This window comes from Micromys minutus, assembly GCF_963924665.1.
Source record: "Micromys minutus genome assembly, chromosome: 22".
In the NCBI taxonomy this organism is placed as follows: domain Eukaryota; kingdom Metazoa; phylum Chordata; class Mammalia; order Rodentia; family Muridae; genus Micromys; species Micromys minutus.
The window spans coordinates 35,165,841-35,237,929 of record NC_137957.1 but is presented as its reverse complement, the minus strand read 5'-3'; the positions used below and the strand labels follow the sequence as shown (position 1 = coordinate 35,237,929).

At 41.0% G+C, this 72,089-nt stretch overlaps 1 pseudogene across 1 annotated transcript; it reads left to right on the top strand.

Moving 5' to 3' along the window:
* Positions 1-42,159: 42,159 nt before the first annotated feature.
* Positions 42,160-42,842, top strand: LOC308434929 (ras-related protein Rab-7L1-like; annotated as a pseudogene). The gene has a single exon. The product of its transcript is annotated as a ras-related protein Rab-7L1-like (transcript).
* The last annotated feature ends 29,247 nt before the right edge of the window (positions 42,843-72,089 follow it).

Here is a 72,089-nt window from a genome sequence, read left to right as displayed (position 1 = left end):
GACACTGCTCCCACCTCTCCTAGTGGAATACTTCTTCAGAGCCAGGTATAGATCAGACAGCTATAATTCCAGAGCTCCAGGGACATAGAGGCAGAAGAATTAGGAGTTTATGGTCATCCTAGGCTATATATTGAATTTGAGGCTAGAATGGATTACAGGACACACTATTAAATCAATAACAAAGGCTGCCTGGTTGGACCCCCTGGCTTTTGTTAGCAAGCATATAAATTCTAGGCTGATTTCGTCTCCAGTCTTTATCTGATTACTTTGAGCTTTGTGCTCAGAGTTACTTCCTATGTCAAGCTATTAAACCTCCCTCCCACAGAGACCTATCGAGGTCTTCTGCCTGTTTCACAGCTGTTAGAGAAGAAACTTTGTTTCCTTGCTAAACTGATTACCTGTAGGCTCAGTGACTGCTTGCTAGTGAACTATACTTGACCCTGTGGGTGAGATGTTCAATTAGGATGGGAATTAGGAAATCCTAGCCTTGGACCAGCCTTTGAACGTCATTGAGTGGCTGGCTGTACTGATAGATAATTGGCTGAAGCCAGTTTTATGTCAGGTGCTCTGATGCAGTTACTAATAACACTTCCTTGATCTCTAGTGTCCCTAAATTCATCATGGACATAGGGGACACAAACAGAGGAAGACAAAAACCGTATAGAACAACTCATAGTAAGTGACAAGTGCATATTCTGGGCTCTTAGGGAAAGGACAGAGTACTGGGGTCTCTAACCATGTATGAGCTGCTTGAAGATAGGCCTTGGGGTAGCCCTAAAAACATAAAAGAACATGGAGAATTGAAACAGGCGGCAAGGAAAGGGACTTGCCAAAGATTGCCAAAACCACAGGGGTACTTCTGCAACCCAAGCAAACAGTGGTAAAAGTGAGCCACCCTCCTGTTTTAAGCAAGCCAATTTTTATAGGCAAATTTGATAGCAATTAGATCAGAAGGCATATTTGAGCCCATTAAAATGTGTGGCTAACTTAATGTCCAATCTGCTTCCTAGAAACACGTGCAAGCCATTGCCCTTGGTGACGTAATTGGTACCAGGTAGGAATAGAGGGAGATAGCGAAGTCATGAGAAGGATGCTGAGCAACGACATGAGCCTGGGGCACCTAGCTGAGTGTTGAAAGGGTTTCCTTCCAAGTCACAGTGTCCACGGTGACACTGTACAATTCAGGCTCTGGAACTAAGGTGCAAACATCACCGCAGCTTTGATTTCTTTGTGCATCATACTGTGAAGCCAAACACACATGACTGTTTTTTGTCTCACAATAGCTTTTCAGATTTTTCTCTTCTTTAAAGACTGCAAGCTTTCATCAGATGAAGATCATAAAAGTGTTGCTAGTGTAGAAGTGACTGAGTCTGCTCACTGGCCACTGGATGTCTCTTGCCTCCCACAAGCACTGGAAACAAATGCTTACTTCTAAGAAGACCAAATCTAATTAGTAATTTTGAATTTTGTTTTTTCTTCTGTCTGAATTGTGGAGAAGATAAAACTCTGGCAGGATGGGATTATACTCTTAGAATGTGGAAACAGAAAGGCAGAAGTAAATCAGGTATCTAATATTATGAAACAACTATATCACAATACCACTTTGAACCAGTCTGCTTCTTAAGTTGATAACATGAAGAAAAAACAATCTTAATTTCCTTTGTGTTGGTTTGAGGATTTCTACATTTATATAAAAGAGCATTTCTTAGCGTTAAACTGATGAGTGTTAACCTGCTGAATGTGAAACTAACAAACAGAAAATAGAATAGAAATAGACATGAACCACAGTTGTTTGGTTTACTTAGGAAGAAGCCGTGGGTTACTGTCACCTTCCAAGGTTCTATTAATAAAATAATAGAAGGAAGTCAGAGTCACAGTCCTCTGCTTGGACTGTAGTATTGTTTAAAGAGATGTTAGAGGAAACTAGACATTCCATCTATCTTGTTTCAAAATGTTGATAGTACAAGCATGCTTGGAGTAAATCTTAGTCAGTATAGAATAAAGGGCACTTTAGTCAATTGAATGATTAAAACTCAGAAGACATGGTGGTACATTAATGAAGTGTTTTATTTATTTTTACTAGCTGTTGATTATTATTTAATGTATATTGAACCATTTAACCACTGCTGTGGCCCAGGGAGGGAAAAGACACAGAGAAAATCAGAGGAGAAGGAAGGAGGAGAAAATAGGGTAGAAGAAGAAGGGGAAAGGAGGAGACAGGAAGAGAGGAGAGAGTAGGAGAAGAGAGATCCTGTGGCCAGTTCCAGCAGGTACGGTCCAAGAGAATACAGTGACTGCCTCTGTTCTGGACCAGCTCAGCATACTCTGGCTCTTCTCTTTGGAGAAAGATAAAGCCTCCGTACCATTGCAATTCTATATCATCTATATGGAAAAGTGGGTCAGGAAGCTCCTTCACCTTGGCCTTCACTCTGCTGGTCTGAACACTTCATATCTTAATCATCACATGGTACTCCTGGCCAAAAGAGTCGAAAAGTGTGACTTTACGTGGTCTCCCTCTGGAGTCCAGAGTTGCAAAGAAATCTTGAGTCTTCAGCTCTAGGTGACCATCCCACACTATGTTTCAGTGGCTTGCCTGTGAGGATTGCTGGTCTATTATTAGGTAGGATCTCAGTTCCAGGAGGGACTAATCAAGACCATTTCCCAAATAAGACATAAAGATAATTACCGATAGCATCCTCCATTGGGACAGCTCAAGCCTTGAAATGATATAGAACCAAACCAAACAACCAAACAACAACAAATAACATATAGTCATCTACTCTAGCTAGGTCAGCTCAAACTGCTTCGGTGGCTTCCTTGCCAGAGGAACATGTGGAATAGTATTACTCTTTGTCCCCCAGAGAACCTTCAATTTTGTGGTATCTAAGTACCCATACATGTTCTTCTTTCTTATGTATGTACCTGAAACACACATAAGAAAAGTCCTGAGTGTGCTGGGTTTCTAAGAAAAGCTCTGTGTTTCTGGAAGTTTCTACCTTAGACAGGATGCAAGGGGTGGAGAATAACTAACCACGAGAGGAGAGACACAAGCCCTGGTCTGCTGCTGTGGTGCAGTGGCTGGGCCAGGCTTTTTCTTGCCAACAAAGCATGCTCTGGCTCTCTTGCTTGCTCAGATTAAGAAGCTCTTTGACTGCTTTGTTACTGTGGGAAGTCTCAATGTCTCCTTTTGGATAGGGCGAGATTGCAGCTGGACTGGAAACTGGAACCTACCGTGTAACTTCATTCTCTGAGCCCCTGAATCCAGTCACACCTAAGGCACTGGTTGTTGTTTTTAGTTACACAAGCCCATTAGTACCTTTTTTTTTCTGGAAAAGCCTACTTTGATCTCTATTTCTGCCACTTGCTATCAAAGAGGTCCATCTAATGCAGGCAGAGATGGCAATCTCTATGAAGCCCTGAGAAATTCAGTAGCTCGAATAAGCCTCATCAGTAATGGATGTAAACAAGATTCTAAGCCAGAGCGGAGCGGTGCTCACATCAGTCTCCCTCTGTACGCTAGGGTGCCTCACTGGCTGATGAAACCCAGTCACAATTGATGCAGATCAACGTGATTCATCATTAGGTTTTCTGAAGCATTCTTGCCACAAATAGTTTCTATGTTCGATTTTATGCTAATTCCAGCTGATACATTTGTGCAACAGTCACATCACTCTTAGCTATGGAAATGTTTTCACATTCACTAAGCTTTAGAGTATATTCTAATAAGGCCTGTCACGAAGTCCTTTTCACAGACCTAAATAAATGTACATGGGTTGGGATGAACTGTTCCTAATGAAATAAAAGAACTAAACAAATAGAAACAGCGGTATAGGTAAGGAGTGACATATTGTAAACTCCCTGTTACGGCTTGGAGGGGAAAAACACTGGCACCAAGAGATGAGAAAAATCAAGGAGGAAGTGTTGGAACTAGACAGTGAAGGAGAGGCAATGGGAACCCAAGATGAGAGGGCATTTGAACAGAACTCTCCATGATGTAAATGCTTGGGGCTAGGCATGTAGCTCAGCTGGTAGATGGGTGTAATTCCTAGTGCCACCCCCCAAAAAAAAGTGTGTGTGTGTGTGTGTGTGTGTGTGTGTGTGTGTGTGTGTGTGGTGTACAAGGCGTGCACCTGTAATCTGAGTGTGCAGGAGGCAGAGGCAGGAATAAATTGGAAGTTCAAGGTCATCTCAGCTGTGTAACAAGTTCAAGGGCAGCTTGGGCTATGAGACCTAGTCTTTGTAACAGAAATGAACTAATGAAAATGACCTGTATCTTCTGTGTTTAATACAGCGTCAGCCGCTAAGTGATTGGGTACAAGAAATAAGGCTAGTTCAACTGGGGAGATGATGAAGATGGCCAGTGTAATTCTAGACTGACACGTAAGCACAGAACACAAGTAAATATGAATGGGAGAGAAAGGAAAGCATGAGGGTAAAGCTGGGTCTTGTGTTCATCAGCTGGGATGCAAGGCCTGAGGTGGGTAATGATACCCGGTAAAGCTGAGTAGGTCCAGGTGGTTGGAGACATTGACACAGGGCTTTGGTTTGAGCCAGTCAAGAGTAATGACTAGGCTTGCTCCTGAGCTAAGTGTTCAAACTTGTATTATGAAAGAAAAAGCTAGTAGCAATGGGCAGGTAGAAACTAAGAACAGACTATGAAAGTAGAGACCTCCTCTCTAAGACCACAAGGGGACTGCAGCTGAATTCATGATAGAATGCAGGACAATGTCAGAGAAAGTCGAAACAGAGACAGAGGTGACCCATCAGGTAACTACACAAGTGTACAGACCTATCCTACATCTGTGTGAAGAGAAACTACGTGTCTGTAATCCCAAAATGAGGAGGTGACAACAGGGCGAACACTGGGGCTGACTGGCCAACCAGTCTAGACAAATATAAAAACCCCCAGATTAGTGAGAGACCCTGCCTCTAAAATACCATGGAGAGCAACAGAGCAACTTCTGATGTTGTCTTCGCACCCCACATGTGCACATATGCAAACATACAGACACACATACATACATAACATAGAGACAGGCAGTAAAAACCGACTCAAGTTGAGGAAGAATGAAGAGAATGTGTTTTGGAGAACAAAAGACAGAAGACGCATTTAAACTGTATTTGGTGGTCATCCCATCTACTTTAGAGAGATATTTAGAATTTCCTTTTAGCTTTTGTAGAATCAAGCACTAACATTAGAAATAAAGAATTTCAATTTATAATTATACTGTAAGTACTTGAAAACACAGGAGAAATTTGGGGGCTGCCTGCCCAAAGATAGGTCAGATACTTCTAGACTTGGGTCAAATCCAGCCTCCTAGTCATTACGCAAATGAAGTTCTCTCTCTTTACTTTTGTCAGCAGCTGTGTCGCTGTGTGGAATGAAGACTTGCATGTTGCAGGGACGCCCACGAGGCTGGCATCATGTACTATCACAAAAGACACTTACTGATGCTGATAAAGATGACGGAAATCTCCGGAGCACACGAGATTATAACAGTTTGTGTTTGCTTCCATGTTTTAGTTTTTGAGACGAGGTTTCACTATAGAACACTGTTTACCCTGGGATACTCTATACAGACACGTTTGCCCTTGAACTCATAGAACTCAGAGACCCACCTAACCCTGCCTTCTGAGCGCTGGAATTAAAGGCATGTGCCACCATACCCCCAAGGGTAATAATTTTAATACAAGAAATTTTATTATTCACTTAATTCAGTTATTCAGTCGTATGCTATTCTAAATAGTGCTAGCAGGTGAACAAGTCTGCTCTGTCAGTACTCACTGTATCCAGAATGAAAACACTGAGGGCTTCTGGGAGCTTAGGTTGCCTTTTGGATCGCTAAGTAAAGACTAAATCAGTCTCTCTATAAATATATTACACTTTGTCTGGCTCTTTAGAAAGCAGCACTCTTTGTGGTGTATGTATATATTTATATTTATATTGGATTCTATATTACCAGAGTATTTTATTAAGAAAGTACTCCACTCCCTGTGCATGGCAAGCCATGTGTATTTTAAACACGAAACCTGTTTCTTTTCTACGGCGTCATCTCTTCCTAGACACTGATGAGGATCCAGTGGATAAGGTCCGGATGGAGGTGGGCAGTGAAAGAAGTAAGACAGGCTGGGGATCTCACCAGTCGAATAAGCTTGCCATAAGGCCATACATTCTTTGGGATGACATACAAATCCCCATAGATTTGGTGGCTTATGGGATATATAAAGCCATCCCTCGAAGTTCTAAAGGCTCACTGTAAGAGTGCAGGTGCCAGGGAATTCAGTGTCAGGTGGGGATCTCCTTTGAGGTCACCTACTAATCTTCTTCCCTCTTCTTTCTCCACCTCCTATTCCTCCTGTTCCTCCTCCTATTCCTCCCCTCTCTTCTCCTGATTCTCCTTCCCTCATTTTTTCCTCCTCCCTTCTTCCTGACCTTACTCTCCCCGTCCTATTCTTTCTCACCCTCCTCCTGTTCCTGCTCTCCTGATCCTCCTTTCCCTCCTCCAGTTCCTTCTCTCCCTCCCCCTGTTCCTCCTCATCTGATATGCTCTTACCCAGTAGCCCAGAGTGGTCTGGGACTCACTATGCCACCCATTCAAGTCTCAGACAGATGCCAATCTCTCTGCCTTGGCCTCCCTAGTGCTAGGATGGCAGGTGTGCGGTTGATACCTGGCCAGCTCCAATTCTTTAAGAAGGAATTTTATCCTAGATTTTCTGATAAGCTGAATTCAGTCAACAGTATCCTCAAGAAAATGTGAGATGTGAAGGTGTGCTGAGGATAGAGGGTGGAGTTACAAGTCAAGGGGTACAGATGACAATTAGAACTGAAGGGGGCAGCAAGAGGGGTTCTCCCCATCATAGACTCTGAAGGAAACCACCCTGTCAATATTGGGACTCCATCAGGAGACTTCTGACCTCCAGTTCCATAATAACTCAACTGTGCCCTGTGTGGAATTCACTGAGTGTAGAAATTTGTCACCTGATACTGTCATCCTGAGGTCCTCAATACTTTTTTATTGACTTGGTCTGGCAACCTTCTTAATGATTAAATGTTGGCGTGACACCATTTTCTTTAAAACACAGCAGAATAAACCCATATGCCTATTGCTGCTCCTTTACAAATAGTAAAATGAGGGGATAAATAACCTCTGTGTCAAAGAGAGGAAGAGAAATGCAAAGAAAATAACAAATTGTGCTGTTTTTTAAATTTTATTTTTGTTTTTACACTCGAGATTTTATTCCCCTCCCCGTCCATCCTCCATCTGTTCCACATTTCATATTTCTTTCCCGACACCCCCATTTCCACAATGATGTTCCCACCCCCACCCCACCAACCCTGCCCACCCTGAAAAATCTCTAAACTCCCTAAGGCCTCCAGTGTCTTGAGGGTTAGGTGCATCTTCTCTGATGAAATTCAAACCTGACAGTCCTCTGCTGTATATGTGTTGGGGGCCTCATATCAGCTGGGGTATGCTGCCTGGTTGGTGATACAGTATCTGAGAGATCTCAGGGGTCCAGGTTAATTGAGACTGCTGGTCCTCTTACAGGGTTACCTCCTCCTCAGGTTCCTCCAGCTTTTTCCTAATCCTACCACTGGGGTCATCAAACAGAAGCTTTCCAGTCTCATGTGGTCCCATTTATCAATTCTTCATCTCAGAGTGTGAGCCATTGGGGTTCTATTTAGAAAATTTCTCCCTGTGCCAATGAGTTAAAGGCTCTTTCCCATTTTATCTTCTATCAGATTCAGTGTGTCTGGTAGGAGCAGAAAAAACACTACATAATTCATTCTATGAAGCCCCAATTACTCTGACACCTAAACCACACAAGGACCCAAACAAAAAAAAAAAAAAAAAAAAAAAAAAAAAAAAAACTTCAGGCCAAACTTGCTTATGAATATCGATGCAAAAATACTCAACAAAATGCTTGTTAACTGAATCTAAGAACACATCAAAATCATCATTCGCCACAGTCAAGTAGGCTTCATCCCAGGGATGCAAGGTTGGTTCAATATATGAAAATCCATTAATGTAATTCATTATATAAACAAACTCAAAGAAAAAGATGAAATGATCATCTCCTTAGATGCAGAAAAAGCATTTGGCAAAATACAACACCCCTTCATGTTAAAAGTATTAAAGAGATCAGGAATTCAAGGTTCTTAACTAATCATAATAAAAGCAATTTGCCACAAACCAACAGCCAATATCAAATTAAATGGAGAGATACCTGAAGCAATCCCATTAAAATCAGGGACAAGACAAGGGTGCCCACTCTCCCCATATCTATTCAATATAGCACTTGAAGTTCTAGCTAGAACAATAAGACAACAAAAAGAGATCAAGGGGATACAAATTGGCAAAGAAGAAATAAAAATATCACTATTTGCAGATGACATGATAGTATACATAAGTGACCCCCAAAATTCTGCCAGACAACTTCTCCAGCTGATAAACAACTCAAATAAATCAGTATCCTTCTTTTATACAAATGATAAACAGGCCGAGAGAGAAAGTAGGGAAACAACTCCCTTCACAATAGCCACAAATAATATAACATATCTTGGGGGTAACACTAACCAAATGAGTGAAAGATCTGCATGACAAAAACTTCAAATTTCTCAAGAAAGAAATTGAAGATCTCAGAAAATGGAAAGATCTCCCATGCTCATGGATTGGCAGAATTAACACCGTAAAAATGGCCATCCCACCAAAAGCAATCTAAAGATTCAATGCAATCCCCTTCAAAATCCCACCACAATTCTTCAAAGACATGGAAAAAGCAATTCTCAAATTCATCTGGAAAGGCAAAAAACCCAGAATATCGATAACAATTCTTAACAATAAAAGAACTTCTGGAGGAATCACCATCCCTGACCTCAAGCTCTCTTACAGAGAAATAGTGATTAAAAAAACCTGCATGGTATTGATACAAAGAAAGACAGGTGGATCAATAGAATAGAATTGAAGACCCAGAAATAAAACCACGCATTCACGCACACCTGATCTTTGACAGAGAAGCCAGAAATATACAATGGAAAAAGGAAAGCATCTTCAATAAATGGTGCTGGTCTAATTGGCTGTCTGTATGTAGAAAAATGAAAATAGACCCATATTTGTCACCTTGCACCAAGCTCAAGGTCAAGTGGATCAAGGACCTCAACGAATTTCGACTGTTAACCTTATTTCAGAAGCATGGAGTATAACTGGTTTAACCAGAGCAAGTGACCCTGTGCTAAACTGGAATGCTCATACTTCAAGCCATAGGGTATAATCCAATGGAGATAAAACCTAGGGCTATCCCAGTAGAGATGTGACAGGAAGATTTCTGAATGAGGTAGTATAACAGCAAGCAAGACAAAAACCAAGTAGCAGTCTGCATAAGGGACATAGTGAGACAGCTCAGTGGGTAAGAGCAGTTGACACAAACATAATGACCCGAGTTCGAATCCTTCCCACCTGTATAAAAAGCTATCCATGGATGTGCATGTCTGTGGTCCCAGCACTGGGGGTACCAAGAATCAATCCTGAAACATTGGTTCGCCAGCCTAGCAGGCAAACAGGGTTGAGTGAGAATCCCTGTGCTAAAGCCATCAGTGAGGCAGAACGTGATAAGAGACTCCAAATTTTCACTCTAAAGCCCAATAACCACAGTGAGCAGTAGCCATGCTTGACTTCCCCACTGCCCAACAATTTATCCCATTTCTGGATTCCCACTTAACATTTCAGAACACAGCAGAACAGGGTGAGGATTTCTGCCAGACTACAACACAAGCATCCTCTAGCCACCTTTGTGACCGAGTCCTCGATCCCTCTGTATTGACATGAATGGTGGCCTCCGCTTTTCTATCAGCATTCTGGCCTTCCAAACTCACCTACACAGTGTTTGAGAAGCTCGTACAGCATCCTGGGGTCAAACTCTTCTGGAAACTAAATCCTAAATGTCTTGAAACTACACGGTCAGGTAGTCACAAGACTCTGTTCTCTGAAGCCTTTTTTTTCTTTTTTTTTTTTCACAAAGCCGTCTGAAATTTGGGAAGCAAATGAGGGAACTCATAAAATCAGAAATGTACTTGGAATGAGTTACAGCATGCATAATCTTCACTTGCTTTTAAATGAGTTGCTGTGAACCCAAGACTGCAGCTGCTAAAATTTGCAAAGGAGTTTAGTTCACATACCATCCAAGTGCATTCTAGAAGCAGGTACCATATCCCTTTTCCCGTGTTTAATTAGATTTTCCCAATATTTAAGCTCTTGAAGTATGTATGGTACCACTATGTAGATATATTTCAGCTTACTGCACGTCAGTCTGTGTATGTTGAAGGCTCCTGGAAGTTCTTCAGTGAGCAAACCTATCAGCGCTATTTTTTTCCGATGGTGTGTGCTCATTGTGTGGTGTTGCCAAATTTTTCTAATTCATAACCTCGTGTGCACTTGGAGGCCAGAGGACAATGTCAGGTGTTGTTCCTTGAGCACTGTCCTCATTTTTAGGAGACAGAGTTTCTCACTGGCCTGTTAGTCAGCTCAGCTGACTGAGCAACAGCGAGCTCACGTAGACTTACACATTTCTGTCTCCATAGCCCTGAGATTCAAACACAAGACATACCACTGTCTCCCCAAGACAAGTTCAGTCATGCAACATAATTGGTGTGCAAACAGGGTCTGAACAGAACCAAGGATGAGTTTGGGGAGGAGTGAGTGTGTGATCCTGGCCAAGGAGAGCAAGGCGCACAACTGAGCTCATTGCTGAATAGCCGGAGTGGGAGCATCCATGGAGGAATTCAGTTGTCATTTCCTGTGTGGTGTGTGTTAATGTGCCTGTGTGCTATGACACTGGTTGCATGGTTCTTGCTATGAGAAGGGAGACATGCAACTAAAACTCAGACATCAGGAAGAGGAGTGTCTTCGGGAGGAATCCCAGGATGCCATTCTTTGTCTATGTGCTTTGGTGTGGCACGACTGCTCGATGGGTGTGGGGCATCACATGAATGTGGAGATTTCTGGAAAACAGTAAAAGGTCAGAGGATATTTTGGAGTCTTTGAGAATGGGTACCAACGTTGAGATTATTGGCAAACAGTGGCAGAGGTTGCCCAGCCACTGTTGTGTGTAGTTAGAAACTCACCTGAGGCTGAGACGGTGGCCAAGCAGGAACTGGCTTGTGTAAAACAGCAAGAACTTGTTTTTATAGAGGAGCAGTTGTGACAATAAAGGAAGGTGCATCAGTGTACTCTGTGTTAGCTTCTGATTTGGCTTGTGGATGAAACTAAAGAGAGGATGAGGGAGATGTGGTGAAATCAGCAGAAGATGCTCCTCAGGTCGGAGCTTTTATAGAAAGGAAGGGAAACCTGTGAGACAAATGTGCAGATGGGGGCCTTTGTAATGGTCAAGTACAAAAACCTACAGCGATTAGGAAAAACTCAGCATTTGGACTTGTGAAACTAGGAAAGACATTTAAGGGAGCAATGACTGTGTTTGTCACAGCACGACTTGTGAGGACGTGAGACATAAGAGTGGATAAGATCAGTCTGACTGTTGTGGAAGCAGAAAAACTGAGTAATGCGACTTCCCATCCTTCTTAAGGCAAAGGCTGTATAGCCTAAGACAGTCTGACTTACAGGACTGTCTTTCCTATACAAAGCCTCGTGTCCTTATATGGAGGCCATTCAGAACACTTAGCTGTCCCTATCTGAGATTGCCTCGAAAAGCAGGAGCCTGGCAGACATAGAGGAGGGGCAGATGCTCTGAGGAAACTAGAAAAAAGAGAGCTATGTTTGAACCCTAGTTCACTGGGCCATACAGAGCTATGTTTACAGGGGAGTTTAAAGCAAAAGGTTGATCCAGCAGAGACCTCAGGGAACTTTAGTGGCCTTGCTGAAACTTTCGGTAGGGAAAGACGCTTGTTTAAAAAAAGGTGAAAAGGCTTTGGCAGACCTCAGTGACTTAGACCAACAAGTAAAGAGTTTCTGTAAAATGAGAGAGCAACCTAGAAGAGAGGAGAAAATGGTAAAGCAGAGAAAGCGGTCTGCCTGGGTCACCGAGGACAAATGTGCCAAGATTTGTTTCGAGCTGGAGTTCCTACAGTGTGTGTGTGCTGCGGGGGTGGGAAATAGAAATCCAAACTGTGTATAGGGAACCTTGAAGCCCTCTCAGAACACACTAAGACCAAGCTTTCAGCATGAAGGAGATGTATTTGCTCCAGAAGGACAGAGGGCAGGTAATAAGGGACAGAAACAGATAGAGGATGAGGGAGAAGGGAATAAAGGAGTGTGGGAAGGTGTGTTTGAGGGGACAAAGGACTGCCTCCAGTTAGAGAGAAGACAGAGGTGGCCATAGGAAAATGACAGTTAATAAAGGTAAAGAAGAAACTGTGTTAGGATGAAGTGTTTAATTTTAATTAGACATGTTAATTAGCTGAACCAAGGGGGCTTTGGATTGCTGAACTTCAATGCTAGCTGGACCTTGGTGGTCACCCGCAAGAGGAGGAAGTGACCAAATAAGGGAATAGACCTTGGTGGCTAGTTCTAGGAATGGGATCTAACAGTTATAGCAAGGAAGAGGGAATGAGGGAGAAGGACAAGCCTGCCAGAGCCATGCTTGATAGTGCTTAGGCTGACTAGAGACCCTCCACCGTGTGCTAAGGAGCTTTTGAGGGGCTTTAAAGCCAGAGGATCAGTTCCCAGAAGACATCTGTGATAAATTGTTAACTAAGCCTGTCCCAAGGGTAGGTAATTACACAACCCCGCCCCTACAATCTAAGGAGGTTACGTTTCCCTCCAGCAAAGGGTATGCTAGAGGTGGAGAGAGTGCCAACCGGGATCTTCATCCAGCAGCTAGGTATGGTGGATGGAGAGAAAACAGCTACAGCCACTGTTCCAACTCAGGGCCACTCTGACCACGCAGCCACCAGGTGCAGCAGGGAACAGCAGGGCCCCTTTGACCTTTGGCTCTGAATTGATTTGAACAAGTTACATCAGGACTGTTGAGCTCATTAGGAATGGAGACCTGGAGGGGGCATTCATGGGCGAGCTCCAGACTGTGTGCCCAGAGAATGACTGAGGGTCACAGGGAGCTAATTAAACTAGCACCTTTTTACCATGCTTTGTATCTGGCCATAGTCTGGGTCTATGGCCAAAGTAATTGGTACAAAGAGCTGGAGCTGTTCCTTGCTGTATTAGACCTTAATTGTGTTTGGATTTAGAATCCTCTTCGTTGTGAACTTTTGGGATCACTGGACACTTGGTGAGGACAGATGACAACAGACTTTCCGAGTGTTTTACCAACACTATCTGTGTATCTCCACTATTGGGTATAGGATGGTGCTTTAGGGCATTGCTTTGCCCGGCCCATCCTCCGAAAAAGGTTTTATTTTATAGATAACACAATGCTGACCCCCGAGTGTCTTCAGATTTAGAAAGTCATCAGAGAGACATACAGATGTAAATAGTACTTCTTTACAATCCTACTGGGACTGAGTTAACTCAGAGGAAAAAACAAGCTGGAAGGTACCCCATATGAGTGGGAAAGGATACTCCCAGGTTGTTGAACTAAAACCCCATTGCCACAGTTGAGGTACTTCCCAGTGTGTTGTTGGCAAGGGAAGCCCCCGAGGCCCCACATATCATAAATGCTATTGATACTGCCGTTGCTTGTATTCCAGGACCAGATGGTAAGACCCTATTGCATGGGCACCCTTTGACTATAGGACATGGAGAAAGTAAGCGAACTAGAAACTCCCACCTTGTTGGCTGGATTTTGTAGCTTCAGAAAGGGTCATGCAGGCTGCTGGTGAAGAACTGTAACAAACATTCCTGCTCAGCTATGAGCCCTGCATGCCGTAAATGACTGACGTACCAGCCAGGATGCATCTGCTTGCACGGTAGTGACTATGCTGACATGGTTGCGACCAATAACCTTTTGGTTGCATTTACTGGCCACTCTATAAGGAGTTTGCGTCTGGTACCGTAAGCCAGGATGAAAATCTGCCTGGGGAGGTCACAGGTCACAACGAGGAAGCAAACTGCCCTCTAAACAAGTATGTTTATGTCCATAGACATCATTGTCAGCTATAACTCATGAGCACTGGTAAAGCTCTCCAGAACAACGCCATTTGCAGGGTTTTCTAGACTATTTCTTAGTCCTAGGTGGATAACTACAGTCACCTGTTCCAAGGTTCAGGGATCATTTTCCAAGACGGGGCTAGAAGAGTATAAGAGACAAAAGAAGGGGTAACAATTTCCTCCAAAATTGAAACATTGTATCCTGTAGGGAAGGTGCTTAAATAGGATGGTACATGTGACCTACTTTATAGAAATAGTCACTATTACTAAGATGCTCTGTTTGTTGCAGTTGTTTGGAAAGGAGACCAGAGTATCTCCATCCATGCCTATATTTACTACTATGCTGAAGAACAATTGTAAATTAGAACTGTACAATTTTAGATGGTAGGAAGCTCCTCCGCAAAATGCTAAAATACACAGAGCACCAATTTTGGCTTTTGAAAAAACAAATATTACAATTTAAGGAAACAAAAATTTCAGATGGAAAGGCATTGTGAATTTTCTTCTAAACCCTAGGAAGGAATTAAACCAGTGAAGCAAGAGTAACTCAAATGGTGAGCAGATTTGATTTGGAAATCACAACCATAATAGTATTTGAAATGTTTTAACCAATGAGAAGAGTCTTTTCAAAGACTGTCATTGTTAGGTAGCTATCATGAGGGAATAGAATTAAGAAGGCCCGTCATTCTAAAGCATCTAAATCTGGCAAGTCATTAAAGTAATTGCAAGTAGAGGATATTGGATTGCTGTATTTTGTCGTTGAAAAAATATTTGAAAAAGAAAAGCACTCTAAATAAAAGACATGAGGCAGTGTCTTTAGATAGACTAAAATATTTATACAACCAAATAACTCCCTTCAGAGTATTCTTGACTGAGTGGATTTTGCTCTGCAACTATAAAATATACCCAAGTACCTATAGGGAGAGTTTTTTTCTTAGTAAAAATACTGTGGTCAACAGAGAAAAGTCAATAAAAGTTGTCAAAGATGTCAAATTTATTAACTATTCTGAAGGCAGTTTTAAAGAAGATTGTAGGCAGTCTTGTGGGGGGAAAATAATGAAATCAGAGGCAGTGCACAGCATGTTTTCAGGGCCATGAAATGGCTGTGTGTCGTTATTGTGGTAGATATACGTCATTGCAGAGTTATCCAAACCCATAAAACACACACACTAGGAGTGAGACCCAAGGTAAACTATGGGCTGTGGGTGGCGATGTGTCAGAGCAGGTTCATTAGGTATGAACAGATCCAGCTGTGGCAGGCGTTAATAAAGAGGAGGCGAGGGTATGTGGGAAGGGGGAGAGCTATATGGAAAAAATCTCTACATTCTGTTCAAAATTGCCATGACATAAATCTGCGGTAGAGCATAGTCTATAAAAGGTGGTGGTTCCCTCCACCCCCTAACAATTTAAAGTGCCATGGTATTAGATCTAGATATAGCTTTGAATGATTGTACTAAACACACTGGGACAAACACTCCATACCATTTATAGTATTTGGGAGACAACATAAATGATGTTATTCTTTATAGATGATCTACGATCTTGAACTTTGCATAGATATATATTGTTCTAAAGTTGTAGATTTTTCTGAGAGAATATTGAAGAAAATTTCAAAACCAATTCAAACAGAAGTCTTTTAAACTAATATTCAACAGTTAAATGGGCTCTGGGGTGCTGGCAGGCCTGAACGCCAGCAGCAGCAATGACTATCCAATGACCCCAAGTCTGCTCTTACAGAGTCCTCAGTGTGTGGTCTGCTGAGACACTGAAGTCAGGGTGCACTGAGAGGGGCAAAGCCGACCACCCCGGCCATGCCACACACTACTTAGGAACATCTTCGCTGCTTTAACAGTGGTTTTTATTAATCACAACTTTAGCCAACATTTTCCATTTTCTAGACTGAATCAAACTTTGTTCCCTGTGCTCTGTTCTTTAACTTAAATGTTTACATAATCACAGTGGTCCCATAAAGATAGAGGTGGAGACATGTACCTGTTTTCCATAAAGAAGTCTTTATTTGATAGTCAGTGTCAACATATTTTTAAGAAGAGCCAAATGATAGCATTGCACTGTATGTGTGCCAACAAATGTCTAAACAAACTGTGAAAATGCTTAGGAATGGAGAATAAATTTAGAGGTATGAGAGCAAAAAGTTGTCCTAAAATTTCTTTGAAAATTTAGATGATGAACTTCTTTTCTACTTCTAAAAAATAGACAAAGTTTGTTTTAATTTTGCTTTTGCTTTTCTAAATGGGCACCTGGTTCAGTGAGATGGTTTGATGGCTAAAGTGCTTGTTGTACGAGTCTGACCACCTGAGTTTGATACTCAGGATTCAAATTGGAATGAGAGTAATATATGTATATACATACACATACACACACACACACACACACACACACACACACACACATATGTGTGTGTGTGGGTGTGTTAATTCAAAATTTCCTTTGCTATTTATTCCGCCACACACACCAGTTTCTAGTCAGCTGGTCTGAGGACCACACAGATGCCCTCAAAAGACACTGGAATTGCTGCACCATTCATTCTAAAAGTGTTTCTGGACATGTTCAGCCCTCCACCATGTTAACTTGAAGTATCTTAAGAAACATCCAGTTGTTAGAAGGCAAAACATAACAATCGCCTTCCTGTTCTTATGTGCCATTTCCATTGTAATGTTCTATTATTAATTAGCTCAAAAGATGGACGGCCACTGTGGCAGGATAACAGGAGCAGAGAAAGAGGCATTGATATTAATGTGAAAGGGGCCTTTGGATGGGAAGAGTGGAGACATCACCACCTCCTGCTACACTTAGCAAAACAGCATGTGGGAGCTGGGGAGATCTGCTGGACATGACTCTTATAGACAAGAGTTGACATAAAGGATTTGAACTCAGGTGGTGCAGGCTTTTGACTCTGAAACCTGTCCTGGTCTCCTAGCCCATTCCCATTCTCCAGTGGTTTTTTCTCTTTCTTATCCCCAATATTCTTAGTATATCCTTCGCCTAATTTTTTGTTTCACAGGTATGTAGACCTCTCAGTGGGAATGCTGAGGACTCTGACCCACACCTATAACACTTTCCATTAGAAATTCTCACCAAAGTAAAAGGAAGCACGGCCAACCCTCTTCCTACTCCCCAGGCTGGGACAGGATCTCCAGAAGCATTCTTATAAGTCACCATCTTGTTTGGCGGGAGTTGTGGAATTTAGGAAAGACTAAGGTTGTTACACAGTTTTGTAGTGCCCACCTTTGATCCCCTCTCCCAATTTGAGGAACCAGTGAGGAAAACTTAGTAGAAAGGGTTTAGCACACAACAATTTGAAAACTATTTCCCGGATTCTAGCACTGACATGCAAGTTAGAGTCTATACATTCATCCCCAGGATGACAAGGGTGCCTGTGACATCCCTGTTCCCAGGACTCATCATAGTCCAGCCATCTGTCAACACATTAGAGGTGAGTCTCTGAACGTGATGGGTCAGGCTGTCTCTAGATGACTATTAGTGTATTCTCCTTCATTTGAAACAAGACTCTGGATTATTCTGTTTCCAAAAATAGACTTAATAGGCCATGAAAGACAGACAATTTCATGTTCAGATTGCTTCAGAAGATCAGTGCTGGAGCTAGATAGTTTCACAAAAAAAAAAAAAAAAAAAAAAAAAAAAAAAAAAAAAAAAAATCAGATTATGTTAAAACAAAACAAACAATTAAAAACCAAAGCAAACCAAAACAAAACAAAACAAAAAAACAAAACAAAAAACCCAAAACATCCCAAGGAGAGTAAAGTTAAGGAAAATCAGCAGCCTGTTCCTGACCTCTGTAAGAATAAGTAAGTGACTGTTTATAATCACACCCAGAGTCACTAAGGCTTAGAGAATATTCTGATAGGCATGTGATAGGTATGCCTTTTGGTGCTCTGTCTTCTCCCACTGGGCCCCTCCTCACACCCTCATGTGCTGTTTTCTTTCTGTGAATTAAGTAAAAGGATGCCATAACAGTCTTAAGGCATTGCCTGACAGTATATGAAAAAATGTTAGCTTGCTATTACTACTGACCATCAACACCCCACTGCGCATTTTGATTATGAAGCTATGTATTTCAGAATCCGGCTAGGTTAGAACAAACTGTCTGCACTTGTGGGAAGAAAGCAAAGGGTCTCTTAAAATTTGTATATGAAACATCCCCCACAGGTTCCAGTGTTGGATCATCTGGTCCCAGGTGGTGGTACTGTTTTGGGAGGTTGTGGGAAGGTTAGGAAGTCTGTCCCCATTAGAGGAAGTGAGTCTCTATGAGAAGGGATCTTATTGCTTATAGCCCTTCTCTGCTTCCTGATCCACCTGAATGAGAAGAAACTCACTGACATATCTGTAAATGACTTCTGATGATACTTTCTCCAACATTATATCCCATCCAATATTGAGCCAAATTAAATGTTTCTTCCCTCATGTTCCTAGGTATTTTATCACAAGAATGAGGAAGATAACCAATTTAAAATGATATAGTAAACTCTGAAAATTTGCATTTATTCCAGTAGCTAACAGTTTCAACAGGCAAGGGCAAGAAAAGAGAGATGTCTCAGCACTAATCCTAGGAGCTAAAGTATTTCCCATGACTACATATTGATTATTTATGGATTGAGTATGTTATCATCCTCTAATCTAATAATGACACACTTGTTCATTAACAGCAGATTCAATTTAATGGTCTTCTTTGTGCCAGGAGAAACTGGGCTGGCTATGTAAATGATGGGAACATTTTAAACAAACAAAGTTTTCATAGATGTTTTAGAAGCACATTGGGCATCCATAAAATGTTCTTGAATGCCATGTTTCAGAATTCATACAACTAAACACACATTGATGACATTTATTTTTTTTAAATGACAAGGGAAGAATCCTGGCAAAATATTGATACACATGTTATTAGAAGCAAGTGTCTAGTTTAAGCATAAAACAAACCCAGACCTTCAATGTTGGAAAATAATTTGTCTTAAATTAGATATTAAAATTGTGAACATTAGAGTCCTGGGTAGCCATAGTTGGTGCTGATGAGGGTTGTAATGCTGGAATAAGATGATGTTCGAGGCTACAAAACGAAGCTGGGATAAAACACAGCTCTTGAATCGTATCAGGAAAATGAGTCCAGGCTACCTCCAAGTTTTGTGATCCATCCTCTTATCTCTGCTCCCCAATGTTGGAGTTACAGGCTTGAGCCACCATGCCTGGTTTGATGACTACTCTTGGCTGTCAACTTGACTATATCTGGAATCAACTACAATGGCTCAGCTGTGATCCAGATCTTAAGGCTGGAAGACACAGACTTCTGACCCTGGTCTTGAAATGGAAATCTTGAGGCATAGCAGCCATAAAAAGCTTAGGCCCAGGCAAGGTAGTACAAGCCTTTCATCCCAAGAGACAGAGGCCAGCAGATCTCTGAGTTCAAGGCCAGTCTGAGATAAAGGAAGTTTTAGATATAATGCTACACACACCTTTAATCTGGGTCAAGTGTTCGCCTGGAGACCTACAGAAGGACATTGGAAGAAAGAAGACTCACTCTCTTCACCTCTTGCACTTACTTGCCAGCTCATCTGTTGAGACCCACTTCTTTAGGATTCCAGCTTATACAGAAGACCAGGTAAAACACCTAGCCTGGTGGGACTGAGCAACCACTAGATTCTTGGACTTCCCAGCTACAGCTCCCTACTGTTGGGTTCGTTAGACTAGAGACTATAAGGCATCGCAATGTCTCCTTAATATATGGAGACATTCTGTAAGCTCTGTGACTCTGGAGAATATGGATGAACTCTGGAGAGGACGGATGAAGAAAAAAGGATAACAGAAATCCAAAAGCATCTAAGATCTCCGGGACTGAAGGGCCACTTAAAAAGTACACAACCTCAAATATTTTCCTGTATTGACAAAACCTCAGCATATCCAAGGCCTTTCTATCATTTTCATAAAACAGCTTAGAGAAATTCAACCCTAGACAGAGAGGGATGGGGAAATGGAAAAAGAACCTCTCACAGGCAGTGCTGCTGGTGGCATTTGTATCTAGGACACCCCATGCAACCCAAAGCACACAGATGGCACAACAATGCACGGGTTTGCAGAGAACCAGGATCACATTCGGCAACTTGTCATTACCAGTAGGAAACGGCCAGTAGGACAGTGGTCCAAGGATCACATTCAAACACACATCACTAAGATAATCAGTGAACACCCAGCTTTCAGATAATGACAGAGCTGGGCTGGGAAGAGAACTTTGGTGAACATCACACTTTAGCACTGCCCTCTCTACTCCTGTCTGAAAAGGCTCATGACTCAATGACCATTTGCCCCCTTTAAATCACTACTACTCCATTGCTTTCCTGAGTATCAGAGCCACTTTGCTGATGGCAGCACTGAGCACCTTTGAAACCAAAGTTGAAGGAGCTTGTTAACTGAGAGTAAAAACCAGGTGAGGTGAAGTAAAACTAAGCCCAGACTTCTTCCTACAGGCTCCCCAATCCCCAGAGAAATACTTTGGCAAACATTATGATGTGTGTATTTTCTTCTGGTTTCCAAATGTTACATTGAAAAAGCTAATTTGCATTTAAGTTTACTTTATGCAGGATGTAGAATCTTGGGTTTGAAAGCCCAGTGATATTTCTAAGGCTAAAAGAACTCTATATAATTAATCTAGGGAGAAGCCAGTTGGAGGAGAAATGATGGATATCGTGAATAGGGTGGGTTTTTTAATTTTAGTTTTATATAAGACAGATTTTAGAATTATATAGCATGCTAACATGCACAGAAAGTATCAATATCAATAACCTAGCATGGAATTAGAGAGGAAATTTGAACCTTCTGGCCCTAAGTTTTCTATGTTTGATGTTTATTGAAGCATCTAAGATAGATTGGTGTGGTATGTATTTTACTTCTCTGTTTATTATGGAGATCTTGAACTCATAGACACTGAGACTTGCAGCTAACAACATAGTCCCAGATGTTTACTAGAGCCTCTCAGTACTCTGTCCTGCCATGTTCTTGTGTGCCAGGGACCTTCCCCTAATGAATAAAATGTTTGGGGACCAATCACTGGACAAGGAGTAGGCAGGACTTCCAGGTTGGAGGGGAGAAGAGAGTTAAAAAAAACACAGAGAGAAAGCTTTTGGGACTAAGAGAGAGAGAGAGAGAGAGAGAGAGAGAGAGAGAGAGAGAGAGAGAGAGAGAGAGAGAGAGAACTTGGGGTACAGGATGTAATGAACTAGAGGCCCCGAGTAAGATGGCAGATTCGCCAAGATTTGTCACCAGAGGGATTAATGTTAGTGTCCTTATTAATTAGGATGTTAGTAGTTGTGCTTAGCAATTGAGTTGCCTGTTGATTCTAAACTAAGTTTGTGTGGTGTTTTCCTTCACATGGCTACTCAACAGAGTTCAAGAGAAAGGTGTGGTGGCAGGATGCACCAAGCCTGCCACAGAATTGGGATGTGTGGGGCTAGTGTGGTAGCGACCCACCATGGGAACCTAGTGAGTCAGGGAGCTCTGGGCCAGAGAGTCTGCCAAGATGAGAACAGCTATGTGCCATGTGACCTGCTAGTCACATGTCACTAGTGTGAGATGGTGCTCTTTCTTAATTATTATTTAACACAATGCTCCTGTGCTATGTTGGTCTTATTTCTCTTTGCAAGACTCTCAGGAAGGAAGAATAGTGTGCTATTCTGACACACTCCCTGGTTTGAATAGATATTTTGAACATCCCATAAGTATTGGTATAACTAGTTCAGACTGGTGGACTGGGCTTCAATGTAGCTCTTTCCCAGGGATGTTGTGGAGAAGTCAGTCCATGCATGACTGGGCTATGTACCTAGTGTACATTGCTGGTTTTATATAAGGAGCACTGTGTAGACCTCAGCAGGTGAAAGGGCTTTGATGTCCTTCACCCACATCCTCTTTCCTGGGTTGCTGTGTATATGTATGTGTACACATGCGTGTTTTATGGGCACAGGTATTGGCTAATGCATGGGTGGAGTCCAGAGGGTATCAGGCCTCACATTACTCTGTACCACATTCTTGAGACTGTGTTTCTCCATGAACCTGTAGTACTGATTGGCTGGCCAGGGAGTCTTTGGGATTCTTCTATAGCCACCACTTAGTGCTAGGCTGTCTAGGACAGCCATGCCCAGTTTTTTACATGGGTACTGGGGATCCAAACTTAGGCCCTCATGCTTGGGCAGCAGATCCTTTACCCATTGCTCTCTCCTGGTTACTGTTTTTTTGAGTTGTTCACTCTTTAACTGGTCCATTCATTTTTGCAGCACTGGGAATCAAACCCAGGGCCTTGAGCAGTCTCAGCAATATTGTACATACTTTGACAAACACTGAAGCTCCCCAACTCCCACCAAGACCCCTAACCTGTGCCTTTCAGTACGGCCAGCACAATGGCTGCTTTAAAGGACTTAGCAAAGAGACATATTAGGCATGGTTGAATGTCACTCCTGCAATTTTATAGAAATAGAAGCACGGAGAAGGGGCACCATTCTCACAAGGCTATCTCACTGCTGGTGACAATTGGAACCTAAAATCAAGTCTACTGACCTCTTTTGCTTCCAGCTCTGCCATCCTTGCCCAGCCAAGTAAATGGCTTAGCTGCGGTGGTTGATGGAGTATGCGGTTGTCTTGACTGAAGTGTTGCTCTAACTAAGGCTCACTTCTGCAAGCCTGATGGACAGACAGAAGTTGATGAAGCATTTTGGATCTGACTCTTCCTAGATCTTTTGGATTATATTTCCAGTCAGCTACACTTTAGAGCAAAGAATTCCAGGACATTTAATTCAATCAAAAATATAATTGGTGGGGCTGGACTGGTAGTTTAATCGGTAGAGTGATTGTCAGGCACGCATAAGCCCCAGAGCTTCTAAAACAAGTAGACACATTTAGGTGGGTATGGTAATTACAGGTATGCCTATAATCTCAGGCTGGGAGATGGAGAAAGGAAGGTCAGCAGTTAAAAGCCATACTCAGCTACATAAAAATTCAAGGCCAGCCTGGGCTAATGAGACCCTTACTGGAAACAAAACAAGACTTAAAAAATTCATATTATTATAGACATGCTATATAAAATGCTGTACCGTCGGGGGCAAAGGTGATTGTATTGTGTAGGGTTGAAGTCATCTACATAGAAAATGGTGTTTTTAAAACCCCCAGAAGGAGAAACCACTGTAGGGAATGGGATAGTATCTATAACACATACATACTAGACTCTTGACTAATACTTTCTGGTATTTGGAACATAATCATGAAATCCAGAAAGGAAGTGAGTGACAGAGTCATGCTGAAATTTGTCAAACACGTCTTGGGGGAAAAAATGTACCAAGACACCGGATGCTGGAATTACTCTAGCAATTCTCTTCCAATTGTCTGACCAGGGGATTTGGGTCAACAAAGACAAGAAGTGGGGTACAAAACCAGACAAGTTTTCCTGCAGCTCCTGGTCCTGTCTCTTAAAGTCATGAGAAATCATGCCAGAGCAAGACAGGTAAGGGACTATAATCATTCACTTAGTCAAACAAAGGTATTTATAAAAACAGTGAACGTTCTTACTAAAGGAGAAAGCTGCTTTGTCAGCATGTAGTTTGCTATCAATGTCTCAAAATGCCTGGAGTGTGTCCTCAAAGACTTCAGTGACAGTCTTTGGTTGGGCTTCTATTTAATCTATTTCCAGCAGAGAACTTGAGTCCTGTTTTCTTCTGGGAGTGACACATGCCTAGAATTAGTGTTTTTGGGCTTCGGAGAATCTCTACTGAACCCTTTTAATATACTTTTTTCTTCTTCTTCTTCTTTTTTTTTTTTTTTTTTTTTTTTTTTTGAGAGTACTCAAAAATTTAGGCTGTGACAGTTACCCAAAACATAATTTGTTATGCTGTTTAATTATTTAATGCACTGTTTAAAAATTTAAACATGGCCTCTGGTTGGTTGGTTGATAGAGTCCCATTAAGGTGCATTTGAAACGCCTTCAAGATTGTAATTATCTACTGAATCCTTCATGGTTCAGATTTAGAAATTAGATGTGTTCTCTAATAAAATGCTAATTTAAAACTGTCAACTTCAATGTTTTAAGGTATTTCTTTAAAATATTACCAGATACATAAAAGATATTACTAAATGTCTAGTTTTTTTAATTTTTTTGAAAAATAAAGTGAAAGTCTAATTATCTTGTTTATTATATTATCATATACACATTATTTTGTAATTGTATTGTTACTTATTCATATACATCCCTTTCTAATTCAGAAGATGTTTCCCTGGAAATATTTGCTATCAGCATGGGATCAGATATTCACAGTAATATCAAGTATCCAGTCCAACTTTATGTGTGACAGCTGTGTCTACTGAACATCACAACAGAAGCTCACTTGTTTTTATGAAGAATGAAAATAAGTAATGCATTTCGTTGAATGTGTTACCAAATTGGTGCTTTTTAGCTGGAATGAGAAGATAGCACATAAAATGAAAAAACAAAGCATGGAGGGCAAAAGCCACTGTGCTCACTGAATGTAGACACTAGCAATGCTTATTTTGTACAAGTACAAAATACAATAGTATGTGTTTATCATATGTGAAACCATGGTTAGAAAGAGAAAGGAAAGAGAGGGAGAAGGACTTACCAAGGCTACAGAATCATCAGGTTCTCTAAAATTTGAAACTTAGTAAGCAAGATAATTATCTGTACAATAACATACTTACATTTCAGGGGAGCTACTATAACCATAAAGGGGGGTTCCCTATGGTGTGTCTCATCCATTATACTCTTCCAGTGCTCCCCAAATTCAGGGAACTCAGTGATAGTTCTTGTCTATTTGCCTCTGGTCATCTTCCTGAATATTTCTCGAGACTAGGTTGAGTCTTGTCTACTGAAGTAGTCTCCCAGTCTGTTATTGTAAGTGACACGTGATAAAACTTTAAGAAAGCCTTTGTTGGGTTCTCGGATTGCAGCCAAGCATAATTATCATCAGAGGGACCAGAGAGACATCATACATGAACTGATGTGAGCAGATAAAGAATCCCACAGCCAAATATTAGGAGGAGCTCCGGGGGTTTTTCAGAAGAGGGGCAGGAAGGATAGGAGGGACCATGGGGACCAAGAACAATATGAGAACATGACCCACAGAATCAACTGACCAACAGGACTTATTGGGGCTCACAGAGATAAGAAAGCCTTTAGAGGCCTGACTTGAGTCGTCTGAATGTTATAGCTGAGTAACTTGTGCTCTTGTGGGATTCCTAACAGTGGCAGCAGGGGCTATCTCTGACACTTTTGCCTTCTTATGGATCATTTCTCTTCCTACTGGGTTGCTCTGTCCAGCCTTGATGTGATACTATGTGCCTGGTCTTATTGTGGCTTGTTATGCCATGTTTGCCTGATGTTCCTGAGAGACCTGTTCTTCTCTGAAGGGAGGTGGATCTGGAAGAGAGGGGAGGTGGAGGTGGGGGGTCACTGATGGAAGGGAAGGGAGGGGAAACGGAAGTCAGTTTATAATAGATGAGAGAAGTTAAGAAATAATTAATAATTAAAAACAAAGACTCTGTTATAACAGGCAAGAGAACAAATGGCCAGTGAGTATAATATACAATCTTAGTCATCATGAAGCAGAGCTGATGATATTTCTTACGTCACTGACAAAAGTGGTTTTAAGTAAAGAATAATTCCTTCTCCCTTCTACTGGTCATTTATATCTCACAGGAAAGAGAATCATTTAGACTATAATTTTACAGTCTACCATTTTCCAAACTGAACTGACACCTGGTAGTTAATGACATTCAAGTATCTACAGCCCACCAACCCACTCAACCCTCGGCTTTTGCTCACTTAAATAGAGAACTGGAAATTCTGCATGCTTTGACCTTGGGTTGAAGACCAAGCCTAAGGAGAAGAAACGTTGTTAAGGTGTGGATTTGATTAGATTATTCAAAAAGCATGCACACTACCGAAAATGTGACTTATGAGGACGGCTGCTGGGAAAATAAACATAATTAAGACCGGGAAGGCTGATGGAATCTAGAGCAGGTGAGAGAAAAATGGCCGCGGCTTCTCTTCCTCTGCTTCATACAGCCTGATGAGGGGAACGTTTTGGAATTAAAGTTTTTGAATAAGGTTGGGTAAGAATGAGTGATGGATTCCATGCAAGTTCAGGAATGACTCAGCTTTGACCTGTGACACTCACCTTTTTGAATGTTCTGGGTAGGGCCAGCTTCGTGGGCACACAACTTACAGCTCATGAGTTGCACAGACTCTGTGGTTAGGCTCTGCCTGCCGCTGTGATCTCGCCGATTGTGTTTTAGAATCTGTGTTCTGTAAGGGGAGTTTCTTGGGACAGTAGTACGTGCACATGGAAAACACCATTGCGCAGCTCAGTATTTAAGTCCCATCACACCCCTGCGCCTGTGTGGAGCCGGTGATGCTCCGGAAGCTCCTGGCTCCAGCCAGCCAGGAGGTAGGCAGCAGCAGCGGGGCTGAAAGTGAGCACAGGGTAATAGTAACACGTGCGCAGGGCTGGCCAGAATGCTGTCGGTGTGGTCCACACTCCCTGTCTAAACCACAATGGACTTTGCACAGAAAAGGGAAGTAATGGGGTTGTAAGAAATATTAGATGTCAGATTTCCCTGAAGCCAAAGCCAGGGAATGTTGCTAGAATGTGCACAAATGAAGAAGTGAAACAGCACACCTATGTCTGCCCTTTGACCCTTTATCACCCCGATAAGTTCCTATATACAATTTCCACCCCACCTCAGCTCCGTTCTTTACCACTTTACTGCCTCGAAATGTTAACTCCTCCCTGAGTGTTGACAGGAGGCCTTGCCTCGTCCTCTTCTGCTGTAGATGATTTTATAGCCTTTTATAACTTTCTTACACTTTAGACTGTGAACTTCTTGTGTGTGTGGTGGGGGGGTGTACACACCTGTTCTGTTTTCTGCATAAATAACACACAAGAGACGTTCGGCATACTTTTGTGAAACGCCTATTGAATTGTAATCGATTCAGGGTCATCAATACTGACCAAACATGTACTGCACAGATCATCAGAGGTGTTGTATAGGAGCTAGGAAGAGTAGGTCAACAGATGTCTATTGAAGTTATAGTGTCCTGCTATAATGCAAAGCCAACAGAAATACGCACATGTATTATTTAATAAGAAATGAGTTATGTAATTTGGTTATGGTATGAACATTGTAGATACTTGTACAAAACTAAGTGGGCTGTAGTATCAATAGGTGGCATAATCTTTGGGGGTCCATTTTTTACTCACACACTGTGCTGTAAATAGTTTTATGAAAACTAATGGACATTCCCATTGTATTACTTTCCTCAGTAATATGACAAAATATCAGGTAGAAGCATCTTTTAAAAAGAATGGGTTTACTTTGGCTCACAGTTGGAATGTGCTGCCTATCATGGCAAGGAAGGTGTGGCACAAAAAGCACTTGATGCTTGGTAACATTGTGTCTGCCATCAGAGAGGCATGCTAAATGCTGGAGACAAGCTTGAGTTCTCCTTGTGATCTGCTACAGAACCCCATTCCATGGACTGGTGCCACCTGCACTCAGGGTGGGTTTTCCTCCCTCAGCTAAACTTCTCTGAAAGCAACCTCACAGACACACCCAGACACAGGTTTACTACGTGATTCCAAATCCAATGAAACAGAAAACAGAGATGAGGCATCATAATTCTGCTCCAAAACTATTTTATATCAAACAATGTAAAGGGCTATACCTGGCCACAAGGCTGTTACGTGCATAAGCCTATTGTATATTAATAGTGGAGATTAGAAATAAGAACAGAGAAGTCCTTTCAAGTGTCAGAGATGCAAGTGGAAATGAATATTGGCAATATACATATCAAGGAAACACACAAACTACTAGGGGTGATTCACACTATATGCACCAATGGCTTATAATAGACACACCTGTAAATGTGGGCAGGAACCCTTCTGCTGGAGACACCATATACTTAAGTCATAGAACATGTAGAAACCAAGCTGGTACTTATTTAAAAACTATTGGATCCCTTTAATGGTGTTTGAATTTAATTTACTTTAATATTAAACACTAACACAGAAAAAGAAGTTAGATAATTTATCATACCATGATATGAACCCTGAGAGCTACAATATTGTCCTGGAAAGACGTGTTCACTGGTGTAAAAATGATACCAACATTTAAAAGTAACTACCTCCTGATCGGCTTTAAGTTCCATTCCACTAGATGAAACCCAGTCCTGACACCATTATTTGGCTGTAAATGCATGGCTAGGTAGGTCATAGGCCTTAGAACAAAAGCTATCATTATTAATTTGGTAAATGAACAAAAACTCAAATCACTTCCTAATGACTTATCATTACCTCCACAGAGCAATATATCTCTCACCCACATCAGAGAAACTTCTATTTACAATAAATGGTGATTCGCACAGTAATACACAGCTGCCCAAGCTACAGATAGAATAAGATTATGGAATGTTCAACCCTAAATGGAACATATATACCACACAACTTCCTCTTATGGTTCAGGTATCATTGCAGAAAAGGACTATGAAGGAGTGTAAGAATCAGAGGCAATGGTTGATGACAAGAAAATAGTGTCTTCAGGACCCATCAGGACAGCTATGCATATGAACTCATGATGGTTGTGAAAGCACATACAAGTCCTGTCCAAGCTCAAGCCAAGCCAAACCCAACAGAGTTTTGAAGGGATTTAGGTACAAAAATCTCACCCCATCCTTGTAACTATTAGCAATTGATACTTATTGAGATGAGAGCCAATTCTCTCTATGTGTACAGCCCCTGGTAAGTTGACCATAACCCATTGGAAAGCCACCCATCCAAGAATATTTGGGTTATACAATTTGTTTTGATGGGGGAAAAGAAGATGCAATGCTGGGTGAATGAAAAAGAGGGGTGGGTCTGGAAGAGTGATGGAGTGTGTAATATAATTAAAGCACATTTCAAAGGACTAATAAAAATGTTGAAGAGTAATGTGGTGCACACAAAAGCTTCAATACACATGGGAAGTCTATTTTAAACCTAGTAGCCAAGAGGATGCCATTAACGTTTCTGAGCAAGTTAGTGAAATAACTAGTTAGTCTATCTCCATGAATACTAGAGGCATGTAGATCAAGAGATCTGTGATAACTAAGTGAGAATATGGAAAGAACAAAGATGAGAAGGCCTGAGTAAGCCCAAGAGCTGCTTGAGCACAACTGGCCAGAATGGACAAATGTTTGTGTGTGAGTATGGGAAGAGAAAATGTGGTCTTGAGTGTCCTAGCCTAATGCCTCAAACATGGTGTCCTAGTAACAACACCAGGAAAGGTGAATGGAAAGATTCATTTCAGAGAGTTGAAGGAAACAAAACTTTCCTTCAGACATGTTAAGTCTGACTTTAATACTTATTTTGCCTGGTCAAAGCCCAAGTTTAAATACTGTGACTAATAAGAGCATTCCTTTCCAAAAGTGGATTAAAATGCCTCTGCCATTTGGCAGAGAAAAGATTTTTAAGATCATTTCTAAAATATACCCTTCAGTGATGTTTGATGTCTACTTGGTTTTTATTTTAAGCTGTGCTTGTCCTGTCAATGAAGTACACTTGGGAAGTCCCAAGTCCTTTCCTGGATCAGTTAATCCTCCAGTCACCAGCTATGTCAATTTGAAGCTGTTAATTCACTTGCTATTTTCTCTGTAAAGAGGAGACAAACTAAATGTCAGAGCAGTAAAATGTGGATTCTTCCTGACAAAGTGAGATCGTTAAGATAAGTAGAAGCAGAGTAAAGTCCATGTCCATGATGAGAACATAAAAAAAAAAAAAAAAAAAAAAAAAAAAAAACCAAGCTAGAAGAACAATTGAGTCTTGACCACAGACATATTCAGTAAGAGATGGATGTCAAGAGCTGAACAGATGGTTCAGTGGTTAAAAGCACTGACTGTTCCTTCAGAGGTCCCAAGTTCAAATCCCAGCAACTTAATGGTGGCTCACAACCATCTGTCATGAAATCTTATACCCTCTTTTGGTTTGTCTGAAGACAGCTACAGTGTACTTATATATAATAAATAAATAAATCTTAAAAAAAACTCATTCTAGCTGTCTGGAAGCCAGTCTTTTTCTAGCAGCATTCAAATTAAGGTGTGTGTGTGTGTGTGTGTGTGTGTGTGTGTGTGTGTGTGTGCATGCATGAATGTAATCTTTAAAAAAAAGAAGTGGGAGTAGACCATAGCAAGTGAACTTATAAACTTCATGAGAGTCACATTCATCATCCAGGTGGGGCTGAGGATGAAGAATTGGGAGGAAGAAAATGGCTGAGTCTTCACTGTTGGTTACTGAGTAGAAGTGTACTTCCAGAACAGTATAGTACAGTATGGTACATTGTAAAGTCCTCAGTATCAGATAAGAACAAAACTGGTCACACACAGAAGTTGACACATATGAAAAATACACCCAAATCCTTACTGCAGAAGAAAAGCAAACCAACAAAACAAAACAATGCAAGTAAACAAACAAAAGAACAAACAAAAAAATCCCAAAACATAGACACCAAAAAACATGACCACATTAGGAATTATAAGAAACTGGAAATAGACCAGTCAGGTCTACCTGGAGCACAGCTAGCAGATGTCAGTTTCACTCTGTCCCCTGATCTCCATCATCTGTCCCCATAGCTCACCTTGCTATGTTAAAGAGTCTATTTTTTGATCCCAGGAGCATCCAGCTTATACCTTTGTCCAGATAATCCCCTACCTGCCAGGTCCATCTGAGGCATAACCAGCAGAGGTAAGCAATGTCCTATATCCTGAGATCCATTGTCAGGCTCTGGCTGCCTCCCCAAGGAGTCCTGCTGGTGTCAGGGATATTCACCCAACACCAAGGAAAACAAGATGGCTAAAGGAAATTGTAAGAACACAGTCAACAAGAACCAGGACAGCATGGCACCACCAGATTTCAGCTATCCTGCCATAGCAAGCCATGGATATCCTAACACAACTGAAGCACAAGAATATGACCCTAAATCCAATCTTAAAATGATGATAGAGGCCTTTAAGGAGAAATACAAGAAAAATACAATCAAATAACAGAAGGAAATAAATAAAACTGTCCAAGACCTGAAAACGGAAATAGAAGTAATAGAGAGAACACGAGCTGTATAAATCCTGGAAATGGAAAGCCTATGGAAGATAACAGGAACAACAGATGCCAGCATCACCAAACAAATATAAGAGATAGATAATCTGGGCCATAGAAACTATGATCAGAGAAATCAACACATGAATCAAAGAAAATGTTAAATCTAAAAAGTTCATGACATAAAACATCTAAGAAATCTGAGACACTATAAAAAGACTGAACCTAAGAATAATAGAAATAGGAGAAAAAGAAGATTCCCAACTATAAGGCCCAGAAAATATTTTCAACAAAATCATATAAAAGAATCCCAACCTAAAAAAAAAAAAAAAAAAAAAAAAAAAAAAAAAAAAAAAAAAAAAAAAAACAAACGATTTACCTATATACACACAAGAAGCTTATAGAACACCAAATAGATTAGACCAGAAAAAAATCCTTCTGCCACAAAATAATGAAAACACTAAATGTACAAAAGAAAGAATGACTATTAAAAGCTGCAAGGGGAAAAGGCCAACTAACATATGAGGTAATTATATCAGAAGTACACCAAGTACACCCAACTTCTCAACAGAGATTATAACAGCCAGAAGGGCTTAGGCAGATGTCTTGCAAATTCTAAGAGACCACAGATGTCAGCCCAGATCACTATGCCCAGCAAAACTTTCAATTATCATGAATTGAGAAAAGAAGATATTCCATGACCAAACCAAAGTTGGACAATACCCACAAATTCAGACCCATTGAAAATACTAGAAGGAGACTAACTACACATAAGAAAACACAGGAAATAAATAATTCCACACCAGCAGACACAAGGAAGGAAAGCACGCACATGTGCACACGCACACACACAAACACACACACATTACCACCACAAATATCAAATTAACAGAAATTAACAGTTGTTGGTTATTAATACCAATCAACACCAATAAAATCAATTCCCCAATAAAGGGATACAGGCTAAATGAATGCAAAAACAAGATCTATCATTCTGCTGCATACAAGAAACACATCTCACAAACAAACATAGACATTACCTCAGAGAAAGGGAGTAGAAAAGAGGTTTTCAAGCAAACAGACCCAAGAAACAAGCTGGAATAGCCATTTTAATATCTAATAACATAGACTTTCAGCCAAATTTAATTGAAAGAGACTGAGAAGGAGACTTCATACTCATCAAAGAAAAAATTCATCAAAATGACATCTCACTTCTGAATATCTATGACTCAAATGCAAGGACACCCACATTCATAAAAGAAACATTACTAAAGCTTAATTCACACATTGGACCTCATACACTAATAGTGGAAGGCTTAACACCCCCATTCTCATCAATGAACCGGTCATCAAGACAGGCATTAAACAGAGAAATAATAAATCTAACATGTTATAAACCAAATGAACCTAATAGGTACCCATGAAAAATTCTACCCAAACACACACAAACAAAATACCTTCTCCTTAACACCTTTTGCAAAACTGACAAAGCAAGCTTCAATAGCTGAAAGAAGTATCTTATTAGACCATCATGGATTTAAGCTGGATTTCAACAACATTAGAAACAACATAAACACTATACACTCATGAAAAGTAAACAACTTTCTACTGAATGACCACTAGGTGAGAAAAGAAATAAAGAAAGAAATTAAGAACTTTCTAAAATTCAATGAAAATGAAGGCAAAACATACCCAAATTTATGGGACAAAATGAGAACAGTGTTAAAGGGAAAGTTGGTAGCATTAAGTGTCCTAATAAGGAATTGGAGAGATCTCATACTAGTAACTTAATAGCACACCTAAGAAAGCTCTAAAACAAAAAGAATAAAACACACCCAAAAGAAATAGATGGCAGAAAATAATCAAATTTAAAACTGAAATCAATATATTCAAAACAAAGAGAATAATACATAGAATCAAAACAACTGAAGACCTGCTTCTTTGGGAAAATCAACAAGATAGACAAACCCTTAGCCAAACTAATTAAAAGCGAGAGAGACAGTATCCAAATAAATAAAATCAGAAATGAAAAGGAAGACATAACAACAGACATTGAGGAAATTTAAAAAATAATTATGTCTTACTTCAAAACCCTGTAGTCCATAAAATTGGAGAAATCTAAATAAAATTGATAATTTCCTAGATAGATACCCCTTACCAAAGTTAAATCAAGATCAAGAAAGCAATTTAAATTGTCCCATAACTACTAAGAAAATAGACGCTATCATTAAAAGTCTTCCAACTAAAGAAAACCCAGGGCCAGATGCTTTGACCTCAGAATTCTACTAGACTTGTAGTGTGTAAGAAGAGATAATACCAATATTTCTCAAACTACTACACAAAATAGAAACAGAAGGAACACTTCTAAACTCATTCTATATGGACACAGTCACACTGACACATAATCCACACAAGACTCAACAAAGAAAGAATTTCAGATAAATTTCCCTTATGAACATGGATGCAAAAATACTCAATAAAACACTCACAGTCAAATCCTAAAACACAGCAAAAACATCGACTACTATGATCAAATAGGGTTCATTCAGGGATGCAAGAATAATTCAATACATGAAAACCCAGTAGCATAATCTACCATGTAAACAAGCTGAAAGGAAAAAACACTACATGATCACTTCATTAGAAGCTGAAAAGGCCTTTGACAAAATCCAACACCACTTTATGTGATAATTTTTAGAGAGATCAGGAATACAAGGTTTATACTTCAACATAATAAAGGCAATATACAGCAAGCCAATAGCCAGCATCAAATTAAATGGAGAGAAACTTATAGTATTTCTACTAAAATTGGGGACAAAATAAGACTGCTCACTCTCTGCCTATCTATTCAACATAGTACCTGAAGTTCTAGCTAGAACAGTAAGACAACTAAAGGTGATACAAATCGGAGAGGAAGACGTCAAAGTATCATTAGCTGCACATGATATAATAGTATATTATATCCAAAAAATATACCATCAAATTTTTATAATTGAAAAACACCTTTAGCAAAGTGGCTGGATACAAAACCAACTCAAACAAATCAGTAGCTTTCTGTTGTACAAACGAGAAAGAAATTAGCCAATAGTCACAAATAATATAAAAATCTTGGTGTTACCAACCAAACATGTAAGAGACCTATATGACAAGAACTTCAAGTGTCTAAAGTAAGAAATTGAGGAATATAACAGAATATAAAAAGATCTCTGATGCCTATGAATTGGTAAGATTAACATAATAAAAATGTCACTCTTACCAAAAGTGATCTACAGATTCAATGCAATTCCCATCAGAGTTCCTACACAATTTTTTACAGAACTGAAAGAACAATTTTCAATGTCATATGGGAAAAAAAAGATAGCTGAAACATTCCTGTATAATAAAAGATCTTTTGGAGATATCACCATTTCTGATTTCAAGCTGTACTACAGAACAATAGCAATAAAACCCCCATGGTGTTGGCATAAAAACAGACAGGTTGATCAATGGAATCAAATTGAAGACCCAGAAATAAACCCACACACTTGAAGACATTTGATTTTTTATTTTTACAAAGAAGCCAAAACCATAGAATAGAAAAACGAAAGTATCTTCAATGAATATTGCTGGTCTAATTGGATGTCTACATGTAGAAGAATGCAAGTAAACCCATATTTATCAGCCTGTACTATATTCCATTCTAAGTGGATCAAAGACCTCAACATATAACCAGGAACACTAAACCTAATAGAAGAGAAAATGGGGAACTGCCTTAAACACATTGGCACAAGAGATAACTTCCTGAATAAAACATCAATAGCTCAGGCACTAAGATCAACAATTAATAAATGAGAACTTAAATGCAATGCTAAGGACACCATCAATAGGATAAAATAGCAACTGACAAAAATGGGAAAAGATATTCACTACATTGGATAGATGTATAGTATCCAAAATATATAAAGAACTCACAAAATTAGACACAGCAAACCAAATAACCCAATTAAATAAGATGATACAAGGCTAAACAGAATTTTAAACAAGGAAATCTCAAATGACTGAAAAACACCTTAAAAAATGTTGAAAGTCTTAAGTCATCGAGAAATGTAACTTAAAAGAACTCTGATATTCTTACACCTGTCATCATGGCTAAGATGAAAAACTCAAGTGAAAACACATGTTGGCAAGTAAGGAGAACACTCCTCCATTGCTGGTGAAAGTGCAAACTAGTACAACCACTTCAGAAATCAATTTGGTAGTTTCTCAAAAATTGGGAATATTTCTATTTCAAGACCCAGCTATACCACTCCTGGGAATATACAAAAAGATGCTCCACTATACTATAAGGGCACTTGCTCAACCATGTTCACAGCAGCATTATTAGTAATAGCCAGAAACTGGAAACTATCTAGATGCCCCTCAACTGAAGAATGGATAAAGAAAATATGGTATATTTATACAGTATAATACTGTGCAGTGAATAAAAACAAAGACATCATAAAATTTGCAGGCAAATGAATGGAACTAGAAGGTATCATCTGAATGAAGTAACCTAGAACCACTCTTGGTATGAACATTCATACCTAGAAGACACTCTTGGTATGAACTCATTTATAAGTGGACATTAACCACAATGTACAAGTTAAACACTCTACAATCCACAGATACAAAGAAGCTAAGTAGTAAAGAGGTTATAATGCAGGGCAGTTGAATCTCACTCAGTAGGGGAAATAAAATAAACATTGGAGATGGATGGAGGCAGGGAACTGGGTAGGAGAGGAGTGTGAGGAGGAGATCGAGTTATGGCTCTGGTGTGCAGAAAGAGTAGGAGAAAACTGTGAGAAAAAACTGAAATTGGTAGGCACCATCTCTGGGACTAGCCAGAGACCTGGAATGGGGCAGGATTCCTGGACTCTATGGAAAGATGCTAGCTGATAATTATGGCATCAGGGGATATGGAGACTGCAGCGGTCACTTCCTGTAGCCACACAGGACTTCCAGTGGCAGGAGGGGGGATATTAACCCACCTATAAAACCTTAGACCCACAACCTGTCCTTCCTCCAAGATGTGCAGGGATAAAGATGGAGCAGAGATTGAGAGAATGCCCAACTAATGATTGGGCCCAAGTGAGACTCATCCAACGAGAAAGAACCAACCTCTGACACTATTAATGATACTCTGCTATGCCTGCAGACAGTCTCCTGATAGACTACATTCAGTAGCAGATGGAAACAGATGCAAAGACTCACAGCCAACCATCAGGCAAAGCTCAGGGGGACTCCTGTGGAAGAGTGGAGGAGGGGATTGAGAAGCCAGAGGAAAACATAAGACCAAAGTGTCAACTAACCTGACTGAACCACCAACCAAAGAACATGCAGGGATTGGAACTAGTCCTCCTGCACCTTTGTAGCAGATGAGGAGCTTGCTCTTCATGTGAGTTCCCTAACAATTGGAGTGGGGTTGTCTCTGGCTCTGTTGCTTGCTTTTGGATCCCCTTCCCTAAGCTTGACTACCTAGTAGGTCAGGCCTGAGTGGAAGAGGATACATATACTTAGTCCTGCTGTGGACTGACGTCCCAGGGTAGGGTCATACAGGAGGCAGGGTTCCCCTTATTTGAGGAGAATGGATAATGGTATGGGGGAGGGACTTGTGAGGGTGGGACTTGGAGGAGAGGAGGTGGGGGGCTGAGACCAGGATATAAAGTCAATGTATAAATAAATGAATGAGAAAAAATAAACAGAACAGGGATAGAAAAAATAGAAACTGAGAATAAAAATTATATAACCTGAAAGCATCAGTGAGATCATTGTATGATTCCATTGACAATTTCTTAGTCCCCACAAAGATCACATAGTTACAGATGATGCTGGTGTAAAAGAAGATTGCATGGAAAATCCAAGAGACCTCTATTTTGGTCCAATCTAGAGTTCTTGTACAATGGAAAGTTTTATTTTATTTTGTGTCTCTTTGCAAAGCTTCCCAGTCTTATAAATTACCAAACAAAAAGCTAGACATTGATTTGCACGGTTTAACTCCCAACAGTCCTCAATAAAACACTGAGACCAGTTACTGAGGGAACTTTGAACACACTGATGAACTTTCAACCTAAGCAGGCTCTGCTGTGTACTGTCTGTCTTCCAGGAACAAGTTCATTTAATTCCTTCTAGTCTCTAATTATTTTGCCTATAAAACGAGTACCTTAGTGCTCTTTTCCCCTTACAAAACCATCTGGAGGCTTTGTTGCTTGTTTGGCACACAGATAAATGCACAGATATGACAGTGACTGTAAGTATTGATAGGTAACAAAATTGAGGACCTAGAATCTAAAGTATTTTTTTGATGCTCAGATGAAATGTTTGACTGGATTGGCCAGACTTTAAGTTCATAATGTGATAGGCTTACTTCAGTGTTCTACCAGATATGTGGTTCATGACTCAGCCACTCTTTATTTTAAAGTAAGCACATGTGTTAAAAGTGGTCCCTGTACAGGAGTTCTAGAATGACATAAAAGAGGAATGTGCAGAGGAATTCTTTTAGTTCTTTGTTGGCTTCTCACCACCCAGCTCCATGTAATGACACAAGTCAAAGGTGCTCTGCTGGGCTTTGGAAAGCTGGTCTCTGTGCCTTTAAATACTCATGGGTCAGGATTCGAGAGCAGGGCAGTAAATTAGAGAATTGGGGATGGATGATCCTGGGTTCCTTCAACAAAAAAAACTGAGACCACTCTGAAGACTGGCCCAAGGAATATAGGCCAAAGGCAGGAAATACTATAACTTTGAGGGATGCTGGGAACACCTCATCTGAGCTTTCTTGCTAGTATGGTACCATCAGAAGAAAGGAGATACAGCATAAAGAGCTGCTAGAGTCACCCAGTGAACCTGTTTAACAAGAGGAGGAGAAATGTAAATCCTAACCAAGGACCTTAAGTCAATCCATCCAAATAGGGACCTAGCTTGCCAGATGTAGTCCTCAATTCCATTCCTTTTTCTCCCTCCTCCCTCCTCTCTTCTCTCCTGACAGTGAGTAGCATGGCTCCTCATTACTGCGAAACACTGCTGCCTTCTCCTGACAGCCTGACTTCAGCTCAGAATCTCAGAAGCTAATGACAGATGCTGTGTGGTGTTATGAGCATGAAGCTTGAAGGTTGGCAGAGCAGAGAGACTGCACAGCTCCCGTGTACAGGGGGCTTGGGGTTGCTGTGTCTGCCACTGTGTGGTCTACATTCATCAGCTTCCTTCCATAGAGAAGCAACAAGACTCTTTTCTGCTTTTTTGTAACCATATGCACAAGGAAATTTTTCAAGATTGAGGTGAAATGTGTAGACAGAGGTGTAGTACCTAGTAGGTATTCAATATGTGTTTGTTTTCTCCCCCTTGTTATCTATTGGACAGCTTTGAGTAAATAGCCAGAGACTGGAGGCCCAATTTATACTGTTATTGGCTTGCATCTTGGCCTTGTTGATTGAAGCATGATGAAAGCAAAATGTCCTAGAAGTCCAAGAAACTCAATGCTTGTCAATATTTAATTATAACATAGCCTTTCCATGTGAGTGGTGCCTTTTGAGATTTGAAAAACCCAGTGAATTTCAAGCTAGGGTTGTCTGCTCTCTCCACACCCAGATTTCTGACAGCAACTGCTTCTGAGTGTTACCCCAAGGATCTGAAAGATGTAATTAGTTAATTGGATGACCTTCTTTCCCAATACCCATATGACATCTGCTTGAATAAATTTATCCACTCTTTGTACTTTTATTTTTATTCTAAATCTATTAGGAAGAGACTAATGAAAGATTTTTGTTCAAATCTTGTGACTTCTTGAACATTTTTTAGGAATGTGTCCAATGTCTCTATGTCTTGTTCCAAACAGTAGACAGAGAGGCAACCAGAATCCAGCCCTTCATGATATTATACACTACTTCAGGAGCAACTACATTTCCTAAAGGTGACAGAGAAGCTGTTTTTTGCAGCTTGTAAAAGAATGACAGAGAGAGACTATTGTTAGGTGGCTGAAAAGTGTGAGTAGTTTCAAGTCACCATCCTTTTTAAAGGCTCAGATTTGACACTTAGGTACCTCAGATTCCAAAGCAGAAGGGTCAGACTGGTACAGGGCACGGTAGTGGTAACACAAGGAAACTGTTATCTTTTGTGGGATAGTATAACACGGTGATCCTATCTATTGCCACACTCGAGTTTCTGGTGATGAACACAGGGGAGAGAAAAGGCTTATGGGTATTGGCATTGATATATACCAACATCCATCAATAAGGAAAGGCAGGAAGAAAGAGTGATTCAGTATGTGATAACAAGGATTTTGTAGAAAACAATGAATAGGAAAAAAGTAAAATCTCTCTCTCTCTCTCTCTCTCTCTCTCTCTGTGTGTGTGTGTGTGTGTGTGTGTGTAAAATCACAACTCTAGGGACACCTTGGGATGGGGGTTAGGAACACAGATGACCCCCGGTTCTCAGCCCAGAGCTGCTGTAGTAGATTTTTGATTTTCTCATTTTCAAATCTAGTAGAGACAGTAGGATCCAAAATGCCTTAGTGAACATCATCTACTAAGGATTATGTAAATCTGTTAAAGGTAATAGTGATGTATAGAGAACCTAAAGAATATGCTGTTCATATCCTACTGACGGGATCCCAGAAACCTAGTGGATTTTAAACTGTCCTTGTCTGCTCTCTGAGCCCGGATTTCTGACAACATTTCTGAGACCAAACTTCAAAGTACTAAAATGATTTTCAACTTTTTTACTATTTGAAAATTTCATCCATGCATATAATACATTTTGATCAAATCTCTTTCTCTCCTTTCTAATTCTTTCCCCTTCCCTATCATTTTCCTTCACAATTTTACCTGGTGTCTGCTCGTTTGTTTTGTAAATCCACTGGGTTTACTTAGCGTTTGTTGCCTATGTATACAAGGTCCTGTATACAGGACCAGGCATGGGGGTTGAGAGGCAAAGAATCCACTGACAAATCCCAGGAATCAGACTCAGAAGACCAGCATCAAGACAGAGACCTGAGTTTATTGTGCAGCACAAAAGTATATACAGTGTTTGAGCTCATCCCAAGTCCCTAAACACTCAGGTAATCATACCTATACATACCCTAACTGTTCTCCTGCCCGATGAGGTAACTCAGAAGGGGGGCAGGGAGAGTTGGTGGTCTATGAAGACCGGGAAGCAGTCTCCACCATGGCCTGTGTTCCTTTTTGCTCTCTCACTGGTGTTCGGGAGCCATCTTAGATCTGATGCCCAAATACAGATCAGCACTCTTCAAGGAGTCACAGGAGCCTGCAGCGCCTTGCTCTCCATCCCAAGTTCTCCTTCAAAGTTGGCTTGAACATCCCCACACAAAGTGTGGGTCCATCAAATACAGTAGATAATTTCATAGGAACAGAATCCCTGAAGAAAACAGGCTTTCCACCCCCTAGCTTCTATCCGTTGCCAATAGCTCCTCTGGTAGGAGTGATATTTTATGTGCCCCTCTGTCATCCATGTAGAACTTGGTTGGCTTAATATTGTGCATGTCTTGACATGTTGCTACAGCAGCTGTAGGTTCATACATTCAATGGCTCTACCAAACACTGTTTTGTGGCAGATGACTATTCTTTCTGGATTTTACAGTATATCTTCTACAGTGAGAAAGCCCTGAGCTATGACCAGAAACTTTACAGTCTCATCTTCTCTACATCTTGACCAGGTTGGACCTCTGTCACAGCTATTGCCAAAATATGCTTCTCTGATGAGGAGAGAAATGTACTTATATATTGGTACAAAGATGATAACTTAAGGGACAGCTTATTACTATGTGCGTTTAATAGAATGATAGTGTTAAGTTCTTCTCTAGGACTTATAACCTAGTCAGCTATAGTTATTAGACCAGGCATGAGTCCCGTCTCATGGAGCAAGCTTTCAACCCAATCTAAAGATGATTGTGCCACTAATGTCCCACAGGTAATATTTACCAGGCAAGTCATTATTAGAGTTTATAGGGCTCACGACTGGGTATGCTGTTGATTCTTTTTTTTTTTTCAGGTAATCATTGACGTCATTTCTTCAGGCTCTATGATGTCTTCAGCAGTTGGACCTCACCATCAGATTCTGCAGGGTAACCACAGGCAATGGTGATAGCCTGTTATATTGAGGGGTGTCTATAAAACCCAGTGACCAATGCATTTGAAACAGATGAGCTATGCCTGGCACTTGAGTTTTCATTTTCTAGCCTACGGCATCTTGTGAGAGCACTGTCACCCTGGTTACAGGATGACTCCATTTAAACTCCCTTTATATGCATGCATGTATTATATGTGTGTGTGTGTGTGTGTAGTAGTAGTAGTAGTAGTAGTAGTAGTAGTAGTAGTAGTAGTAGTAGTAAGTTTTCATATGGCTTTTCAAAGGTCTTCAATGTTAGTTATCTCTCTCTTTCTATACTCCTTCCTCTACCTTGCACTCCCTTTCCTCACCTTATTAAACCCTTCTTGTTCCAGTACTTCTCTACCCCACTTCACACCACCTGCATGTACCTCCTTCCTTTGAATGGTGCCCCATGTCCTCTTGCCTTCTGTGGATATTCCAATCCAAGCACACATGTCTAATATTCAATCAGTCGTTTACACATGAGAGGGAATATGAAGCATTTTACCTTCATGAGTCTGGCTTAAAAGGTAGTCTTCCACTTTCGACAGGAGACAGGAGCAGGACAGGTACAGGACAAGGACTCTGCACACCCCCAATTTTGCGTGTGCAGTCAGAGGAAGGGCCCAGGTCATCTGTACCTCTCCAAGCAAGGTACTGACCGTGGTTCGAAGCTGGTGAGCTGCTCGGAGGTCCCTGATAGGAAGGTGCCAACCATGTCAGAGAAGGATGGGGATGCCTGACTTGAATTGGAAGAGAACCCGGGAGCAAAAGGGGTTAAAATAAGCAGCTTCCCAGAAAAACAAAAACAGAAACAAAACCAAAACATCTCCCCATTACTAGCCATGGGCAGCCAAGATCACCTGTTAAAAATCCAAGTATTGGGGGGACACCGCCGTGGACAAGATGCCTCTGGCCCAGCGCTACTCCCAGGACAGCTTCAGCAAGCACTACAAGCCAACCATGGGAGTGGATTTTGCTCTGAAGGTTCTCCAGTGGTCGGACTCAGATGGTGTGACTCCAGCTGTGAAATATTGCAGGGTAGGAACATTTCACATCCATGACAAGACTCTACTATCGAGATGCTTCTGCCTCTGTTATTAAGTTTGACGTCACCAATGCCACTACTTTCAACAACAGTCAAAGATGGAAACAGGCTCTGGACAGCAAGCTCACACTGTCCACCGGGGAGCCAGTGCCCTGGTCACCCTTGGCCAACAAGAGTGATCTGTCCCCTTGGGCAGTGAGCTGGGACCAGACTGGCCGCTTCAGTAAAGAGAATGGTTTCACAGTTTGGACAGAAACATCAGTCAAGGTGATCAAAAATATTAATGAGGCCATGAGAGTCCTCGTTGAAAAGATGATGAACAACTCCCGAGAAGATATAATGTCTTTGTCCACTCAAGGGAACTACATCAGTCTCCAAACCAAGGCCTCCTCTGGCTGGACATGCTCAACCCCTTTTCTATTCAGGTCAAAGGTCTCTGAGTCCTTTCATCTCCTCCTGTTGGCTGCTCACTCAGCATAAACACTCTGTTGAGAATACTTGAGCTGTCTCTTGCCTGTTGCCTAGAAAGGAGCCCCACTGTGACTTAGGAATGGCTGACTGGGACCCATATGCATTTGTGTTGTTCCTGGATGTTGTCTGTGACTTACTGATGGCACGTGTACTATAGTTAGTATTTCCTGTGTGACGGTGATCACCTCATTCTTCAGCTGTAAGATGAATTTATGAGAAGAAATAAAAATTAGCACTTAAAAAAAAAAGGTAGTCTTCAAGATTGGGTTGAAGGCAGAACATGAGCAAAAAATAACCCCCAACTGTTGGGTATGAAGGAAAATATGCTAAACTAAGGAACTGTGGAAACAAGAGTCATCCTTAAGGCCAATGTCAGAAAAAGCTGTACACAAGCACTATACCCTGCTCAAGAGAGCTAAGGGTTAGAGTAGCACTCTCTATGTAAGTGGGAATGGAACAACATTGCTGGATGATAGGTTGGAAGTAGGTTTCACACTGTTAAACAAGGAAAGGAGTTAGAACAATCAATAGAGGAATGCATTCAAGTTAGAAACAGCAGCACGAACTGCCCTTCAGATGGATAAAGATATTTAGATACAGACATATTTAAAGACATCTGTTCTTGTGGTTTGAATATGAAATGCCCTCAAAGCCCTGCAGACCATGCATGACACTACTTTGGAAAGTTCTGGAAATTTAAAATAGGGGACCTACTTGAAAGTAATGCTTTTTGAAGAGTCTACCCTGTCCTTGGTCCACTCTTCTTTCTATGCCATGAGAATAAAAAGTTCAAGTACTTGAACTACCATGATGTTCTTCTGATCAAGTGCAGGGAGCCAAGAAACCATGGACTGAAATCTTAGGAACAAGCCAGTACACACACACACACACACACACACACACGCATACACACACACACACACACGTGCACACGCACACATGTATTCTTGCTCACTCAGCACAGTCTCCTTATGAATGAGTACACCTATCACACATGTCCTGGTGTCTAATGTCATTTGCTAATATGAAAAATGTATAACCTGAACTTGAAGTATCTCACAATGCCAGGAAATAAGGTAGTACTTGAGACAAACTTATAAGCAAACAATGTATCCCTCTGGACAGAAGTCATCCTTGTTTTATGAAGACCATATCAACAGGATAAAGTGTCATCTGACACAGCTAATAATGACCAGAGCTGTGACAATTTGGACAGTTAAAGTTGTTTTATATTGCAACTGGAAATGGAGAAGAATTAGCAAAGAGCTCGTAGTGAAATAAACGGAGAAAAGGAAGAATGAAAAGAGAAATTTCTATGAGATGACCGAACAACTTCCATCGCCTCTCCACTCCTCAGGAACTGATGCATGTGGACAGCAAATAGTGACTTTTCCCTCAAAACGTGCAATTTGGAAAAGGGATAAAAAAATTAAAAATAACAGCATCATGGAAACAGCTAACAAACAGTCCTTTAGCCACGTGTCAAAAATGAACAGGAGACATGCCCATGCTGATGGCGTATGCCTTCAATGTGACATGCTAAAAATGGTACTTTACCCCTTTCTCCTCAAGCCCTTAAGCCAAATTTAATCATAAGAAAGACACCAGACATTGTTTAGGAAAAGAAGATTCTGCAAAATACCCACCCACCATCCACCAACACTGTAAATGCCACGGTAGTCAGGGAAATGTCGACCATCCGAGCCAAGAAAGGCTAAAGAAGCATTGCTACCAAGTGGTTTCTGAGATGCACACCAAGACAAAAGAAAGGTCCATAGGTAAAAATTAAGAGTAAGTGAGCTGTGCACATTAGTGACCGAGTATCAGAGTCAGAACGTTAATGATAGCGAATACATTGTAAAAGTGCTAGGCAAGAGCAAAACAGAACAAGGATGAAGAGCACAGTCACTCCATCGTTGTTATGGTTTTCCGTGAGTCTAAAACCATTCAAAATTTGCAACAGTTTGAGCAAGTAGAGTATTTTAGATTACAACTAGAATTACAAAGCAAACATTTATTAAGCAATTTCTACATTGCGGCCATGTTTCATGCATTAGTTTTAGCCCCAAATAGCTAATATTAGAAAAATGCCACTTATAATAAATTGATCCAAGGTATGATCAAATTTACATAGTAAACAGTAAAAAAAAAAAAAAGGTGGTCTGATTGGATGTCTATTCTGAAAAAAAAAGCTAAATTTATCAAACTAATTTTATTAAATACATATTTAGCATGTATATTATATATAATTCTGAATTATTAGAATCAACAAGGCAGAAATCTTCTTAGGATATTTTTAATAACAGAGACAAAAACTTTTATTTTAGGAGCCCCCAAATGATGTTAGAGCTGAAGGCCCCCACACACTCTTCAGGGACTGAAGACATAGTTCAGTTAAAAGCACTGGCTGCTCTTCTAGCAGACCAGGGTTTAGCTCACAGCATCCATACGGCAGCTCACAACTATCCATAACTCCGGTTCCATGGAATTAGAAGCTGTCTTCAGGCTCAGTGGGCACCAGGCCAGGCACTAGGCATACAGGCGATACACAGACACACATGCAGGGAAAACACCCATACAGTCAAATAAAAAGATGCTTAGATTGTTTTCATATCATTTGCTATGCGTATCTTCTGCAGTTAGCTCTCATGGACTTTATTTATTTATGTATTTTTATTTATTATTATCAGTGTGTGTGTGTATGTGCATTGTGTGTGTGTGTGTGTGTGTGTGTGTATGTGTAAACATGCCATGGACTCATGTGTACCATGGCACATATGTCAGAGCACAGCTTTCCTGAGTGGGTTCTCCTCTTTGCCTGAGAGTTCTCCTCAGACCCTCAGGCTTGTATAATAAGCACCTTTATCTATTGGACTATCTCTCCAGGACAAGTTTCTTTTTATTATTATTATTTTGATATTTTATTTAGATTTTAAATGTTATCCCCTTTCCCAGTTTCCCTCCAGAACCCTTCTATCCCATCCTCCCTACCCTGCTTCTATAAGGGTGCTCCCCCACCCACCCACTCACCCCCTATCACCTCCCTGCCCTGACATTCCCCTACACTGGGGCATCAGGCCTCCTATTGATATCTAACAAAACTATCCTCTGTTACATATGCAGCTGGAGCCATGGGTTCATCCATGTGTGCTCTTTGGATAGTGGTTTAGTCCCTGGGAGCTCTGGTTGTTAGTATTATTGTTCATATAGGGTTACAAACCCCTTTAGCTCCTCAAATACATTCTCTAACTCCTCCATTAGGGACCCCGTTCTCAAAGGTTGGCTGTGAGCATCCGCCTCTGTATTTGTCAGGCTGTAGCAGAACCTCTCAGGAGACAGCTATATCAGGCTCCTATGAATATGCACTTCTTAGCATCTGCAATGTTGTCTGCGTTTAGCGAGTGTATATGGGATAGATTCCCACATGGGGCAGGGGATCAGGCCAAGGGCTTTAATATCTTTATATGAGTTTTTCAGTGGACATGTATAGAATCATGAGATGCTGTTTTTTTTTTTTTTTTTTTTTTTTTTCTTTTCTTACTCTGAAATAGAAGGGTTTTCCCAAATTCTACTTTATGACTCACAGCTTAGGTTCCTGTCATCCAGAAGCCTGCTGCTCTCTAGGAAGTCTGACTAACCCCATAATACCACAAGGAAACTCACATTGGCTATGAGCAGATGCCAGAGGGTCAAATCCAAGGTCACCAGTGCCTGTCCTGTGAGCAAGGTCCTACTGAACCTTCACCCCAAATGAATGCAACCCAATGACATAAACTGACATGACAAAGGGCTGAAAGTCTCTGCCCAATCTCCTGACACACAAAATCTTCAAAATCTGCTCTTATTTTTAAGCCATTAACTGAAATGGTTGGTAACATAAAAACAGACCGTCAAACAAAGGAGATTGGACAGATGTTTGGCACCTCTGAGCTTCCTGGCCCCAAATTTACATAACTTTATATAAACCGGTCACAAATTAGCCTAGGAATGGGCATATTCTAAAAGCCTTTATAATATTGTCACATAAAATTAGAGATTGTGGCCATGAACTGTCTAAAGTTGTGAGCGTTGTATACTGAACTGGAAAACTATGCTGAATCTGAATGGTCACAATTTAGCAAGTTGTTAACATCTGGGATTCACAAGAGAAACACAATGAAACAAAACCTCCTTCCTAGTAGCAGCTCTGTAGCTGCTACTTTGCACAAGGCATCCAGCAGAAAGGTAAAGAACTCTGCAGCCAGAGGTTCCAGGAAGACAGTGCCTTCTCCCTAAATAATACACTAAAACATAAGCTCCTGTTCTGCCTCAATGTCTCCTCCAGGGCAGTCTACCGGCCTTAAAAACAAAGGAAAATAATAAATTGGTTTTTTTTTGTTTTTTTTTTTTTTTTTTTTTTTTTTTTAGACCTACACTTTTAGAATCGAATTCAGTGCCTCGTGCTTGGTTGTCAACTGAAATTTAGGTGAGGAAACAGCTAGACAGTTTCACTTAAAGCCTAAAGAAAGGGTTTGAAGATTCTAGACTACATTGATGGCTATTGGGCCCTTTCATATATGCTGGGAATTCATTAAGGGGCTGTGTATGCCAAGCCACACCACCAATTCCGAGATATTGACTCTAACTGAAATGTCTTTATTCTGGTCACACCAGCAGAGTTTCACCTCAGCAAATGTCCACTGATGCATAACACTTGTGCCTGCCCTTTAAGCCATTTATGTGTTTGCTTTAGACAGCGTGCATTCTGTGTCTGTTGATATATAACGGTGACAGGCATGGATCTAAAACAGCAGGATTAGTGGGAAAAGGAAGAAAGGAGAGAGGGAGGGAGGGAAGGAGGAAGGGAGGGAAAGAAGGTGGGAAGGGAAAAGCACTGGCTTGCATTGGAGGGCTGTCTGCTTTTTGAAGCTTCTGATTTCAAAAGTCACAGTGAGTGCTGTGGTTTTGATTATTATTGTTGCTATGTGGCCCTCACGGTTTTCAGGGCACCTCATATGTGACCACGTGTGGGACAGGCTGAATAGCACTGATTAGTGCATGAATATGACACAGAACTGTCTAGAGGTCTTTCAGGGCCCTGCACTCTCTGGGAGGGGAGTACCCTCAGGCTGGGCTGTTCAGCCTTTGGATGTGTTAACATGAAATAATGCCCCCCCCCAACCGTTCCAGTTTCCACTCGGGCAGCTTTTTCCTGGCTCCAATTCGGTGACCTAATTCTCTAATTTCCCCCCTCAGAGAACATATTTTTTTCTTAAATTATTTTTTTTTCTATGAAATCCACACCATTCCCTCCACCTCCTCTCTTTTGATTTCTTATTCAGCCTGGAAACCACCTCACCATTTGTAATTAGCCTGAATGCTGAAGGGAGGGAGAAGGGCTCCCCTTAGGAAATAGCCAGAATAAAGCAAGTCCCCTTCTAAGAGGAGGGAAGAGAAAGGCAGGCCCATGGAAGCTGATTAAATGTCCCTGCCTTTTCATCTATTGCAAAGCTCCAAACCCTGATGAGGGCTATTCTTTGCTCTACTTTGTAGGCTTAATTGACTCATACCACACAGCCTCAGCTTAGGAAACAGGACACACTCTGAGCTCCACTCTCTGGGAACAAATGTAGAGTAGGAATCCACAACTTTCAAATGTTACATTAATGACACGCTATGTTTCTAGGTGGGTCTTTCCTGGATATATATGTAAATGTGTGTGACATATAAATGGGGAGGCTCAAGGCTGGCACCAGAAGTCTTATTCACGTGACATCCACCACATGTTTTTTTCTTTTTGAGGCAAGCTCTGTTCCTGAATCCAGAGCTCACTGATATAGCTAGGCCAGCTGGCCAACGACCTCCAGAGATTGGCCTGTCTCCATAGACCCTCACCAAGACTGTAGTCACGTGCTGTGTGAGTCTATGTGGATGTTGGGGATCTAGATTTAGGTTATCCCCCTTGCATGGCAAGCACTCTAGTATTCATGCCGTCTCCTCAATCTACCAGTTAATATCATCTTGACCTAATTTTGCCACGTGTGTACTGCTTGCTGGGTCTTTTAGGATCTTACAAATATCATTTTTTATGAAAGAAACTTTAATGTTTCTTGTGTTTCCTTTTACAAATTGGGTTTCTTTAAATAATAGCATCTATGGTCCAATCTGTCCTCTGTTCAATGTTTGGATTCCGTTGTTCTAGTCAGTATGACAGGTCATGGGAAGGTAGTTATCAGCATCTCTATTTTATAGATGAAAAACTTTAAGTGTGGCATTATCATAACTCGCATAAGGGGCACAGTTACTGTTAGGCCTGAGAACAAAACCCAGGGTTCTTCACAGCCAAACTACTGTTCAGTGCTTTGGTACACTGCCAGGTTGAAGACTGTCAAGAAAAGGGAGAAGAGGAAGCCAAAGAACAGAGAAATAAAAGGAATGAGAACACTTCCCTTCTAAGTAGAGGATGTGGACACTTGGGGGTGAAAGGAGAGTAAAGGCTCAGAGCTTTCACACACAACACAGAGTACATCAGTGAGACACCTGACTACAGAAAGCACATTATATTCCATCCTTGTCCTCAAAAATGCTTATAAACAAAGCCATGCTTGAAAACTGGCTGCTGAACTTGACAATCTCTAACCACCCCCAAAGCCACACAAGTAGATACCCAGTTTACTTTAGCATAGAGTGCATCAGTCACTACAATCTTGAGATTTTCCCTCTCCCGTTGAGTAAAACACACAGTCATTTCCAATTTCCTGTCAGATAGACTTTCATTAACTTATCCTTTAATGGCTATAACATTATTATATACAAACAGGCCGCTTTCCACTGGGCACCAAGACCATTTTCTATTCCCTCCTCTATGGCTTTGCGTATTTGTCAAATACCAAAATGAACATCTCTACAACCGAATTATTAGATACTCATTTCAAAATAACCATTGACCTGAACTACTTTATCAAATTGATAATGAAGCTGTGTATCTGCCGTCTGAGTGCTTTGTTGAGTAACAGTCTCTTCAGATCAATGTCTATTAACTAAACAATCTGTTACCATTCTGAAACTGATGGTACCAGAAAACTCTACAATGAATCACGTGACTAATCTATGTGGAGAGAGAGAGAGAAAAAAAAGAAAAAGAGGATCCTGTGATTGGAGGTTCTTGGCTGAACCATTAACGAAGTTCCTTGTGTAACAACATAACAAAAGCTGAGTTTCCGGAACCATTACTGCTGAGAAGTGGCTAGTTGGTTGGTGTGAACACAATCTCTAACAGGGCCATGGGTGAAATCACTGGTGTCCATGGTCACTGGTCAATACACCCTCAGGAACCTACAGGAAATGTAATTTCATTTTACCTTTGAAGTTCATGTAAAAAAATGTTCACTTTTGTGACTCTGGCATTGAGATATTTTTGTAATTTTCCATAGCTTAAGGGCTTTTTTCATGGTGCACTAAGTATCTACCATGTTTAAATAGTATTATACCCTGTTAAATCTATGACCCACAAAATAAGAAACTCAAAAGGCATAGTAGTACAATTTTTAGGACTGGTTTTCTGAAAGGTTATTTCTCTGTAAAATAGAAATGAAGCTATATCCTTTACATAAAGAACAAGATTTTGCCTTCTTGGGACCCTTAGCTAGCAAAAATTTTTTAAAAGGGATTTAATTACTTCCACCTTATTTCCTCTGTTACATCTACTTTTGGCTTCTTTCAGGGAATATTGCTAGAACTAGCTGTGGTATCACATGCTTAAGACATCAAGGGTCATTGCCTAAAACTCATGACTTACTTTCCATGCCAAAGTTTGACAGCACCTGTATGTCAAGTCTCCCAAGAGAAACCTTCTCACACCAAGAAAATATCTCCAATAAGAGAGCTCTAGTTTTGCTTGGCCTTGGTCTTATGAAATGACTCACCAAACACTTGTACAGGCCTTTCCTCATATTGAATAAATAACATATACCTGGATGATTAAGTTCTAGTCACTAAGTGTGCTAACTAGCTGTTACTTAGAGACAGAAGAAGTGATTGCAGTTTTTGTCCTCCATAATGAAGCCGCTTTGCTTTTGAAATGAACCCTTGTAAACCCATCATTTGACTTCTGGACATAATGTCTAAAACTCAGCTTATGACTGATTCTGTTTACCAGGCACTTTAAGGATGTACTTAGCTTCAGTACTGTGCTAAAGGTACCGCTTAGTACATTATGTCTGACATACCAGTTGGGTTTTAAACTATGAAGTTTGTATTTATCTGAAATAGTGGTATCTTTGACCTCGTTTTTTAAAACATGCTTATTATTATTGGTGTTCCTGATCTTTATGGCAGTTGTATTTATTTGTAAAAATATCACTAGAGAAAGTGGGGTTCATTCGGATCACAGTTTGGAGGTGCATTCTGTGTCAGGAGGGAATGCCAGTGTGGGTGAGAGTCTGCAGCTAGGAAGCAGAGAAATGGAATATGGTGTCTTCTCCCCTTTCTCTCCTCTTTAGTCTAGAAATCCAGCGGGTGGGATGATGTCACCAATATTCAGGATGGCTCTTGTCTCCCTGAAGAAGCCATTATTGGAACACCTTTGGATACTGGCCTTGAGGTCTCTCCTGGGTAATTCCAAATCAAATTGAAATGAAGATTAACCACCGTAAGTATTATCAAGTATCTCTGGATCCCAGGAGAAGGAAAGAAATGCTTGGGTTTCCATCACCTGTACACCATACAGCCTCTGTAGATTTCCCTCTTCACTGCTCTTCAGACCACCACTGTGGGAAAAATCAGCATGGCCCCCATGCTGCCGGATCTGTGTCATGTCTTAGTCCTCAGCTTGCTCAATATGTTTGCAAAATTCCACACAGTTATCCGGTTCCTCCTTCTAAAGAAGCTTCCCGTAGTGACTGGGAGGTGACTTTTCCTTACTCACTGGACTTTATTAACTTTTTTTCTTTTTTCTTTTTCAATCTACTTAGGGTCACATCATCTGCATGCTGCCTTCCCAATCCATCACCCCTCTTCTCAGTTCTTTCTAGGAAGCCCTATGTCACCTCACAACCATAAGTGCCAATTACAGAAAGTTCTCAAATGTCTGTCTCTGTCTTTGACATCTCCAGTGAACTTTAACGCACACTTACCCAACTGTTCAGCATTTCACTGAGAAAAGCCCAAATAGCATCTCAAGATTAACATGATAAAAATAAAATAAAATAAAATTAGACTCTTGCTATCTCCTACGTTTCATCATTGGTCCTCCCTACTTTAATTAGTGGGAACCCCTCCTTCTAAATCCTTGGAGCTGCCCTTTAGTCTGTATCTCTTTTACAGTCCATTGTACCACCATGCCTTCAAATGTCTTCACAGTGTAGTGTCTTAATCCCTCCACTTTAGGACCCCAAATAGCATGTGTCACCTTTTGCCAGATCCCTCCACTTTAATCCTATCCCCTCCACGGCTGCCAGTGCCTGTCCCCAACCACAACAAGGAATAAGTTCTGTTCTTTTCGTCTCTGCTTTTCAGTGCTTCCAATCTTATTCTGAATAAAGCTCAGGTCCTTTTCATGGTTTACAGGGTTCTAGCAACTCTTACTCAATACTGCAATTTCTATCTTATCCCACACATAGTCAGAGCCCTCCAACAATGCCAGCAGATTTGCACTGATCCCACGGGCCCAGGAGGCTCCAGCTTGGGTGCTTTGTACTTCTGTTCTGTCCACCTTGACCACTTCCGTTATCCTCACATCTATTGCAGATTGAACTTGGCCTTGATTTGTATCATTGCCACTGAACCATTTCATCAAGGTGACTTTTCTTGTCTGCTTAAACAGCCCTCTGCCTCCACGTGCATCCTGTTTTCATCCTTCATCCAGAATGAGTATTTCCATTGTGCTCTTCTTCCTGCTAGAACCTAAATTCCGTTATAATAAAAAGCTTATTTTTCCGATGTTGAGTCTTTAGATCCAAGGACAGCATCTGGCACACAATAATCTTTCAGTGACTAATGAGTTTTAATTAATTAAGCAATTTGAGCTTGGAGGGGGAAAAAAACAAAACAAAACAAGAGCCTTCAAGGCAAGAGAAACAAGTATGAAAAAGGAACGCGTTTGGTCCATCTAAAATAGAAGTTGGCAAACTACAGCCTCCGGCCAAATCAAATGCAGCCTGCTACCTTGTTCTTGTAAATAACATTTTATTGAAGCCCAACCATGTTCTTTAACTTACATGTTGTCCATGATGGCCTTTGTTCTGCCACAGCAAGGCTGAACAGTGGTGACAGAGAACACATGGCTCCCAAGATTCAAATATTTACAATTAAGCTTTTTATAGAAAAGAAGTTTGACAGTTTTTGGTCTTCATGACACAATGGTAAAAAGATGGAAGACCAGATGAAGGCAAGCCGGAGGGGATGTCTATGGGTTTCAGTTTAAATACAGGCAGAAGGAGACAGATGATGGATGTTTTTAAGACAGGGGAGTCCCTGGAAGGCAGAAACTACTCTTAATATAATTTATGCATGAAAGAGCACTGTGATATTTAAGTCTGGCATTCCTGTGACAGATGCTACCAGGGCTGAGCTACAGTACCATTGTCATTTCCAGGACTGAGGCTTAAAGTAGGAGTCACACCCTGGTGAAACCATTTCCTTCCCTCCCCTGTCTCTGTCCTGGATAGCATTCTGCTGGGACATGGTCTTTCTCCTATGGTAAGCCTCCTGCAGAGTCTCCAACAGAGACCATTCTAACCTCTGGATATCTCGACAGAGACAATTCCAAAAGTCCCCAAAATAAGAGTTTGGTTCTAGGGTCACCCAGAAACTGTTCCCAACACTTTGACCTTGTTGGTCAAATTGGAGGAAGCTCATAGAACTTGAAAATATGAATCATTTCTGTGGAGGGTGATAAGAAAAATTTAAATTTTTGGTGACTTAATATCTCACCAAACTTCTCTCAGGTTCTCTCTCTGAACCATGTGGAGCATGTTTAGATTCCACTACAAGGTAAGGTTAAACACTGCCGTTCCAATTCCTCTTTCTTTCTCTGCTTGAGTTTCACAGTACAGCAATCTTTCTGTACGTTTGGTCCTTGTGATCTTGGTTCCAGTCAGTCCTCAAATAGAAGCAGGATATATTTTAAAGCTGGAAGAAAGAAGGAAGGAGGATAAGGAGGAGGAGGAGAAGTAGAAGAAGAGGAAGAGGAAGAGGAAGAAGAAGAAGAAGAAGAAGAAGAAGAAGAGGAGGAGGAGGAGGAGGAGGAGGAGGAGGAGGAGGAGGAGGAGGAGGAGGTGGAGGAAGAGGAAGAGGAAGAAGAAGAAGAAGGAGGAGGAGGAGGAGGAGAAGAAGGAGGAGGAGGAGGAGGAGGAGGAGGAGGAAGAGGAAGAGGAAGAGGAAGAAGAAGAAGAAGAAGAAGAAGAAGAAGAAGAAGAAGAAGAAGAAGAAGAAGAAGAAGAAGAAGAAGAAGAAGAAGAAGGAGAAGAAGAAGAAGAAATATGATGTTGTGAGTTTCACAAAACAGAGTAGACACCATATCCCCTTCTTCTCTCTGAGAACGCAGCAGTGAAATCTCATATGCTCCAGTGAGGCTGCGGCATTTGGTCTAAGTGAATCTATGCTCATGCTTCCTGTATGCCTATTTTCCCAGTGTAGGGACGCAGGAAACACCACTTTCCCCTTTCATTTCTTGAATCCTTCAGTCTAACGTTTCATTATTAACTACTGGCTCCAAAAATTCAAAGTGTGAGTTAACTAGAGTAGGAGAGATTATCATCTCAAGGAAGGATTGGAAGTGTCCAGAATCTTGCCGTATGCAAAATCGACAGAACTTTGATCTCTGCCATTGTTTTTAGAGCCCACGCTTTGCTCCAGCTTTTCAGAGTATCATAAGGAAGTTGCATTGTTTCTGCTGCTTGATTTAATGCTTCAGTTTTCAGGAGGAGCCTGCCCCATCGAGCTTTTTAGGAGCTATCCACTTGGGGGGTGATGAATTAATTGCAGGCTTCATTTTGTAGGAGTTGGTATCCATGATGGGGTGCTAGCTCAGTCCGTTTTAAAGTAGCAGACAGAGGTGGCTCTGATAATTACATTAGGACCGTGGATACACACTTGCCTTAGGGATTTAGAGTAGGGCTTAATCAAATCTACATTTGACATTTCACAGCCCACGCCAAGGATTTCTGCAAAGAAATAGCAGAGCACTGCCAGCTCTGCCTTAGCCTCTTCTTAAGACAGCCAACGGGCCTTGTGTTAATCTTGTTGCTGCATTGGCTGCTTTTCTGCCTTGAAATATAACACTCAGAGATTTCTGGGCCATTGCTGCTTTCAGTCCACGAAAGACAATGGTTTGTTTTGTGTTGTTTCCTCTTGTTTTGTTTTTACTTAATAGTTCTCCTGCACCAAGGCTATGCTGTGGTTTGAATATGAAATGTTCCCTGGCGTGATCTTTAGAGCCTGCCATAATTTCCCAATTAGTCAATCTGCAGCCTAAGTGGAGACTCAGATGAGCAACTGGCCTTCTGCTTGGGACAGACTTGTTGGTGTCACTTCTGTTGTGATGGAATGGTCCTCTTGAACTGTGAGCCAGAATACATCCTTTCTACATTAATTGCTAATTGCCAAGTATTTTGTGACAAAATAAAACAGAAAACAATGGAATGGAAGTGATGGTGAACAAGACTGGATACATGGAGATTCCACAGAGCCCGATCCCTACCTCCCCTGAGAGTGCACTGGCCTGTGGCTCCGAAGCAGCTGGGAGTTTTGTGTAAAACTTACTTTTGCTTTGTAGAGTTAGGCACATGTACAAAAGAGACTAAAAGACAATGTCCAACACTGAAAAATTGAAGGTGCTTTTAGGTGATCCTCAGTCTGTTTAAAATGAGAACAGAGGATCTGCCCATTTCATAGCCCAGGGTTTCTGGTTACATTTTTCTTTTTTTCCCTAATATTTATTCCAAGTGTGTGTGTGTGTGTGTGTGTGTGTGTGTGTGTGTGTGTGTGTGTGTGTGAAGTCCAGAGAAGCATCAGAGCCCCTGGACTTGGAGTTATAGGTGACTGTAAAAGTGAGGGAAGAAAACTATGATCTGGAAGAACAAGAGGCTCTCTTACCCATGACCTTCTCAGACTGTGATATAATTTTTCTTTAAAGCATATTTTGAGAAATACTGAAAAAAGTCACAAAATAGAAACAAGAAGTGGCTTAAAGGGCATAATCACCACTCCTGTCACTGAGGATTGTCAAGGCTACACCACCTCAGCCCTGTGTGGAAAGGAAAAGGAAAAAAACCCTCCAAATGAAGTTCTGGATCTTTTAGAAAGATGCTGGGGTTTCTTCAGGCCAACAATACCAGAGCGGGTCTACATCCCGTGAAGGGAGTGCAAATCTCAGCCAAAGAGAAAAGAAGGAAACAGATGAAAGATGGAGGAAGTACAGAAACAGACATGTTCAGGTTCTGTCAGACAGGGAGGTCAATAAATATAACAGCATAAAGGCTAGTCTAGAGACAGGTTGGATCTTCAAAAGTGCCTTGGAGCTGTATACAGGTGATGTGAGATCCATTTCAGTCGGAGAATAATGTGACCAAATTTGCCTTTTAGGTAGATTGGGTATCAGCGTGGCATTGGATGAAGGCCAGAAGGCAGCCATGAGCTTTATGGCTATTGTTAAGTGTGAAAATTACAGGTTTGCTGTTAGGTTCCATATACAAAGTGCTCCTTTGTTGAAAGACATTTATGTAAAGAAAGCTGAATCACCAGCCACCCAAAGAGGAGCGATCACAGAGGAGTGAGGCCTCCGGAAACTTCATGCAAATGGTGCAGCCTTCCATCCAGGCCTGCACCTGCTTCTCATCTTCACAGCCATTGGCTGGCTTTCCTTTGTATTTTGCAACTTTTTCCCATCTTCTTCCAACTTAAAATTTTTATTCCAGAGTCAGTAAAATGATTCATTCCATTTGGGAAAGGCCCTTGTGACAAAGCCTCAGAATTGAAGTCTAGTCCCAGGTCCCACATGGCAGGAAGAAAAAAACCAACCCTCTCCAAGCTGTCCTCTGTCTTCACACATGTGGCATGTACCATGATGTGTGTGTGTGTGTGTGTGTGTGTGTGTGTGTGTGTACACTCTCAGTAAATAGATAAATGTTGTCTCCAACTTCCACTCTTTTTGTACTTTCCTTTTTGTCATTGTTCATGGGTTCTCAAGAATTCCAATACAATCCCATTATTTTAATTCCCACACAATTGCCTCATTTTCTTAGTTATTTTCTGTGTGGAATTGCAAAGAAGCAAAATCTAATTGGCCTTATTCAGTTCTTCATGCAATACTCTATTGTAGGTCACTAGCCAATCTGCATTTTGGCTTTCCATGTGTTTCCACGGAGATAGAATGTTTCCACCTTGGGAAAACAGATGAGCAGAGACATTCTTTACCAAGAAGTGGCACCTAAGAAACTTAACTTGGGAAACGAAATTTAACTGATCCATGGGATGTCTCCAGATGAAACTTTGAAGTATCCATGGGACATACAACATCAACTCTTGATTTTGCACACCTATCTGACCCATGCCTAGCAATAACCAGCTCCTCCATCTCTTTACTCCTCACTAAATCATGTGACTTTCTCTGCATGCTCCATGAGCTTTTGTGGAGCTCTAACATTGTTCCAAACATTTTATGAAGTAACTACCCCTTAGTTCTTTTCAACACATAAACAAGCACACAGAAGGAGCTCAATAGGTTCAAGATATTTGCTCAAATAATTATGGAGGTAATACCACAGTAGTTAAGGAAATGAGCAGAAGAAAGAAGATGACCAAGAAAGGGCAGGCAATTAGAGTTGAGTCTTGCTGGAGAGCTATCATAAACACACACTCCAATGTAATCTCACACAGCAGACAGCACACCAACTCTATCAGTAACCAATTGAAGGATTCCATCCTTTGGGTTGGGAGTATCAAGTCAATGCTTGGCACTTTCAGTTGTCCTCACAGGGCAACCAAACATTGGAACAGAGAAAGGAATCTGACAAAGAACTGTAGGTTCTGAGAGTCACTAATCCCCTGGGTTCATGCTCAGTAAAGGCATAGGGTTATGACATCAACACCAGCTCATGTAAACTGAAGGAATGGATGAAAATCAGGTATAGTACAAAACAATACACTAGGTATCAGTTGAGAATTCATGTAATCTTACCTATTTTTGACCCTTTTGCCCAAGACAGAATGCCTGTAAATTAACTAAAACAATAGAAGAGGCACAAAGTAACATTAAATACCAATTTTACAGTAAAATGTTGAAACCCAACTAGTCACTAAGATCCTGCTCACTCTTCTTTAAATGAGTCATTATCCATTTGAAGTTTCTTCAGTAGCATTAGTGATTGCTTTCCCCTTGCTGTTGTAACCAACTTTTTCCAAACACGAGTGGAATGGATCCATACTGTATAAGGACTTTCCCTCTTTAAGAAGTATGGATGGTTTGTGCGTCTAACTGCAGCTCCTGGGAAGCAGAGGCTAGAAGGTCACACCTTTCAAGCTGGCCTGAGTCACGTAAACATATTTTGTCTTTGAGAGAAAGAGAGAGAGAGAGAAAGAGAGAGAGAGAGAGAGAGAGAGAGAGAGAGAGAGAGAGAGAGAGAGAGAGAGGAGGAGTGGAAGAAGGACAAGAAAAAGAGGAAGAGGGATAAGAGGAAAAGGAGGAGCCAATCAGGAACATGCCTTTTATTCCAACACAGACACAGGTAGATCTCTATGAGTTCAAGGCCAGTCTGATCTATGGATTCCAGGCTAACTGGAGCTACATAGTTGAATCCCATCTTAAGATGAAGATAAATGAAGAGGGAAGAGAAGAAACAGAGAGAGATTCTAAAATGTACTATAACAAAAACCAATTTCATTTGGGCAACTTGTCTAGGATCTTTGAAAAAAACCTATTATTGCTGGAGAAAGATGGCCATCCTTGATATTCTAACTCAGTTACTTGGATTATGTGACTTTTGCCCATTTCCTTGGGCGTAGCTCTCCTGGGATGGTTAACAATCTTCCTACAATGACAAGCAGGGTATGGGAGTGCATAAACTCAAATCAAATCAACTTCTAATGTTTATGAAGTAGAGTCATGGGACATGAACTAGGGTTACCAAAGGATGATAAACAAATCAAGAAAACAAATGCAAAAAGCCCCAAACAATGACCAAGAGCTCAGCCTTGCTGAAGGGTGAGGTGGCTGGAAGAGAAAACAGAAGTAAAAAATTTGGAGATTGTTTGTTCCCCCAAATAGAAGTCTGACTTTTTTTTAAAAAAAAAATTCAACTCTCTCACTCCTGCTTTGGCCATGAGAGAATGAAAGGATGCTGAAGGAGTATATATGGGACAGTCCTTAAAGCTGTCTCTTCTGTCACTGAGTAGCCCTGAGTAGGTCATTGCACAGAGCTCTGTGTTACACGAGACCCTGATTTTTTTTTTTTTACTTTATTTTAAAAAACAAAGACAAATGTACAAATTTTCAGCATTTTTTGCATAAAAGTATACAAATACATTTTTAAGGTTGTAATTAAGTATTTGTGGATACATATACATACACATATGTATATATGTAACAATAATATAGGAAAAGAGGCTATTAATTTGAGGGGATAGGAGAGAAACTAGGAGGGGCTGTAGGGAGGAAAGGGGGATGTGATACAGTTCTATTTTAATTAAAATATATTTTTGTTGTTGTTGTTGAACTTCGCACAGTCTGTGAGTTGTTTCTGGGGTGTTCAGAACTTTCTGGGGTTACTATCCCATTATCAGTGACTGCATATTATGTCTGTTCTTTTGTGACTGGGTTATCTCACTCAGGATAATATTCTCTAGATGCAACCATTTTCTTAAGAATTTCATTAAGTCATTGTTTCTGATAGCTGAGTAGTACTCCATTGTGTAAATGTACCACACTTTTTGTATCCATTCATCTACTGAAGGACATCTGGGTTCTTTCCAGCTTCTGGATAAAAGAAGACAGAAAGTGTTGCATGCAATCATTTGAAAACAGCATGCACTTTTTTCTGAGTGATATCTGACAAGCTTTAAGGGTCCCCGTCTGGGTGACCAATAAACACACTTCCTTCAGGATTTTACAAATTTAGATGCTAATATGTCTTTTTTTTTCTCCTCCTCCTCCTTTCCTTCTCCTCCTCCTCTCCGTCCTCCTTCTTCTTCTTTCCCTCTCATCTTCCTCCTCTTCCTTCTCCTCCTTCTTCTCCTCTTGCTCCTCCTCCTTATTTCCTTCTCTTCCTCCTTTTTCCTTCTTTCTTTTTCTTTTAACTAAATGGATATTTCTTTTTAGAATACCTGTGGGTTCATAGAAGAATGTAGTGGGAAGTAGAGAGTTGCAGTATATACTGCCCTTTCTCTATTCTCCATTAATAGCTTATGTCGAGCTTGGTAGCTGGTGTTAGGACAGTACAGTCTGTGGCTGTGACAGATGTGCAGTGACTTGTATGATGCCTATTGTGCTGTCATGTGTAATAATTCCCCCCCCCCATGTTCTTCTTGCTCATCTGTCTCTACCCCTGACCTCACTGACCGTTTTAACCTTCCATGGAGTTTTGTGTTTTTCAGAATGCCTTAGCCCCAGATTTCTACTGAGAGAAAAGTACAGATCTTGTCTACAAACAATACAGAGGTTACATGTGTGCCTTTTCATGTTGGCTGCCTTCATTTTTAATATAAATCTCAAGTTTCTTGTATATCTTTGTATAGCTTAATAGCTCATTAGTGCTGAAAAATACTGTTGCCATAATGTGTTTAATATTTTGCATTTACCTACTAAGGGGTCACTTTCCTCTTTTTTTTTTTTTATTAGATACTCTGTATTTACATTTGAGATGTTATCCCTTTACCCCACCCAGCTCTCATACCCCCCTCCCCCTTCATTTGCCTTCACAAATGTGCACTCCCTCCTAATCACCTCTCCACCCCATTGCCTTGGCATTCCCCTACATTGGGAAAACATGCCCTCTCTGGAACAAAAGCCTCTTCTCACATTGATGCCAGACACTGCTATCTTCAGCTACATATGAAACTGGATCAGTAGGTCTCTCAATATATGCACAAAGGTTGGTGTTTTACTCCATGGCAGTTTTGGAGGGTTTGGTTGGTTGATAATGTTATCTTCCCATGAGGTAGCAACCCCTTTCAGTTCCTTAGGTCCTTTTATTAGCAACCTCATTGGGGTCCCCGAGTTCAGACAGATGGTTAGCTGCAAGCATGCTCAGCTCTATCTATATGACTCTAACACAGTCCCTGAGGAGGCATCTCTGTCTGGTTCCTGCCAGTAAGTACTTTTTGGGATCAGCTATAGTTCTGGGGTTTGGTGACTGCATATGTGGTAGATCTCCAGGTGAGGCAGCTTCTGAGTGATCTTTTCTTCAATCCCTGTTCCTCTATTTGACCTTGCATTTCCTTCTATGAGAGTTTTGTTCTCTTTTCTAAGAAGGACTGAGGTATCCCCATTTCGGCCTTCCTTCTTTTTGCGGGTCATATATCTGTGAATTGTTTTTTGAGTATCTGGTATTCAGAGCTTTCTGGGGCTAGTATCCGCTTATCAGTGAGTGCATACCATGCATATTCTTTTGTGACTGGGCTACCTCACTCAGGATGATAGTCTGTAGTTCCATCCATTTGCCTACAAATTTCATAAAGTCATTGTTTCTAATAGCTGAGTAGTACTCCGTTGTGTAAATGTACCACACTTTCTGTATCCATTCATCTGTTAATGGACATCTGGGTTTTGTCCAGCTTCTGGCTATTATAAATAAGGCTGCTATAAACATGGTGGAGCATGTGTCCTTGTTATATGTTGGAGCATCTTTGGAGTACATATTCCAGGAGTGGAATAGCTGGGTTTTCAGGTAGTACTATGTCCAATTTTCTGAGGAACTGCCAGACTGATTTCCAGAGTGGTTGTGCCATCTTACAACCCCACCAGCAGATGATAATATCTCTTAACTTGAATCTCTCTGTACTGTCCTTGTTATTTGTTTTTGTCCTTGCCAAACATTCAGTCCATGTAGTAGTACTTCCATGGCTTGGCAGCTGTGCTATGTCTCTTTGGAGAATTAAAGTGAGGGGACAATTTAGCATCATGGGTAACTGGGAGAGCCTAAGAACTTGCAAATCCAGAGATGGAAGACAAGCTCTGCCACTATTTTGCTTTGTAACAAGGGACAAGGCTTTACTACCCGTTTCCTCATGGCTAAAATCCAAGAGTAACATGTTTGTTTTTCTTTTCTGAACTATAGTTCCACTCTGTGATCCACACTGGCCTCCAATTTGGTCATCCTCCTGCCTTACAGGCCTGTACCCATGCCTTCTTCATCTGGGTGTTATCTGTGAGTTGTTCAAATTAGCACCAATAGCAATTACAACAAAACTTGGTTCATGATAATCTGAAATACAAATGATGTCCGAGATTTTTCTCTTTTCCAGAATGTTGGGCATATTACAATTCATGACCTTGCTAAGAATATAATTCTAGACTCTCCCTACAGTGCAGACAGTCCTGCCTGAAAATATCTGCTCAAATTCCCACTGTAACTCACAGCTTCTAAGAACTACGTTTTGCAGCCACATATGTGGATCACACAACTGAAGATGAGAATTAGGAAAAATATTGACAACAATGAAGTATTTATGAATAGTCCACAAACACAAAAAATCACTTCAAAATCAAATGTATCATTAAACTGGGTGTTTCTGTCGGTCCTTATTCATGTCACATAGCATGACTTTAAGAAGCCTTGGTTTTGAATCTATAAGAAGCACACTTTTTAATGTGCCTGCCCTTTCACTGTGTTACACCAGGGAATAGTGTCTGAAACCTCACATTCAAGACTATTATATAAGTTGCAATATTTTTACAGTACATTTGATAGAAACATGATGGTTTAATAATGGGGGGAAAAGGGGAGGGTATTTTTCTACCATTCTTCCTCAGCTCAGAAGTACTGAATTTGTGCATTTGGATCATATTGTAATTGAATGTTTGATTTTAAAAATGTTTGTTTGAAAAATTCTATCACTTGCAAGAGAAAGCAAACACAAAGTCCAACTCGCTAGCCAAGAAGCTCTTTGCAATTGATACCTACTTAGAAAAGAAAAACCAGTTTTGTCCAATGGAGAAACCACATTCCAGGCCAGGCTCTGTGCTCAGGAGTAGCTGGCCAACAAAAAACAGAATCTACTTCTTGTATATGTGTTGTTTGTTTTGTTTTTTAGTTTGCTTGTCTGCTTTGATATTTTTAATTTTTGTTGTGTGCATTTTTGCTTGTTTTGATTTTTGTTTTACTTTTAGAAAGAGAGAAGAGAGGCTCTCTGCTCCTTTCTGTTGCAGAGACAGCTACATCTTCCTATGCAGTGTCAGCCTCATCCGTTAGACATGATGGTAGAGGTGAGAGTAAATGGATTTGGCCATATTGGGCACCTGGTTACCAGGGCTACTCTCACATCTGCATCTGGCAAAGTGGAAATTGTGGCCATCAATGACTCCTTTGTTGACCTCAACTACAACGGTCTACATGTTCAAGGATGACTCTATTCATGGCAAATTTAACAGCACAGTCAAGGCTGAGAATGGGAAGCTTGTCATCAACAGGAAGGCCTTCACCATCTTCTAGGAGCAAGATCCTGCTAACATCAAATGGGGTGATGCTGGTGCTGATTATGTTGTGGCTTCTAATGCCATCTTTACCACCATGGAGAAGGCCAGAGTTCACTTGAAGGGTAGAGCCAAAAGGGTCATCATCTCTGCCCCTTCTGCCGATGACCCCATGTTTGTGATGGTGTGAATCACAAGAAGTATGACAACATGCTCAACGTTTTCAGCAATGCTTCCTACACAACCAACTGCCTAGCACCCTGGTCAAGGTCATCCATGACAACTTTGGCTTTGTGGAAGGGCTCATGAGCACAGCCCATGTCATCAGTGCCACTCAGAAGACTGGGAATGGCTCTTTTAGAAAGCTGTGGTATGATGGCCATGAGGCTGCCCAGAATTTATTCCTGGCATCCATGGGTGCTGCCAAAGCTGTGGGCAAAGTCATCCTAGAGCTGAACAGGAAGCTCACTGGCATGGCCTTCCATGTTCCTATCCCCAATGTAAACATTGTGGATCTGACATGCCGCCTGGAGAAACCTGCCAAGTATGATGACATCAAGAAGGTGGTGAAACAGGGATCTCAGGGCCCACTAATGGGCATCCTGGGCTACACACAGGAACAGGTTGTCTTCTGTGACTTCAACAGCAACTCCCAGTCTCCAACTCTGTAAATTCATTTCCTGGTATGAAAACGGCTGCAGCAACCAGGTGGTGGACCTCATGGTCTCCAGGGAGTAAGAAACCCTGGATCACCCACCCAAGAGAGGCCCTTGGTTGCTAGGAGTACCTGCTCCAACTCAGTCCTCAACACTGAGCATCTCTTTCACAGTTCCCATCCAAGACCCCACAATAACAGGAGGGTCCTAGGGAGCCCTACTCTCTTTATACATCAAAGTTTGCTGGACCCACCAAAAGAAGAGAGAGAGAGAGAGAGAGAGAGAGAGAGAGAGAGAGAGAGAGAGAGAGAGAGAGAAAGAGAAAGAGAGAGAGAGAGAATGAGAACATTCAGTTGAGTGAGTACAGAGGTGGGGAAGACTTTGGAGGGGTTGGGGTAGGGAAGAATATGATAAAAATACATTGCATGAAAAATATTTAAAATAATAATTTTGAAAATTGCCATTTTAGTTGCTGAGCAGAGTTTTAGAGAAAAATAAATAAATCTATTCTAGTTTAGGATTGGGAATTTTCAACGTTTTCTGGAAAGTTCTTAAGCATACTTCTGCCGTCCTGTACTGTGATTTTTAAAAAGTGCCAGTCTCAACACTGATGAATATAAGATAGAAATATTAATCAATTCTGACAAACAGTGGAGCTGCACTAGTTCTAACTGTATCAAATATTCAGCTACAATTGAATTCTTGTGTAAAATTATCCATCTCATTAGTGTACAGATTTGCTTTCATCTTTGAGAAACATTAAGATTATATGCATACTAAAAATTTACTTTAAAACAAATATTTTTATAATTTATTATTAGCACATGCTTGATTTATATGCCTATTTTATGTGTCTATATACGTGGAGTCATGTAAAAGTTTCTCAGGTAAAGGTCTAAAGCGTTAGGTCATGGGTTAAGAGTACCTACCATTACTACCTTCCATTTCTAAAGGATTCAACATCCTGTCTGGCCTCAGAGGGCACTGGGTATACATATGTCACACAGACATACATGCAAGCAAAATATTCATAGGCATAGAATAAAGTAAATAAATGGAAACATATTTTCTCCAATGAAAAGGGATATGCTAACTATGTTGGCTTTATAAAGAAGTACACAGTGGCTTTTCTGGTCCGAGACATTCACATGGTTTTCAATGCCTATGTTCACAGCAAGGGCAGGCCCCCCAGTAAGATGGCAAGAAGAACAAAGTCTTTGCCCCTAGACAGTCACAGTGCTTTCCAGTCATGCACATAGTTTGCTGAATACATTGTCCCCCGGTGTGTGCATCAGGGTGTTGTAGATGCTGTCACCGATAACCCTGGTGCTTAAACAGTAAAGCAACAAACGTTTACTTCCCACTCATGCCGTCTGTATCTTTTCCTGGGTAGCAAAATGTCCCTCAAATTTAGTGATTTAAATATGTGAACATTTCTCAGTTTCTGAGTCCAGAATCAAGATTGAAGTCAAAAATCAGCAGACTTGGCTCTGGTTCAGTGCCTCCTGGAGTGTATCCCCAGTGTCTACTGGAGCAGCTAAGGTTAGACAATTCTTTCCCAAGCTCACTTACCTGATTCTGGACAGCTCTCCCTCACCACATGGGCGTCTCCATAGCCTGCAGCTGCCTGGCTTTCCCACAGAGAGGAGCAGGGGAGTACCCAGGGAGATGCTCCAGTCATGGTGAATACAAGAAGTGGGGTGCTACTATTTCTGCCATAGCATATTTCTCACATGGGCAGACCCAGGAACTGTGAAGAAAGTGAATAGCAGAAAGTAGAACCTTTGGGACATGGTTACTCCTATATGTATGTGTCCAAGGACACAGTAGCCAGTGGGTAGAGGAGACCTCTGGGCCAGAACTTTGTTCATGATGTTCAAAAGTCTAGCATCCAGCCTCTGGGCTTTCTCCATTTGGTCCTCCACATCTGACTGAAAGGATGTGCTAAATGTATTTAGGGTAAGGGAGTGGGGTGGCCCCTTAGAGTTCATACAGAACATACCCAGACACCAAATTCTCAGCATACAGAAAAATTGTTGCACAAGATGGTGGGGGGAGTGTAGGGATGGGGGATGGGAGTGGGAGGATGGGGGTGAGAAATGAGGGACTGCTTCTGGGATTGAGCAAAAGGAGGCAGCAGGCTGCAAGGTGTTTTTGTAGGAGTTAGATTTTATAGGAAAAATGGGTAAGTCTGTGCTAGAATGTGTTGGTAGGTCCAGATTGAACAGGTTAGTTACTGAAGCTAAATAATGAACTTTGGTTGCTGGACCTTGGTGTTTAGTCTCAGGAATGGGTCAGTGGCCATGTAAGGGAATAGTCCCTGGGGGCGAGCTTTAGGAAGTCAAACAGTTTAGGCAAGGAAGAGAGAAGGGTACAAGGACAAAAGCTGTTGGCCCCATGATTGTCAGATTGTCACATGAGGACCTGTTATCTCTTCGGTCAGTATTGCTTAAGGGTTTAGGGTACAAGTCTTAGAAGTTGTGTACATGACTTTGACCCACATTCCACGTGCCACAACACCACCCAGTGCAGAGGAGTCTGGGAACCACATTTGTCTGTGTCCCCCGATTAAGAGAGTAGGACTTGGTGAGTAAAAAGCAATCACTCACCCTGCCACACCCTCTAATTAAGAAAGACAACAGATCTCAGGGCTCGATTTTCTTTCAAAGGGCCAGCTATACAGTTCTAGTAGAACAAAGGGATCCAGTTGCTTGCCATTGTGCAAAAAGACAGTTTGATTAGTTGGGTGTTTTCACCTCCCCTGTGACTAGCAAACGCAGCACGGGTTCGACAGCAAGAAGGTGGCAGAGAGCAGATTCTGGGTCAGGGAGCATGCAGCTTCAGGGACACCAGGATGGTGCTTCCGGAAATGAGACTCACCTGTTTCCTAGTGGGGATGAGAAGCCAGGCTTTGTTCCCAGGCAAATGAGAATCCAAATCACAAGACTGAAACTATAAGTGCAGAACAATGTATTAAAATGGGGTGGTGGTGTGTGCTATCTGCATGCATCTTAATATGCATCTGCCATCCCTTGAGTTCTCTGAAAACAGTGGAGAGTGGAGGGTATTTAACGAAGACCGAAATTGTTTGGCTATATCTCTGCTTTCTTTGTGCCTTTATTGCTAAGCCTTTTGTTTTTTTAAAGGCTCCAGGATGTTAGCTGCAGGTCACGGTGGCCCATTTCTCCACATATCGATGTGGTAACACTCCAATGAGGTGACATGAATTAAAAACCATTTCTGGCATAAAAAAATGATCTGACCCAAATCTGAGGCTTCCAACATGGTTTTAACAATCCTTTAAATTAGATAGATGTGCTCATCCACCTACTCGTTTTGAATTCTGGCCATATTTATTTCAAAAAAATCCCCAATAAAAATTTCGCTATTTTGTTTTCTTCTAACAGCCCGGTTTCAGAGTCTTCTGCCTCAGCAGCTGGGGTGGTTGCTGTTGCTTGATTTTTGCTGTGTTTGCTTACATCACTTCAAGTCGGAAAAACCCACAGGAAAAAATGGTTTTGTGGAGGGGGTGAGGGAGAAGAAGCAAAAATGAATGAAATCTGAGCCAGACTTAGGATACTCTCTGCCCACCTCTGCTTCTGGACCAGAGGAGAAGGATGTTTTCCTGAGAAGCCAGCTCCAAGCCATAAACCTGGAACACATCAAGCTTTTTCTTCCTGCTAATTGGCACTTACCTCACCTAGGGGCCTTTGCCAAGAAGAGTTGAGGGGTTTAACAGGGGAAGAAAGAAAGGAAAGCGCCCAGAGTCCTGGAGCACAGTCCCAACCACATGGGATCTTTCACTGTGGGGCTTTGCAACAGAGTGCTCTGTGTGCCTGCCTGCCCTGCCCTCCCGTTTGCGGGGCTAATGCTCAGACGAGGGCCTGCATGATAACTGCTCAGAGTAATTACAGAGACGGCTTGGAAACTATGCTCCTCTTTGTTCTGGCCTTCAGATGAGGATGTCTGAACGCAGTTTGAACCAGCTTTCTTTCAAAGCACTTTTTCTTTTCTTATTTCAAAAGGTCAGTGTGTTTACTGGTGGCCAAAAAAGAAGCTGCTGTAAGAAAAAGAAATCCATGTGGCTGAGTGGCAGGCAACCAGAAGGAGGAGGTAGGGGGCTGGCTCTGGATCCTGTCTGAGCCTGAAGAGGAGATGGAAAACCACCAAGACTTGACCTCTCCTTTATAACCATTCAAAAACAAGGGGGTGAATGGGAACTGTAGTCTTTTGTGGGGTTTTTTTTAAAAAAAAAAAAAAAACAATTCTTAAAGTCTGGTTCTGGGAGGAGAAACGCAGGTACGCTTAGTAAAAACAGTGTTATCAACTGCCCATCCAAGAAGACGTCCACTTCACCTCCTGGAGGTAGGAATGCTTCCTCCTTCCAAGAAAGCAGGCTTGACAACCTGGCCACCCTTGGGAATCCTGTCAAGGTAAGTTAGCACCTGGAAATAATAGCAAACCCCAAACCTTTTCACAGGTCTCTGGGTTGCCAGTCTGATACTAACACTGTTTCTTAGAAAGATAAAACTGACCAGACAGAGCACCACCTGCCCACACATGAAGCACTCATGCTTTTGTTGTGAATATTTGAAAACAGTGTCAGACTCCAGTGACTTCAACTCAGTGCCCATGTCAAGCATTCTTCAAGGCTCACTCTCTTTTTATCTGTGTGCAAAATGGGGAACTTTCACCCCTGGGCTTGCTTCAGGGTGAGCTCCTGATAGGAGGTGAGCAAACTGAAAGTGGTAGAAAGCACAGATGTCAAAGCCAGGTATGTTAGGGTTCAAATCTTCACACTGCCACTTACGACCTGTGTGATCTCGGCCAATGTGCTTAGCCAATGCGTGGCTTGGTTTTCTTGCCTGCAAATACAGGTGTCTCATAGCCTGGAGCTGGGAGGGTTTAACGGGTAAGTATGTGTGAGGTGTATAAAGCTGTTCCTGAGCTTTGGAAACATCTCAGGATTAGGTAATGTTGTAAAGCACACCTCTCTTCCAAATGGAATTCTACGCTAGTGAAAAGCCCCCCCCCCCTTTGCTGTGTGCTACCTACCAACAGTTTTTGGACAATCCGTCCATGATAGAAGTAAAAAGTAAGGTTGCAAATGCCAGTGAATGCACTTGTTTGTGAAGGAGACAGAGGCAGTAGTAAGAAAGACCTGATGAAACTGCTCAAAACCCAATCTCCTGACTTCTCTGAGGTTCCAGGCTCCTGTAAAATGTTGTAGCAAAATGGATAGAATTCTCCAGAAGTCACCAGGGAAAGGTGTGGTAACTCCAGGAGGCATGGAGAGAAAGGGGCAGGGGAGTTTAAGAAATGAGAGCTAAGACATCTAGAGACTCTACATTGTACTGATCACTACATTAAGCAAACATAATTGCCGCCATTTTATGGTCAACGACGGCAAGGATCAGGTAGCCTACAGGAACTTCTTCTCTAGGAAGCTGTGTAGCAGGGTTTGAATATTTTCCTCTTTCCTAGGAAAACTTCATCTAGGAAGGTAGCCTGAGGAGATATCAGAAGAGCGGGATGCACTATACTGCAGATAACCTGTGACGTCATGGACAGTCTTAGCAAGAGGTTTACTCATGTTACTGATGAGTTTGAGGCTCTTCCCCCACTTTCTGTTTTATTAATGTATCTGGTTTTATGTTGAGGTCTTGATCCATTTGGAATTGAGTTTTGTGCAGGATAATAAATATAGATCTATTTGCATTCTTCTAAATGCAGACATCAAGTTGGACCAGCACCATTTGTTGAAGATGGCCTTCATTTTTCATTGTATGTTTTTTGTTTCTTTGTCAAAAATCAAGTGTCCATAGGTTTGTAGGTTTATTTCTGGGTCTTTGTTCCAACTTCATGGACCCACCTGTCTGTTTCTACACCAATTTCCTGCAGGTTTTTATTTCTATTGCTCTGTAGTACAGCATGAAGTCAGGGATAGGAATACTTACAGAAGTTCTTTTATTGTTCAGGATCATTCTAGCTATCCTAGATTTGTTGTTGTTGTTGTTGTTGTTTTGTATGAAGAAAAGATTGTTCTTTCAAGATCTGTGAAGAATTGTCTTGCAATTTTTGATGGGGATCACATTGAATCTGTAGATTGCTTTTGGTACGATGACCATTTTTACTATGTTATTCTTACCTATCCATGAGCTAGTGAGATCTTTCCACCTGGTGATATCTCCACATTTTTTTTTTCTTTAGAGAGTTGAGGTTCTTGTCATACAGATCCTTCACTTGCTTAAGTAGAGCTACACCAGGTATTTTATATTATTCGTGGCTATTGTGAAAGGTAGTACTTCCCTAACCTCTCTCTTAGCCATTTATCAGTTGTGTTGAAGAGGGCTACTGATTTCTTGGAGTTAATTTTGTGTCCAATCACTTTGCTGAAGGTGTTTATTAACTGTAGGATCTCTCTGGTAGAATCTTTGGGGTCACTTATGTATACTATCACAATATTCCCAATTATGTCCTGTTGATCCCCTTTACTGTTCCTACTGCTCTAGCTAGAACTTCAAGTACTATATTGAAAAAACATGGGGAGAGTCTTGTCCTTATTTTAGTGGAATTGCTTTAAATTTCTCTCCATTTAATCTGATGCTGGCTATTAGCTGTTGCCTATATTATGTTTAAGGACTCCCCTCATATCCCTGAATTCTCCAAGACTTTTAGCATGAAGGGGTTCTGGGTTTTACCAAATGCTTTTTTGGCACCTAGTGAGATTGCCATGTAATTTTTTTCAGTTTGTTTATCTGGTGGTTTATGCGAATGGAATTTCATATATCGAACCACCCTTTCATCCAAGATGAAACCTACTTGATCATGGAGGATGGAGTCTTTGATGTGTGATTGGATTCAGTTCTTGAGTAGTTTATTGAGTATTTTTGCATCAATATTCATAAGAGAAATTAGCCTGAAATATTCTTTGTTGAGTCTTTGTATGGTTTTGATCCCAGGGTGACTGTGTCCTCGTAGAATGAGTTTAGCAATGCTCCTTCTGTTTCTATTTTTTGGAATCGTTTGAGAACTGGTATTAGCTCTTCTTTGAAAGTCTGGTAAAACTCTGCACTAAAACTATCTGGTCCAGAGCCCCCTTTGGTTGAGAGACTTTTAATGACTGCTTCTATTTCCTTAGAGTTTACAGGAATATTCAGATAGCTTGCCTGATTGTCATTTAGCATTGGTAATTGGTATCATCCATTTCAGTTAGATTTTTCCCATTTTGTGCAGTATAGGTTTTTGAAGTAATATCTAATGATTCTTTAAATTTCCTCAATGTCTGTTATTATGCCTCTTTTTTATTTCTGGTTTTGTTAATTTGGGTACTCTCAATGCCTTTTAGTTTGCTGGGTATAGTACTCTGAGCTGACATCTGTTGTCTCTTAGGGTCTGTGAGACCTCTTCTCGGGTGTTTCTAATTTTACGAATCTCAAATGAGAAATCAGCTGTAGTTTTTATAGGTCTGCCTTTATATATTAGTTGGCCTTTTCCCCTTACAACTTTTAATATCCTTTGTTTTATATATTTAGTGTTTTGATTATTATGTGGCAGGGAGATTTTCTTTTCTGGGCCAATCTGTTTGGTATTCTGTAAGCTTCTTGTACCTTCATGTTTTCTTTAGGTTAGGGAAATTTTCTTTTATGATTTTGTTGAAGCTGTTTTCTGGATCTATGAGGTGAGGATTTTTTCTTCTTCTATTTCTACAATTCTTAGGTTTGGTCTTTTTATAATGTCACAAATTTGCTGAATGTTCCATGTTCTAAAGGGTAATGTCTACACATTGCTAAAGTTAAAGCCCATATTTCAATATTTATTTAGAGATGTGTTTCATCTCTCATTTTACACATCATATCAGCCAACTCATGAAGAATAAGATGCCATGTTAGTTTCCACTATCAGTTTCTTGTTGCTGCTGTAAAAATTACTTTGGATTTAGTTACTTAAGATGACACAAATTTATTATTATAGTTCCGGAGGTCAGAAATTCAA